A 72,089-nucleotide genomic window follows, 5' to 3' on the forward strand; every position below is an offset into this window, starting at 1 on the left:
AATCAAAAATCTGAAGGTTCCATTTAATCATCTGTAAGGCTGTGCTACCGGTAGTACTATATAAATAGTGCCTGTTTGGGAGGGTAACAGTTGAAATTGACATCCCGAGGAAACCATTGTCAACCGACGCGAAGCGGAGGTGACAATGGTTTTTGAGGGGTGTCAATTTCAACTGTTATCCTCCCAAACAGGCACTAATTATTTTATTATACTGAATGTCTTAATTTTAGAGATTTTGTTACTGCTTTTATATAGAAATGACATGAATTCCACGGCGAACCGTACGCGCATAATTTACGCGCATGTAACAATTCGTTATGTTACCCGTTGCTAAGTGTGTTGCTAACGCTGAGGGTAATAGAACGGATTATCAACTGCATCTAAACCAATCAGACTTCAGTATTTAACATGAAAGTATAATAAATGTATATATAACGTTTGTTCTATAACCGAGATACTTAGAAGATAAGCTCTTCTTTTTTTCAACAAGACATGATCCTCGTTTACAGATATTCATTACAAGTATATTTATGTATATCTATAAAGACCTCAAAATAGCAAGGAGTTGTCATGGAAACAGTAAATAAGACCCGCATGTTGGCGATTGCTTGTAAGTGAGTTAAACATAAAATCAAGACATCCCAACCAAGTTTTAGAAAAAGATGAATATTGACAATATGGCCTTATGGTAGTTTTGTAAGAAATGAAAAATTTTGTATTACGTCCCATGAAGTACATGTAACTCTGGAACCTTAAATATACATGTATATATTTTCAAAAGACGAATGGATGCCTGTTTAAAATAATAGAAGCTAGAGTGACAAAATGATTTTTATTTTCATTTCTATTCTTCTTCAGTCCTTTAGTCCTGCGGATATCAGATGAAAGTGAAAATTCTGAAACCAATTTTAATTTTAATGATTGAAAACATACCACGTGTTTCCACATTATTTGAATGCATGACAGTTCAAATACAATAAATAGACAGAAAGGCATAACTCCCAAACAATTCTTCATATCAAAACTTCCTGCAGATATTCACATGTATCAAAAACTTCCTGCAGCTATCGTTTATTCTGCATATCTATACGTTGTCTTTATTTATCCCCTTTTAAGTTTCCAAACATTCTATTCAGTTGCTAAAACTCGTTGCGGGGGTGTTTAGATATTTGTAATCAAAACCCCCCAATCACATTACTACATGCATATGTCAACTTGCTTTCACTTTGAAGATGTTGGTTTGTGTATCTACAGTCAAACTTTATTACCTCGACTCGGTTTGACAGAGAGAAAAAAATGTCAAGAGTTAGTATCCAAAGATTCTTATAATTAAAAAAAACCCGTCCAACTCACTTTGAAATATGGTACAAGAGATATGTTCAAGATACATGTATGTGGATGAAACTATTATAGACCCCAAGCTTTAACATTACAGAGGCTGGGTGGCCAACAAATTAGCTGTCAGATTTACCTTAAACTCGGGCTCTTGGATATCACGTTTTAAGCTATAAACAGTTACTCAGTAGAAAAAAATGTATTAAATTATATACGTGTAGCTCTAAAAACTGAATATTTTAAAACATTTTTGTGCAGAGCTCTTCTTCCTAAGAAGATAAATATAGTCTAAAAATAGCCACGACCATCGAACCTTCTTAATTTGTTGGTTTGTTATCGTTCTTTTTTTTTCTTCAAATGGCATTGTCAAATGCTTTGACTGCTAATGCAAATTGCCCAATAAGGACAGATGGACCACACAGTCCATTCTATGTACTGTTCCTCCGACGTCACAGATTCTTCAGGCATTCATGATTGACTATCCGACGCCAAAGCTAACAAGAAAATATTCCCGTGGACAGTGATATTGATCAAACATATTGTTTTCGGTTCAGGTAAACTAAACACTAAAGTGCATTTGCACTTTACCTGGTAGATATTTTCGGAATAAAATTCTAGGTATAGAATAAAATTGATCAGCTGCACATCACGGCATTATCTGACACAAGAAAAACGTCTAATGTATAGAAAACTGTCTACCTCCTTCAATGAAGATTTCTTTCTTTTTCAACTCTTTATTGTCCATGAATTATACAACTGACTGGAATTATTATTTTTAAAAAACCTAAATAATCTTATTATCTTGTATAATGAATTCATCATCTTCATGCACATGATGACGACATGATGTCATCCAATCCTTAAACAATAATTAAGTCAGTCAAGATATTTGGATTTATGTACTTGAAGACTTTGATGTTTAATCTTCAGCATTTTGTGTTGTTGTTTTTGCATATTGTTAACGCATTCATGCAGCAATCAATACTCCAAATTAACCAAGGCATCATTTCCCATTGACCCAAGATAAGGAAAATTGCACTTACAAACCAAGTTATAACTAACAAAATCTGTGATAACACAATTTATCTACCACAAACGAAGTCATAGTTTTTATGAACTTCAGACATATTACAGTTAAATATTCAAAATAGATGTATTACAATACAAAAGGATTGTATAGAAAAATAATTTTGAACACAGTTTTGCATGCCTTGTATAACATATATATACCTGGTATAACACATACAGAATAGTCTAAAAATCAATACATGTAGACTCATATATGTACTTTTTTGTACCTTTATATCCACAAATTTGAACATGAAAAAGAAAATCAAACATTCAATTCAAAATTGATGATAAAAAAAATCCCTATCCCTGCACAAACCTGTATTTAAATCTGGATCTTAAAATTATTTATAACAATTTTTGAGTAGTCTGTGGCAATTCAATGAGTTAAAAAAGATTTATAACACCTCTTTCAACTTCCTTGCATAAGATTACGATTACAAATTTTGTAATCATGTACTCTTTCAAGTACCAAAATGTCACAAAAAAGTTTGCAAATCAAAGTTCACAAAACAGCATAAAACATTAAATCAGCACCAACCCTTTTTCAATGCACCCCCCTCCCCCCCCCCCCCCCCAAAAAAAAACCCACTTGAGCAAATTGTAGACTTTAGAATGATTTAAAATCAATGCATGCTTACAAAAGAATCATATCAGAAACAATACTAATAGTCTCATCAGTTATATGATGTACAAATGTATCGGGAACAGTGACTACATGTACAGATATCACTCAATTCACACCCAGGTGTGATACACGTAGTGTGGATACTGTAAACCAATTTTTTTTGCAACAACCTTTTTGGCAAGTAACCCCGAGATGAACTGGCTCATGGCAACTTATTTTTGCAACAAGGCTTTATCCACGCACGACTGTTTTGTTAATATACTGTAACTATTATGGCAAAGACTGATTTGTGGCAAGAAATATTTGCCACAATGAGACTCTCTTGAATCTTGCAAAAATATCTTGCACACAAATAAAAGTTTGGTTTACAGTAATATAGGGGCATTACTGCCACATTCACATCAGCACTACATGTTCTAGCATTACAAAGTGGGTAAACCTTAAGCACAGCAAGTATATAGCCTCTGGTTATTAAACCACAGGGTTTTGAGTTCAAGCTTAACTGTGGTCAATGTTACATGTATTACCAAAAAAATGGCCATAGTTCCAGACTTCTCCCCCCCCCCCAAAAAAAAAATTATAATCCCTTGGACTTCCCAGGAAATAAAATCTAGAACCGTGCCTGGAGTTTAAGTAATTGTCATTTCCCAAATCATTTTTTAAAATTTTATATTAATCTGGCAATATAAAATTGTATTTAGTCACACACTTACTACACTAAAAAATAAGTATTACTTTTTAAAGAACAGCAAAATAAGTAGTGTTTTTTTTTTCAAAATATTATACATGTACATGTAATTGATATGCATTCAACATATTTGTAAACCTGCTATGCATTCAACAATAAATCCATCTGTGCAACACTTTTGTAAAAGCTGAATACTAATAAAAATTAATCAGAATATTTGATTGTTCATTTGGAATTTGAAAATAAATAACAAACATATAACCAAAAATAATCAATAAGTTGAACTTAAAAAATTTTTTCTGCATCTAGTTCACCAATCTTTTTTTTACACCAAAAAAGCTGAGTGGCAGACACATGCATATATTTAATATTCATACATTCACATGAACAAATGAGTAATTAAAAGGGTGCTACCATTAAGATTCTTAAAGTGAGACATTTAATGTTTGTAAAATAAAGTTTGAAACGGTGCATTAACAGTACACCATAAAATCATTTCAAATTGAAATATCAGCTTATATATATTCAAAACTTCCATAATTCACAAAATATAATTCTGCATATTAAATGTACCAGTATACCTAAATAGTAATATAAATAACTTTTATTCTTTAATCTTGCCCAGAAGTCTTTGACTAGCAAAATTTCATTAACAACTACTGAATAAGGGGCATATCAATAAAACTTTACCACTTGAACACAAGTACATGTCTAAAAACAGTTTTATTTTTTTTAAATAGGAATATGTTCTTAAGGAAATCATGTGGTATCCTGATTCTTTACTCAAAAAAATGTTTGATATCAAATTTCAGCATTAAAATTTTCCGAAGTGTAATTTCTGAAATTAAGTTCAAATATAATGTTACAAAAAATTACTAAATCAAGTAAAAGAAAATCATTGAATAGTTTATTACTTTCATAGTTAAATAAAAATACACAAAACGAATGCCCTTCATTCATGTATACTATGGGTGGTTTCATCAAAATTCGTTGAACATCAATTCTCATGGATTTTGTTGATGAGTAGATAGACAAAATGAAATAATAATCACAGTGCAATTTAGAATTAATAACGCATTGCATTAATGGATTATTGTTTACAAAAAATCATATAATATATTGTGCTTTTCATTAAATCCAAATAAAATAGATACCCACCAACATTGATGAAACCACAGATTACTTCATTTCAACATTCTTGCACAAGACTTCCAAAACAGAATATTAAACATTGGTTATACTGTCAATGGAATATAACTGTAAAAACATTGCACCTTTTCCCTGAGGCCAACTTAAAGGAAGACAACTCTGCATTGAGTTTCAGCAGAAGGTACGAGACAATGACGATGACTAGGGTGACCAGGAGAAGAAATGATGTCTGCCAGTCCAGGAGACTAGAAACGTAGCTGAGAGGGAAGCCTGCTAACAACAGACCAACTGGAAAATACAGACAAAGGAGTTCGACACAAAGTTCTGTAGATTGGTCACATTTGTGGTGAAATTCATTAAAACGGACTTTCACAACCAAAAAATATTTTACATGTCTAAATTTGAAAAAGAATATGAATTTTATCTTTTTACAGGTACATATCATTTTAAATGCCATGAAATTAAAATTCAATTGAAGGCCATTTTCTTTGATAATGAGCCAAGTTTTGAAAAAAAAAACCCAACCCAACAGTAGATGTGTACAACTGAATTGAACAGCTAGAAAGAACTTACAATTAGAAAACATGCTTGATATTGCATGGGCAGTGCCAGCAATTTTGTCTGGAGCTGATTCCATGGCCATGACTCCAAACATTGCAATGGGTCCGTAAGTACCTACTCCTATTAGGAAACCTACCACTGTCATAGTGGCCTACAAAATGTGAAGAGACACATGAATGATACACTGTAAGTATATTCTTAATTCATGTCTTACAAAATTTTCCAATGCTCACAAGAACTTAGTTTTTGTAAAATATTTCTTGCAATGAATCAATCCTTTTATCTCATATTTCTTGCATATGTTTAAACTTATGAACATTAACTCCTTCATGTTAATTTTGGTACTGCTCTTTGGAAGGGCAAAATGGCACAGTTTTGGTGAAATGATTTATCAATATTTCACCAATAGACTATATAATATTTCACCCGGCCTGCAAAAAAGATGTTCTGCAATTATCATGAAATGGTTGAAAATAGGCTCGTTTTAGATTGTTCTCTTAAAAAATCAAGGGAACTGCAAACAAAATATGATGGCTACATGTTGACACATGCAGCGATTACTGTTTGACAAATTACTTTATCATTATATATCCATAAATTTTCCATTCTTGATACTGTCAATTTTACAGAGTGTGGTCTGATTTTCCGGATTACCACTTTGTCGGTTTCCAATTCTGTATCACCACTCTCTAAAACTGATGACGTAGTGCGCATTACATAACGTCTGTAATTTAGCGCGTTTTAAAAGCTATTTCAAAATAACTTTGCTATATAAGTAAATATTTACATTCCACATATTTTTCCTTGTAAAGTGTGTTGAAAGCTACAGCAGTTAATTATAACACTGTAATGCACACAGGGTACTCAAAGGTTAATATGACGAGTTTTATTATGACGTCACAAACGTTGAACGCTCTAAACTGCAACATCACAAGCAAAAATCAAACTTCAGGCTTGTGGCTGTTACTGTGGTGCTTCCATTAATATGAACTTACCCTTAGGATAAGATAGGAATTTTAAGGTATAAATCACATTTGCAGACAAGGCAAGAAGTTAAAAAAATGTAAATATAAGCATTTATCATCATTTTTTGAAGTATACAGTCTCATAACTGCAGCGATGTGTGCATACAAATTTTCTTAATGCACTAATGTGCGTTACTCAGTTTGTATGAACACACCATTGCAGTTATGAGATTTATATATCTTTCAAAAAATAAGGATTCAATGCTTCAACGTCATACAGTTAATTTTAAAAAGATAGTTTTGTAACTAAACTTTTTAAATAGCTAGACAAGGGTATATAACAAATTTATCAATAAAACAGTAACTTAATCCACAGAGCCTGATATTGTCTGGTTGCCAGGTGCAGATCATCAGATCAAACTCAACGCTTCGCGTCTCATTTGATTTGATGATACGTGACCTGCAACTCGACAAGATCCGACTCTTCTGATCAAGTTACTGTTATAAAACTATACATGTACCAATCCACTCACACTGGACGAGGCCTCTGATATATGAACAGTGAAAAAGTACAGCACACAACCAAGGAGAATCTCAAAATACAGCACCAAAGTCTTCCTAATGACAGGCCTAGGTATACTGGGATTCTATGGGAAACAAAATGAGATAACATTCATTTGTATGAAGCTGATGTCTACAATTTTTTCCTTCCATATATTTAATATATTTATACAAAAGGAAATAATATTGTATGCTACTAGAAAATTTAGTCCTTATATATAAGCTAGTACTTTGACACAATTAAAACTCATATCCATACATATTTCAAATATTATTTCTAAATCAAACAAAAGAAGAAATAACACATGGGTATTGTTTTTTTTTACAAAAAAAAACACATGTCTCCCCTTCTCCCCAAGGATTGTAATATTGGGCAAATTTAACAATTGAAAAAGAATGATGACAGATATATGTTACCCAGACCTAGACAAAATTTTATTATCTTTTTCTTAATTTGACCTTGAGTAAAACATGGTCAAGGTCATATATAAATCAATAGTACACCTAAGTGTATTATTATTGTTCTTTGTTTAAAGTTGGAAGTCCATCTGTTAAAGTATATTCAGGAGTTGAACAATGAAGTTTTTTCTAATATGACCTTGAAATAAAAATTCTAGGTCAAGGTAAAAATTTTTGGTAAGGTTCAACTAGGTTATATACCATCTATCTATGATACAAGTTAAAAGTCTGTATGTTAAAGGAGTCTTGTGTTATGGTCCAGACAATATTTTTTATGAAAAGCTTGACCTTGAAGAACAAAATAGGTCAAAGTCAAAACTTTTGGTGGCATGCACTCCTTCTCAATATCAATTACCTATGTTCCAAGTTTGAAGTCTTAATTTCAAAGGGTATTTAAGTTATGACCCAGACAAAATTTTATTATTTTTTTCTTAATATGACCTTGAGTAAAACAAGGTCAAGGTCAAATATTATTCAAAAGTACACCTAAGTGTATTATTATTGTTCTTTGTTTAAAGTTGGAAGTCCTTCTGTCAAAGTATATTCAGGAGTTGAACAATGAAGTTTTTTCTAATATGACCTTGAAATAAAAATTCTAAGTCAAGGTCAAATTTTTGGTAAGGTTCAACTAGGTTATATACTATCTATCTATGATACAAGTTAAAAGTCTGTATGTTAAAGGAGTCTTGTGTTATGGTCTGGACAATATTTTTTATGAAAAGCTTGACCTTGAATAAAAAATAGGTCAAGGTCAAAACGTTTGAAGGCGTGCACTCTTTCTCAATACCATCTACCTATGTTCCAAGTTTGAAGTCTTAATGTCAAAGGGTATTTAAGTTACGGCTTGGACAAATTTGGATGAAGAAGAATAAGAAGAAGAAGAAGAAAGTCGACAAAAACAATATGTCTCCCCTTTGAAAGGGGAGACATAATAATAACATTGTATTGAACTGCAAAATGAACCCTTTGCTTTCTGGTAAAATATTGATTTTTACCACTAATCTCTATAAATATTTTAACAATACAATATATACCAATTTTTACATCATTTACATAAAATATTTGTGCATGAATCAACATATCACAGTGAACCTATATGTTTTACAACTTTTCAAAAAGCCAAACTTATAATTATACCATTTACATTTCTATTTTATCAATTTATCATTTTTCATGATTTTAAAAGAGGCCGAGTTCTAGGAAAAATGAATTAATTTTGTGTTTAGAGTTACCTTGGAAACCATGTAATCAGATAGGTAGCCTGCCAGAAATGATCCCACAAAGCCTCCAATGTCGACGCTGCTCAGGAAACCACTTCCTGGTAATCAAAGAGGAAAAGTTACATCAAGTGATTCGTTTGACTCTAATTGATCCCTTAATTCTAAACATGTTCATATTCATGTATAGCCACTGACATAACAGTCATATTACAATGAACAACAATTGCATATGTTTATGTGATTCCTATCTGAATTTATAATGCATGACAAGATTATCTAGTATGTCAAAAATTTAATTTACCGGTATTCAGGAAGAGTCTGCATGTAAGCATTTTAATTTCTTAAATATAAACATGTTAATGACAACTAGAGGTACTGTGAGCAAGCTCACAATTGATACCCCCCGCTAAGAAAAAAATCGTAACGCGTGTATTTTTGCTATTATAGAAAATATTGGATGAATCTATTTCACTGTCCATTTTCTATAAATAACAACAACTTTATTTTTGAAAACTGTAAATTTTTAGCTTCTAATATTTCCATTAATACAAGACATGGCACAGACAGAATTTAGCTTTTTTGAAACAATGACCTTGAACTTTCTCAATTGACCTTGGGTCAAGGTCATGACACACCCTTTAATCATAAGCAATCTTTGTGTGAAGTAAGAACTTCCAATGTTTCCCCATAGAAAAGATATGGACCGGACACGAATTTTACACTTTTCTGCCAGTGACCTTGACCTTGCCCGAATGACCTTGGGTCAAGGTCATGACACACCCTTTAATCATAAGCAATCTTTGTGTGAAGTAAGAACTTCCAATGTTTCTCCATAAGAAAGATATGGACCAGACACGAATTTTGCACTTTTTCTGCCAGTGACCTTGACCTTGCCCGATTGACCTTGGGTCAAGGTCATGACACACCCTTAGGTCATAAGCAATCTTTGTGTGAAGTAAGAACTTCCAATGTTTCTCCATAAGAAAGATATGGACCGGACACGAATTTTGCACTTTTTCTGCCAGTGACCTTGACCTTGCCCGAATGACCTTGGGTCAAGGTCATGACACACCCTTAGGTCATAAGCAATGTTTGTGTGAAGTAAGAACTTCCAATGTTTCTCCATAAGAAAGATATGGACCGGACACGATTGCACAGACAGACGGACAGACGGACAGACGGACAGACGGACGGACGGACAAGGTGATTCCTATATACCCCCCCAAACTTTGTTTGCGGGGGGTATAATGATTACCAAGGTTTCAGAGAATCACTCAAAATACAGTTTTAACTACTCTTGTCCAACAGTAGCTGTAGTAAACTTTCAATTTATTTCCTGACCATTACGGTATATATACAGTAACAATTTTATTTGATCATTCAAAAGTTCCCAAAAAGAGGTTATTAATAAAATCTCTTAAAGTTTGCATGAAAAAATGACAATAACAAACCGTGAATGATTTATATATGATTTGATATAATATAATGATATATGATATGATATGATATGACAAAATATGATTTATATTATCTATGGAGGACAACAACAGATATGGAAAGTTCACATTCAGCATAAATATTAATCATGATCAAATGATAATGCACACTTTAAATGAAACACATATCATACAGTTGTTTTTGTTAAGTTGTTTTTTAAACAATAAATGTCTTTGGTGGTATATGTGCATGGGCATGAAAGTTGCAAATACTGTTGAAAAGGTACAGAGCCCATTTCATAGTCAGCAGGTTCAGAAAAAAATTCTGCAATGATTGCTAGAATGAAGCTCATAAGAAAACATAAATTCTTTCAGAGCACTTAATTGTAGTACATATGTACCTGTGAGCACAGATTGGTGCTTCTCCTGCACAATGAAGAGCTGGGACCACTGTAGCACACCGTGCTGGACTAGAGCTGTTCCCAAGTAACAACAACAGTTACCAAGGAAACCAGGCAAGAACAACAACTCCTTACGTGATATATTTGTTTCAGGTTCCTTGTCATCTGAACAAAAAGAAGAAAGAAATAGTTGGCTTGATTATTCGAAAGTTCTGAAATCATTGATATTAAAGGAGATAAAAAGATGAACAGATGAATTTTGGGGAGAGGGGGGATTTTTCAACAGAGCAGGTGCTGGCCTAAATTTCCTATACATGTATCTGCAACACAAGTTTGGCAAGCTAGTGCTTGTGAACACTTGCTCTGCTGAACACACCTCAGGATTTTGTGTAACTGTACCACACATAAAAATAACTCTTGGTTATACAAATGGGATATAAAACTCATAGGTACTGTGTAAGTGGCATCTATCATATTAAAGAACATTAAGTCACATAAAATATCAATATTAGTGATTAGCTCTAATAGTTTTCAGAACACAATGTAGGTGAATAAAATTTCAAATATCACTCTCAAAAGGGATATATACCGGTACAAACATTCTGTTGAAACAAATTCACATGTACCTTTCTTTTTATCATTTTTTCCTTGGTTGACTGTTTCAGAGCCAGGTCTGTCTTTCACAAGAGCAAAACAAAATAGTGCCACCACAACAGCAGCCGACCCTGAATGAAAACAACACTTACATTGTATGCTCGCACACCTTGTAACACAAATATTTTAAAAAAAAATCAGATTAAATATTTACAAAAGAAAACAAAATTAATATTTATAAAAATGAAAAAATATGCATAATAATGTAAAATTATAATGAAATGATGACCAGTTGCTTAATTTCGGTAATATTATGACGAGCAAAGCACCTGTGAAGCACATGCAATAATGCAATACATGTAATAAGCTTTCATTGTTGAGTTAGCCAGGAAAAAAGAAATGATTGAGATGTTTATATATTACAAACATTTCATGCAAATTAAGCCTTCGTACACTGCATGTACACATTTTATGCACCACTAAAATTCTTTCAATCTGTCATACACAAAATGACTACATGTACTACATCCAAAAAAATGTATCAATAAACTCTAGCCTTTGCTTAACATTCCATGTTGATTGAAACTGGGATTTTAGCCTTTCATTTCTAATGGGGTGAAAAATGTGAATAGAAAACATTTTTACTGACTGAGATGACTATGCATAGAACTTTCAAGTGAGTATATGTGTCTCCATGCAATACCTTTTTAAAATGGTTCATGCATGCAATTCCCAAGCCTAAGGAATTAATCACAGCTGTGAAAAAAAATTTCCGTTATGCCTATCATAGTCAGTACCTGCAATTTGGATGCAGTACCTCCAGCCCAGCTTTGTAACCAGCAGGGTGGTGACGATAGGCCCAACTGTTCCTGCCAGGTTCATTGATGTGGATACTACACTCCATACAGTCCCAAACTGCTCTGGGGAGCACCACTAGAGCATACAATAAAGCACCAATCAATGCAAAAATCCATCACAGAAAACCATCAATGAGTTAATGATCTTATTTTTATTAAGTGACATAATTTTAGATTGCTCGAACTCAACAATGTATGATATACATGTATTAAGCTACTTTTTAAAATAGGAAGATTAAGGATTACAACTCCAAGATGCATTTTTCATCCCATTCTCAGAACTTTATTTATCTTGACAGTAACTATATTAACTAAAAAAATTCCATGGGAATTTATGTACATTTTGAATCGTAATACATGAAATATCCTACATGTATGTCTTTGATTTTGCCGCAGTCTTATTTTCTGCGATATTTTGCAGTATCATTTCAAGCAAAGAAAATTCATTCTCAAAATAGTGTCCCATTTTTCTCATTGTCATCAACTGATAATATTGCAAAAATAAAAGTCTTTGGAAATACCAAAGACTGCAGTTGCAGAAAAAAAAAATTCATAAATGTAGTTTTAATACATCATATAATATTTCATTATACTTTCATGTTAAATACATGCTGTAATCTGATTGGTTTATAGACACAGTTTATTAATTACCCTCAGCGTGGGCAATTCACTTGGCAACAGATAAGACTATATAATGTTATTTTGGTATCTGAATGCAATCATTTAGAGAAAATGAAAAAAGAGGAGATATATTTACTGCTTTCAGGATTCGACCAATGGAGGTCCACCCTGGTCCATTAGCCATGCCATTGAGGAACCACCAGAAACTGAGGAGAAACACCGTGTCAAATCCTGCAGAAAAACAAAAGATTTTTATTAATTTAACACACATAAATCTACCAACAATGATTCCAGAAAACTAGTATATAGATAAAAAACTGAATAAATTGAGGCCACTATTTTAATTAGTTGTTTTCTAAAACTTGCCGACTTAATTAAATTTAAGAATGTTATAAAAACAAAATTTTGCATAGGGTGAATTCAATTACTTAAACCATCAATTCATGAGAAAAATCTGCATAAATAAGATGATATTTAATTTAACAAGTTTTTAAAAAGAGGATACTTACATTCAAAATGTTTAATTTTTCAATTTTTGGGAGAGTTGGGGGTGGGGTGATAATACCATTATGAATTGATGTGAAAATGTGCTTTATAGTTTCTCAACCAATCAACTCTGACGCAATTTTGTTTGAAAAAGTCTTGAACAAATAAAAATATATGACCTAAGAAAATAAACCCCAAGAGCTGTATAAGAAGGATTATTATCTGAAATCACACAAAATTTGTAGTACAAAAATCTAGTTTTCTCCCTTACATCAAGTCTGATCTTTTACTAGCTGTTACCAAGGTTACATTCCCTGATGCCAGATATAAAGAATCTCTCATGTTTTGTGATGGCATATGACTTTCATCCACAAAATAAGTTGGATCCATCACAATCTATGAGAGAATCTTTTTGTCACGTGTTTTGATCCCATTTTTATTAGTACCGGTATATAAATCTGTCATGGTGTGTTATTTTGTGTAAATATGTTTAAGAGTTTACTCATGCCAAATGACAAGTAATTAGCTAGAGTCAGTCTGCTCTGCTAATTATCCCCAATTACCGGTAGTCTATATAATTGTTCTGAGTTGTCCTTAAGCTTTTTGAGTAATTATCATGAGTAATGTACCGCACTTTTATTAATTACCTTTTAGAATATAAATGCAGTTAGAAATTTATTCAATTCAGTCAGACTCTTTCGGCCACTATCTCATGTTGCTTATGTCTTCACACTGACTATCTAGTTGACTGTCCACCAGTCCGTCAGTAGACTAAGCAACATTGAGTTAAATTCATTCTGACTCATTTGGCTTTTAAGAAATATTTATTTTTATCCTGTTCTTTTGACTTTATTCTATTTGATTATTGTTGATATTTTATAAGTTAATTAAAATCACTTAATCAATAAATTGTAAAACCTGCCTTCGAGTTATAGCTCTATGCATATTCGACTTAGAGGTCAATTTAAGCCTATTGACTAGGCTGACCCCCTGTCTCTTGGGTTGGGCCTATACAAGTTAATTCCCCTTACTCTATAGTGCCCTTTCCCCTCGGTGACAGATGTGGTGGAGAATCCGGGTATGCATAGTTGCTTTATGCTATAGCTAGAAGGCACAGTCAATAGACAGGATAGTTTAGTTTATAAAGGTACTTCCATGATGGAGATGAAATAGAGCCAGACCTATCCAAACGGGAGCTACACTACTGAAAGATAAGTACAACTTTGTTGATATTTTTCCACTTTCAATTGTGTGAGAAATAAAAATGTACACTGTGTAGATAATTCAAGTTCATTTCATCTCTGACTTCTATGTTAATTGCTTAGAGAAATGTAAATGAAGTGCAAATTTCAGTCCAACTCGGCTTCCATGATACTGACTACTCTCTTATAGTTTCAGACTAGCTCTAAACTTGAAGTCAGTCATGGGACGAAGAAAGGTTTCCCAGGGATGGTTATGTCAGAAGAGGAGATGTTCTCAACTTTCCTGCATGACCCAAGGGACACCAGAATTACAGTTCACTGCAGCCATGGAAAGGAACTTTGTCGAAGCCAAACTACAGAATACACCCATCAAGTGCTTGGTTGACAGTGGAGCTTCCATTAGCTGTATAAGTCAACACCAATTACAGCAATTACAATATAATGGAGAAATACAAGAATCCTCCATAACTAGTGCTGTTGGTGTCTGTGGAGAAGTCCATCCTGTTCTTGGAGAAATTATGCTGGAAGTAACTTTTGGACACATTACAGTGAAGCAAAAATTCAGAGTGTTTGAAACCCTACATTCGAAAGTGATATTTGGACTTGATTTCCTGCAAGAAAACAAAATTAGGACTGATTTTGAAAATATGACATTAACAATTCCACTTCCAGGGAAAAATCTCAACTACATTAGTGAATCTGGAAGTGCTGATCATGTAACTGTCTCCACCATTCGTGACCAAAGAACATTTACTACAATGGCCGAGACCGTCAATCACATCATTCTCGAACCTCATTCAGAAACAATTCTGCCTGTCAAGATTCCCAATTACTCACCTGGAGCAACTGTGATTTTAGAACCTAGTCCCACTCTTCAATCAAGATTCTCTGTAGCTGGAGGAAGAGCAGTCACCTACCTAGATGATAACCAAATCGGCATCTACAGAGTCTTAAATCCAACCAACCTTCCTGTCTATTTAAAATCTAACCTCCAAATCGCTGCCGCACAACCTGTAAACTTTGAAGATGTCCATTGTCTCCAACAGCAGGAACCAGCCTTTCTGTGTAGTCTCTCAGAAAACATTGAACAGTTTGATAAAGACTGTGCGAGCATCTTGTCTGACATAGGAATTGATTTAGACTCTTGTGATTTGGACAGTGTTCAGCGACAACAACTTTGTAAGTTTCTAGCACAAAACAGAAACATTTTTGCAAAGGACCTGTCAGAACTCGGGAAAACAAACATGCACTATCACACCATCCATACAAAAGGTGATAAAGTGGTCAGTTCTGCGCCTTATCGCCAGTCTCCACAGATGCGAGCCGAGTTAGAACGACAACTTGATGAAATGGAAGCACATGGCATCATTGAAGAATCCACTTCACCATTTCATAGTCCTGTAGTGCTAGTTAAGAAGCGAAACAACGAATATCGTTTCTGTGTTGACTTTCGTGCATTGAACAGAATCACAGAGCCTATGTCCTTCACGATTCCTCACATGTCGGATATTCTTGACACTTTAGCTGATGCCAAGCCAGAAATTTACTCAACACTTGACCTACGTTCTGGATTCTGGCAAGTGCCTTTGGACCCTGCTACAAAACACAAGAGTGCTTTCATTACCCACAAAGGAGTGTATGAATTTAATAGACTGGCCTTTGGAATGATGAACTCACCAATGACCTTCCAATGCCTGATGACAAAGGTGCTCCGGAATCTGAATTTCAAAGTTGCTCTTGTGTACATTGATGATGTGCTAATATTCTCAAAGAACTTTCAGGAACACTTACAACATCTTCATCTAGTGTTTTCAAGCTTACGTAGTGCAAATCTTAAATTACATCCATCCAAGTGCATCTTCGCAAAGAAAGAAGTCAAATATTTAGGACATATTATTTCAAAACATGGAGTAAGGGTAAATCCAGAAAATACAGAAAAAGTGAAAACTTTCCCAGTTCCGCAAAACACCAAACAAGTGAAGAGTTTCCTTGGCATGGCAAATTATTACAGAAAATTCGTCAAAGACTTTGCCCAAATCGCTTCTCCATTAACATACCTACTAAAGAAGAATGTGAAGTTTCAATGGACTTTAAGTTGTCAGAAAGCATATGACACCTTGAAAAATGCACTCGTTACTGCTCCAATCCTTGCTTTTCCAGACTTCGACAAGCCATTTATTCTCTCAACAGATGCCTCTGAATACTCCATGGGATATGTGCTCAGTCAAATTCAGAATGGACGCGAACATGCAATCGCTTATGGAGGTAGATCCCTTCATGGTGCTGAATTAAAATGGCATATAACAGACAAAGAAGCTTTGGCCCTTGTTGAGGGAATCCAGCACTTCAAACATTATTTGGCAAACCAGGAATTCACTGTGTTTACTGACAATGTGTCTGTGAAATATCTACAGAAGATCAGAGATTGTCAAGGTCGTCTTGGAAGATGGAGCCTTCTACTTCAAGGTTACAACTTCAAGATCGTCCACCGTGATGGAAGCAAAAATCCAGCTGACTGCTTATCCAGACAACAGCATGACAATTATACGTCTACAGATTCACCTGACCTTGGCGAACATCTTTACTATGTCAATCACAAGGAACACACAGAAACTGTTCTAGTCTATCCAGGGGAAGAAGAAGAACATGTAATTGCCAGTTTACAAGATAGGCCGTCTCCAGAACTTATTTTACAGAACATGGCAAACTTGCAACAACAGTGCCCTGACTTTCAAGGAATCTATGAGTACAAACTAAACCAAGAACTTCCCAATGATCCAGCGATTGCCAGAACTATCGTGGCTGAATCCTACAACTTCGAACTTGAAGATGGGATCTTGAAACATTTCTACTCAAAACGATGCAAGAAAGTCCCAAAACAAGAACGTTTAGTGAAACAAGTTGCAGTTCCAAGAATTCTGCGTGATGACGTACTGCGATCATACCACGACTGTATTCTTGGTGGTGGTCATCAAGGATTTGAAAGAACATATGCTGCACTACGCAATAAATACTTCTGGCCCTCAATGTATGATGATATAAAACGCTATGTTCAGACCTGTGAAACTTGTCAACAAAGCAAACGCAATTACGGTGCTAAGCGTCCACCTCTGAAGCCCCAAATAAGTGATGATATATTTGGAAGGTGGCATATGGACATTTTAAGTGGACTTCCAACAACTCCTAACAAACACAAGCATATTCTTCTGGTTGTGGACAGTTATTCCAAATGGTGCGAAGCATTTCCATTGCGAACTCAAGAAGCCAGTGAAGTTGCAAGAGTCTTATACAAGGAGATAATAACTAGGTACGGAGCACCAAGAACACTTATATCAGATCGCGGAAGGAATTTTGTCTCCAATCTTGTAAAGGCACTCTCAGAGATGTTCCAAATAACAAGGCATTTAACGAGCTCCTATCATCCGCAAACCAATGGATCTGTTGAAAGGATGAACTCTGTCATTCTCCAAGCTATACGCTGCTATGCTAAAGGACAGCAAGATGACTGGGATGATCTTCTACTCCCAGGGATCCTTATGGCATACCGAGCAACTCCTGCAACTCAGTCAACTGATTTCTCACCATACTTCATGCTCTATGGAAGAGAGATGTGCCTCCCTATTGATTCCTCCTTAGTCCCAAAAGAACACTTGGCTCAGGACCAAAAGATATTCCTTGGACGAATTTTACAAAATTTAGAAAGAACACGAAAGATTGCTTCCGAGAATATTAAACTAGCCCAAGAAAGAAATAAACAACGATATGATCAGACAGCTAAGGAACCAGACTTCTTCCCAACTCAACGTGTTTGGTTATATTGCACCAAAGTTCCAGTGGGTAACGCTCCAAAACTACACCGCCAGTGGGTTGGTCCATATTACATCACCATGGTCAACAGACAAAATCACACATACAAAATCAGGAATTGTGCAAACAACAAAGAGGTAAAGTCACTGGTAAGTGCCCATCGTTTAAAACCATACCATGATCCTCTCACCAGGCCGACTAACCCTCCTCCAGAACATGCTAATGACGACGCTCAACTGGATCCTGATGAACTTGACCAGAACATAGGCAGACCTACTGTTCAGCCAGCAAGACAGAATGCACCAGCAGTACCCAGTCAAGCAAACAACCCACCAAGAGTGCAAAATAGACCACCAAGACAGAACAGACGACAGAATAAGCGGCCACAGCAACATAATCAGCAGCCACACCAACATAATCAGCCTCCTCAACAACAGAATCAGCAGCCACAGCAAAGGAATCAGCTGCAACAAAATCAACCCCTACAGCACAATCAGCCTTTACAGCAACACAGTAGGCAGCCACAGAGACCCAACCAACAGCAAAGCAATTGGAGACCACAGAAACAAAGTCAGAAGACACAACCAGATCAACAAATTCAACGCAACAACCACTTAAATCAACCTAGAAATCCACCTATTGCTGATACCAGACCTTCATGCAGAGACTGCAAACGAGGCTCCTGCACACCATTCAAGGAGGACATGATTGACCGGCTCTTAGCTTCTAACAGAGGAAATGGAACACTCTACTACAAAGTTAAGTTCTCGACTGGAAATACAGAATGGCATTTTCCATGCAAAATTCCTTCTCATTTAATACGCCAATTTCATGCAGACAGAACCATGAGCGGAAAGAAGAGAAAGAGACCTCTGCATCAGACCAAACACAAGTTCTTCAACAAACAAGACCCACAGCCCCAGGAAGAAAAGTCATCCCAAAGCAATAATTCCCAGACAAGTTCTGTTAACGTTTTAAGTGGAACAACATTCAACTGTAAAGAAGAATTACGGGCCATACGCATGATGAACGGACGAGCCTACTTTCTGGTTCAGACTGGTTCCTCGGATCCCAAATGGAAACCACTTACATCAGCCAGTTCCCATGCTTGTAAATTTATTTCGTCCGTGTCCAAACAACTTGATGAAGAAATACTACAAAATGACATCCAACATCTTCGTAATCAACGCCTTAAGATACCCGAACAGAACTGCGAGCTTTGGCAAATGGTCACAGGACACAAAATTCACGAAGTACAATTCAGCCGACACAGTGAACCCCAGTATTTAATGAGTTTTGCAAATCCTTATGTGCCACCAAAGTGGGTTCCATTCAATGATGTACCATTTGGCCTTGTTACATTTCTCCTGGAGGATTTGAAGAGTGAATATTGTGAAGAACTGGACATCCCTCAGTAGTTCTCAAACTTCATGTCAATGTGGAACTTCCAATATTATGTCATGTTTTGATATCTGTGTGATGTAATTTTAATCCTTCCTGACCATTTGTAAAGAAATTCGTCTGCTTTAATTTTATTTAACTCTTTTGAACCAAACTTTTGTTTATAGTACAAAGTAGATCCAAGGAATGGTATGAGTGCACGCATACTATTTCTTATATCTACATTATTTTAGACTTAAGTAACAATTGTTTATCTCTTTCATGCCATGAATTTCTTTCAAAAGGTACTATTAACCAATATTTTGTATGCCATGTAGTACTATTTTTTTTTTTTGTATTGCATACTGAAATTTTTTTCAGCTAGACTATACTATTGTATATACTATCACTTGTAAATATTATGTTTGAGGACAAACATTTTCGAGCAGGGGGGAATATGTCATGGTGTGTTATTTTGTGTAAATATGTTTAAGAGTTTACTCATGCCAAATGACAAGTAATTAGCTAGAGTCAGTCTGCTCTGCTAATTATCCCCAATTACCGGTAGTCTATATAATTGTTCTGAGTTGTCCTTAAGCTTTTTGAGTAATTATCATGAGTAATGTACCGCACTTTTATTAATTACCTTTTAGAATATAAATGCAGTTAGAAATTTATTCAATTCAGTCAGACTCTTTCGGCCACTATCTCATGTTGCTTATGTCTTCACACTGACTATCTAGTTGACTGTCCACCAGTCCGTCAGTAGACTAAGCAACATTGAGTTAAATTCATTCTGACTCATTTGGCTTTTAAGAAATATTTATTTTTATCCTGTTCTTTTGACTTTATTCTATTTGATTATTGTTGATATTTTATAAGTTAATTAAAATCACTTAATCAATAAATTGTAAAACCTGCCTTCGAGTTATAGCTCTATGCATATTCGACTTAGAGGTCAATTTAAGCCTATTGACTAGGCTGACCCCCTGTCTCTTGGGTTGGGCCTATACAAGTTAATTCCCCTTACTCTATAGTGCCCTTTCCCCTCGGTGACAGATGGTCATGGTGTGTTATTTTGTATAAATATGTTTAAGAGTTTACTCATGCCAAATGACAAGTAATTAGCTAGAGTCAGTCTGCTCTGCTAATTATCCCCAATTACCGGTAGTCTATATGTAATTGTTCTGAGTTGTTCTTAAGCTTTTGAGTAATTATCATGAGTAATGTACCACACTTTTATTAATTATCTTTTAGAATATAAATACAGTTAGAAATTTATTCAATTCAGTCAGACACTTTCGGCCACTATCTCATGTTGCTTATGTCTTCACACTGACTATCTAGTTGACTGTCCACCAGTCCGTCAGTAGACTAAGCAACATTGAGCTAAATTCAAACCTGACTCATTTGGCTTTTTAAGAAATAATTATTTTTATCCTGTTCTTTTGACTTTATTCTATTTGATTATTGTTGATATTTTATAAGTTAATTAAAATCACTTAATCAATAAATTGTGAAACCTGCCTTCGAGTTATAGCTCTATGCATATTCGACTTAGAGGTCAATTTAAGCCTATTGACTAGGCTGACCCCCTGTCTCTTGGGTTGGGCCTATACAAGTTAATTCCCCTTATTCTATAGTGCCCTTTCCCCTCGGTGACAAATCCCTTTTTTATTTCAAATGGCAGATGTGATGAAAAAGTATACCTGTGAAAATAATGGCGGTCAGTCCAGTACAAGCCAACCCAACACACAGCAGGATACGAGGGCTCACAAAGTCCCCTAGGATACCACAGCCAAACTTACTGAGGGTGTAAGCCAGGGACTGACTGCTGATGATGAGCCCTACAACATTCAGATCTCATTGTTTTAATCTTTGAGTACCGGTACTGTAACAAGAAAGGAGGAATGAGCATATAAATACATGGAAAACTCATGGCTGCATGGACTTCATGGGAATCGAACCCAGCTAAGACCTCTGCAACTCTAGTCAGTTCTTCTGCCACTGAGCTACCAAGGTTAATATCCATGGTTCATATATAGTCCCAACTATTACATTCCTTGTATTCAATTATTTTCTGCGATGATGTAATTTTCGCTTTTTTTGCTATCACTTTAACATTGCAAATCATCAAATAGGCAGAAATTATATCTGGTATTACTTGCTTTACGTAACTTTTCAAATCACAAAAAATGATTAAAGCAAAAAGCGTTTAACATTTTCCTTATTTTCGCAAGTTTTGTGGCACATGAAACAAACAGAAATACAAGATTTGGATACATATTTGGTTGACAACATTTAAACAATAAAATGCTATCTTTTGTGATTCATTCCGGATATGAAGGTAGCGACATTGCAGGAAAAATACATCAGCGGGTTATGTAAATTTTTCCTGCGATGATCGCTACCTTCATAACCCGCATTAATCATAAAAGAAAGCATTTTATTGTTTATATTTACATCTTTCTTTAACTAATTAATAAATTGATTATGAAAAGTTAGTAAAATTCACTAAATTACTGTTAATGTACATATATAAGTGCGTTAGCTAAAAGAAACAGCCAAATTGTCTCCTCTGAGACTTTGAGTCTGGCATCATCAAGATTATTTCGTGCAGTCCGTGACTTTACTAAGGTCGCTGTAGATTCAGACCAATCGATAAACAGGGCGTGTCAATTTCAGCCCTGTCACTTTCAGCCGCTGTAGATTTCGACCAATCGATAAATGGGGCGTGTAGATTTCAGTCTGGCTGTTTCTATACAGCTATGAATTAACTATAACTTTCCGTAAGAAATAGAGGAAATTATACTTGGAAGATCTAAATATATACATGTACAAACATCCATCTCATTACATCTCAATATCACATAATATAATACTACCACAGGCACTTAATTACTAGACTAAATTATTTCCTTTTTGTAAGTATGGTATTGTATTCCAAAGATATTACCGGTAAACATATCAGTATACACATTAAGGGTGCAACTCCCTTTAGTGAAAAATACAATAATACAATCTCAGTACATTATTATTCTGTCATTACCAATTTTCAATAATGGAATATATATTGAAATGCTCATCAAAAGAAAACATTTTGTTTGCTGGTCAAGTGCTAATAACAAGCTTTTGTTCATCATAATAAAGGTTTGGTTTAGGTTTCAGAAAAGACATGAACTGACCATCAACCCTGGTAATGAATGTTTTGCTATATGACTGCTATTAATACTTAATTATAAAAATATCATAAAATTCTAATATACTGACATTTCATTATCGGCATACCCACAATTTCCAATTTTCCAATTTACAATATGTAAAGCTTAACAATTATTGTGATAATGAAACCCTCAGCATTAATATCCAGATAATGAAACATCAAACTGTTACCTTCCAGTAATTGAAGTCGTATTATTACCATTGACAAATACAAAAGAGAATACCGCTGCATTATAGATCAAGTATTGAATTGTTGGAATGAATAGTCGTGTTTTTTAGTCATCTTTTTGTGTGTGTAGATTAATTAAAGGAATATCAATAATCTTTGCCGATTGATCAAACTATATGCAGACTGCATGTATTATATACAGTACCTAGTTGTTTCTTATCTAGTCTCCCTTCGGTGACCAGTATTGGAATAGTGTAGGAAAAAGACCGCCGGACATATACATACAGTGTATATGCAACATAAACACTGCTGAATATCATCAACTGCTGACGACTTAACTTTCCCATTGTAAAGGAGAGCTGAAAGAGAGAGTACTCAGAGTTATATCATCAATCAGTATAGGTTCTGTAGGATAAACTGATAAATAAATAAATTTATTATGTTGATCATCGTCGGAACCAACGGTTTTTCTATCTGTTACACTGCTTTCAACAGTGTAACAGATAGAAAACCTGTGGGTTTCGACGATGTATGTTGATTTGATTTGAACATATTTTATTGTACATAATTATACAACATACATATACAAATGGTTAGGACACAAATTCTGACAACTTACGAGGTCTTCACTATCAAAATTAAAAAATTGTTCAAAACTTACAAGTGTTATAACATGATAGGAATTTCTAAATACAAAATTGCAAAATATGTGATTTCTACGAGAGAAAAATGGTAAGTACCTTTGGGTGATCCACACCAACAATTACCGCTTTCTATAATATTTATTTTGTGTAAATCATAATTGAGTATGCAATGGTGTCTTAGCTTGGTATGTATTATGTTTAGCTTGCGCTTACCATGTGTAAAAAATTTTTTTATAGCACTCTGGGATGATGGGCAACCACTGAACCAGAATGATTTACATGTCTAATTGAGTAGTACATTTATGACTTGATTTACTAGGCTTAGTGACAGTAGTGAGTACGATGTAGGTATATTTATTAGTACATGTACCTGTTCAAGACTATAAAATGTTAAACTTCTCTGGTAATGCATAGTATGCATATACACTGTCACATATACTATATATTACCTATGCCAGCTGCATATTGAAATCTTAATCTGTTAATACCAACAATACTTTACAATTTTTAAATCATTCGGAGCCTGAACTACAAATTTACAGGTATACTGGCCTGTCTTACTAACTTGTATGTATGTATGTATGTATGTATGTATGTATGTATGTATGTATGCAAATGCCTCATCAGGTTAACATAGTAACATTTATAACACAAAATCAACAGAAAATGAAAGTAGACATATTCATTATTATTAAAGATCTCAGCAATTTAAAAAAGATGTGCATACTTAAACGAAACATTCGTAAATATCATAATGAAAAATATCACTGTGCGCTTACATTTATCAAGCTGTCACGCCATAATCAGCGTCGAGGGGATCATATGTAGTAAAAAACTTCCACACGGCTTGTTACAGCCGAGTGGACTTGTTATCCGCTCCACGTTTTGGTCTTCCTCTACGCATGTGTAGACATCATGTTTACGTTTCTTCTTTCTCTTTCACTTTAACCCGACCCAAACACACACACGAAAAATTGTGTTTTAGGGACAACATCATACTTTATGAACAATATCTTAGGTTTTTGTATTCTTTGACTATGTTTTATTTTTGGCATAATAATCTAAATATACGTAGGCCTATATGTATCACCATGATCACAGGCCTCTGAATTTCTATCAATAAGCCGTTAAATGTAGGGGAAGAGACAATCTGATTAAAATCAGCTGTTCTGATACGCTACCGCTCTCGAACGGTAGCGTATCAGAACAGCTGATTTTAATCAGATTGGGTAAGAGATATCGAGAGAGATATATACCCTATCTATATATAAACACACCAGGGGCCCGTTTCTCAAAAAGGCCTACGTCCAGGCGTAAGCTTAGTCCGGACTAAATCAAGGGCTAAACCTCAAAACCAGTCACAAAAAGGCGGAAACTTAGTCGGGACTAAATTCGGGTTTAAATCTACGCCTGCTAATGGGTAGGCGTAAGTCCTTAGTCTGTGCACAAAAATGGCGAGTGTTTTGTTTCTAAGGCAAAATGTACGGAGAATTTTATTTTTTGGTTTGTTTTATGTGTTATTAAAGAAAACATTCACATTTATTTAAATATTTGTACATGTACATATAACTTTAGAAAATACCTTTTGTTTCTATTTCTAAATAAATTAAGATTAAATCAATTTGATAAATAATGGGCTCACCTCATTAAACGTATGTAATATACATTACGACTCGTAATGAAATTTACCTAAAGTGTGAAGAATGGGTATGCCCCGATAAATGATATAAACACAATAATTAAAAAGATGCTTTATTTCTAAATTAAACATGTATTCCCCAACAAGATAGATGTATATAAGTACGAATATATTATTGATGTTTTTAATCAATACTCAGTAAGCATGTACTAGAATTTAATGTTTCTAATCAAATTTGAACCAGTGAAACGAAACTGATTTCAAAATTATGAATAGGAGCAACTCAAAACGTTTACATTTGTAATTTGTCCTTGTGTGTGGTTGTTTGTTCTTTACCTATACATGTATTACTGAAAACTTTACAACACGTATGCATTCTCATTTTCATTTTTTTACTCCTAGTATCTTTACAAAACCGTATGAAAGCTACATGTATTTTGGAATGTTTATGAACTCGCATATATTTAGATACAATCAATTTTTGTTTGTTAAAATATTACTTATAAATATGTTTTAGAAGCGTGCAGAGTGTGCATCAATTTTAGATCTGTTGACAAGCGTTTGTCAAGGTTATCGAATATTATACAATTTTACATGCACACTTTGAATTTTTGGAAATCAAATTCATTTATCTTATTAATTCTAGGATGAAATGATCAATTGCGTTAACGTTCATATTTAACATCGATCGTAATTCTATTAAAATAGGTATGGGGCACATGTACTATCAATGATCTTCGTGCATATTCATATGCATTGCATTGTTTATTTGTACTCATATAATTGAATGGATCTTTAATTACATGAATTCATGATAGTTTTGTTTCATCATATTTAAAATGTACGTATATCAAGGGATTTTTTTTTAATTTCGAAGTTGTCGACTTGCAATACAAAAGCGTTGTTATAGCAGTTTTACAACAGTGTGCATTATTTACAAATTTAACTAGCTTGCATTTGTCATACTTATTATATAACCAATTGTATACACCCCCACCCCAATAACCCAAAGCAAATAGGGAAAAAAGTAAAACTCACATGCACTTGTTAAAACCGCAAAGATGCAAAATGTCTTATCCGGAAGGGGGTAGGGGATTTTTCGATGCCTTTTCCATTAAACTTGTAAAAACCTTTTATTTATAAAACTTTCCTTAAATAGGAAGGGTGTTCTTAGATAACTGCTTTTATATCTTTATTTTAATCAAGATACTGTATACAGGGTTATTTTGGTCCCGTGTAATATCCGTCCTTCTACACTTGCAAACAGTTTCACTCTGTCGTGACTTCGCCCAGTCACAGCTGTTACTTAAGTTACTTAATATTAGATATTGAAAATCAACATAAATTCGCCCGCTGACAACGAGGGTGTAATGATTGTACATTAAACAGGGCGAATTATTCCCTGTTTATGTATGGTGTATATTACTTTCAATCCCCCCCCCCGAAAAAAACCAAAACAAAACAATTGATCGATTAAACCAAAATACAGGAAAGGGAGATGGGGAGACCTCGGCCTCAAATGTTGATAATTCCTGTCTTGTTGACTATTAATATCTTTCGAAACTATTATCATTTGAATCGCAGAAAATCAAGAATCGTTTCCATGTCATTGACTACATTCTTTCAATATTGGAACAGAGGATGGACAAGGTTCATGTAATATTATTTATACAAAAGATATTTTCGATTTCAGTTGGTTGCTGTTGGTTACTCATTGTCATATTATTTTCTGTAAATAATATAGTGAATTGATAAAAAAGAATCAAGCCTTATCCCAGCATCTGAAAATGTCTAAAGATCTACAGTGTCTATGAAGCATACTTCTTATTCTGCAGACGTATTGGGGCATATCCACTGTACCTTGTCCCTGTATTCTATAAATATTTGAAGTTTACACTAACATTGAAGTTAATTTCTATGTATTGTTTCGTTCAATTAATATGTAAGATTGTGCCTCAATATCATCTACAATGCATTTAATTGTCACATATTTGGTTTCTGAAACCTCTTATATATGACGCTTTCATATCAACTGTTTTTCTCTAACATTTCATTATGTTAAGAAGTGTATAGGCATTTGTTCTACTTTTACTAATATAAAATGTCATGAACAGTTTGAACTATGCACATTCAGTGGTATAACATGCGTACTTTCGGGTACTACATGTACTATGAATTGGAAAATTGATCCACCACATATAATCATAGCCTCAAAGCAAAACAAAATACGATATGCGCATGCTTAGTACTCAGCGGAGATGTCTAAGTTCTTAAACATTTAAACCCTAACTTACGCATCTTTCAGAAACGCAACTTAGACCCGACTAAATATTGGCGTAACTTTGTTAGTCGGACTAACTTAGGCCCAAATTTACGCCTTTTTGAGAAACGGGCCCCAGGGGCCCGTTTCTCAAAAAGGCCTATGTCCAAGCGTAAGCTTAGTCCGGACTAAATCAGGGACTAAACCTCAAAACCAGACTAAGTTGCGTTTCACAAAAAGGCGGAAAATTAGTCGGGACTAAATTTGGGTTTAAATCTACGCCTGCTAATGGGTAGGCGTAAGTCCTTAGTCTGTGCACAAAAATAGCGAGTTTTTTGTTATTAAGGCAAAATAAACAGAGAATTATAATTTTTGGTTTGTACGTGTTATTAAGGTAAACCTTCACATTTATTGAAATATTTGTACATGTACGTATAACTTAAAAAAATACCTATTGTTCGATAACTGTTCCTATTTCTAAATCAATTTGATAATTAATGGGCTTACCTTATCAAACGCATATAATATTATACATATATTACATGGCTTCGAGGGCGACATACCAGAATATTTGCCCCGAGGTGACAGGAAAGCCCTGGAGTGTTATGTCGCCCGATGCCGAACGCAGAATTCGTGCACGCGATGGTGATATTACAGTTTCGGGAGGGCAATATAACTATTTCCTGTGAAATATAACTGTTTCCGGGAGGGCAATATAACTGTTTCCGGTGTTATTCAGCAATTTTCAGGGCATAGTAATAAAATTATCTCATTTGTGACATAACGAGAAAACTTCTTCAAAAATGGTATATACATTACTACTCGTTAATGAAATCTACTATAAGTATGAAGAAAAGATGGGTATACCCCGATACATGATATAACAACAATAATTAAAAAGATTCTATAATTCTAAATTAAACATGTATTTCCCAACAAGATATATAGATGTATATTGTATAAGTACGAATAGATTATTGTTTTTTTAATCAATACTCAGTAAGCATATACTCGAATTTAATGTTTCTAATCAAATTTTAACATATGAAACGAAACTGATTTCAAAATATTGAGAATGCTCCTCAAAACGTTTACAGTTGTAATTTGTCCTTGTGTGTGGTTGTATGTTCCTTACCTATGTTACATGTACTTACAATTTTTGTAAGCGTATGCATTCTCATTTCTTACGATACTCCTATAGTATCTTTACAAAACCGTATGGAAGCCGCCTGATATTTTGAATGTTTATAAACTCGCATTTAGATACAATTGAAAAATATGTTTTAGAATGCAGAATGTGTATCAATTTTAGATCTATTGTCAAGCGTTTGTTAAGGATCTCGAAGATTCTAAAATTTCACATGCACACCTCCTTGAATTTTCGGAAATTACATTCATTAATCTTATAAATGCTAGGATTAAGTGATCAATTGCGTTGATATTGAACATCGATTTAATTCTTTAAAAATAGGTATGGTTTACTATCAATGATCTCCGTGCATATGCATATGTGTTGTTTATTTGTACTCATATAATTGAACTGATCTTTAATTAGTTTACTTGAATTCATGATAGTTTTGTTTCATCATATTTAAGATGTATGTATATCAAGGGAATTTTTTTTTTAATTTCGAAGTTGTCGACTTGCAATACCAAAGACGTTATATTAGCAGTTTTACAATAGTGTGCATTATTTACACAATTAACTAGCTTGCATTTGTCATTTTTATTATATCAACAATTGTAAACATCCCCACCCCAATAACCCAAAGCAGATAGGGGGGAAAAGTAATACTCAAATGTACTTGTTAAAACCGAAAAGATGCAAAATGTATTATCCGGAGGGGATTTTTAAGATGCCTTTTCCATTAAACTTTTATAAACCTTTTATTTATAAAACTGTCTTCAAATAGGTTAGGGGTTCTTAGATGACTGCTTTTATATCTATATTTTAGTCAAGATACTGTACACAGGGTTATTTTGTATATCATATACCTAGTAGTGTATCAGCCCTGATACACGTGTTTTGGACTAGGTGAGACAGCAACCTAAAGCTAGGGCTGTCGGGGCTGATATTTCTCTGTCTCAGCCCGTCGTCAAGGGGGTGTATTGCCCTCAAATTTGAAATCGATAATTTCCATATATATCTGCTTTAAATTCAGACTAGTTAGTGGAATAACGATAGAATTACGAATATATAATACAAATTATCACCGTACACGTCGGAATATTTTTATTTATTACCGAAAATTGAAAAACAATAATTCAAAAATAGCGTCAAAGAGTGATGTGTATCCAGGTAAGGGGAGGTAACCCACACAACGGTTGTGTATTTAGAACAATAGCACGCTTTATTTAATATCAATCAACGTTTAAATTATGGAGGATATAGAGAAGATGGAACGAGACTTAATCTTAGAAACCAAGAGATATGACTGTAAAAATTAAGGGATTAAAGTAATGGACGCGCTTACATGTACATGCATGTACGTTCTCAAAAAACTTTCTAGTTGCTATAACAGAATGGAATCTGACGGGAAACTTACGAAATCACAGTGAAAGAATATGACTCATAACGAAGCTGCGTAGGAGGGAAGTTTCTCTCTCGATAATTTTGAATTCTAGAAGATAGTCATAAGTGCTTCATTTCAGACGACAGACTCCCTTCTACTGTCTTTCAAATGACGATGATTTGTCAACAAAGTCCTACAACTCTTACACAGTTTTAACACATATAAAAAGAAAATCTATAGCTTCTTCATGATACATTATATTCCTTATTTGGAATTTAAATTTGAATTAAAGTCTTTGATTTTAGATATATGATATAAACAACATCATGAAAATGGAAAAGTCTTAAATTCGCCCATTGACAACAAGCTTAAGGGTGAAATGGTTGAAAACTAAATGGGGCCGAATAATTCTCTGTATACGGTATACAATGTATATTACTTTCAACCCCCCAACCTCCCAACCCCCCCGAAAAAAAACCCCAAGACAAAACAACTTATTAAACCAAAAACAGGAAAGGAAGTTGGAGAGACCCCGGCCTGAAATGATGATAATTCCTGTGTTGTTATGTGTTGACAATATCTTTCAAAACTATTATCATTTGAATCGCAGAAAATCAAGAATCGTTTCCATGTCATTGTCTACATTCTTTCAATATTGGAACAGAGGATTGAACTTTTCTTCCTTCTGTAGACATGGATAAGGTTCATGTATATGTTATTTATACAGTAGATAATTTCGATTTCAGTTGGTTGCCGTTTAACTCATGGTCAGATTATTTTATATAAATGATACAGTGATATGTTAAAAAAGAATCGAGCCTTATCACTGAAGCATACTTATCATTCGGCAGACGTACCTACTGTACCCTGCCCCTGCATTCTATAAATATTTGAAGTTTACACGAATATTGGAGTTAATTTCTGTGCATTGTTTCGTTCAATTAATATGTACGAGTGTGCCTCAATATCGTCTACAATGCATTTAATTGTCATATATTTGGTTTCTGAAACCTCTTATATCTGCCTCTTTCATATCAACAATTTCTCTAAAATTTCATTATGTTAAGAAGTGTGTAGGCATCATTAATATATACTGTTATGAACAACCTGAACTATGCACATTCAGTGGTATAGTATAACGTGTACTTTCGAGTTCATGTACTATGAATTGGAAAATTGATCCACCACATATAATCATAGCCTCAAAGCAAAACAAAATACGATATGCGCATGCTTAGTACTCAGCGGACATACCTAAGTTCTTTGACATTTAAACCCTAACTTACGCCTCTTTTAGAAACGCAACTTACACCCGACTAAATATTGGCGTAACTTTGTTAGTCGGACTAACTTAGGCCCAAATTTACGCCTTTTTGAGAAACAGGCCCCTGGTGTATTTATATATAGATAGGGTATATACCTCTCTCTTCCCCTACACTTAACGACCTATTGATAGAAATTCAGAGGCCTGTGTATGTATATATATACATTAATTATAAAAAATGCATAACAAGTCAAAAACTCCCGGTCGTTTTCACCGGCATCGAATCAAAATGTAAATATGTTGTAATGGATATATCTTTTCAATCACTTTAAAAGTTTGTATTTTGCATACACATATTTATGAACATTTTGTTGAGCAAAAATGTAAAATCAAATATGACACCCAAAGTTACCCCTCTCTCTCTCTCTCTCTCTCTCTCTCTCTCTCTCTCTCTCTCTCTCTCTCTCTCTATCTGCACATATTGTACAGTGAACCAAAGGGTTAACTTTAGTTGTATAGTTTTCTTTTAAAAGAAAACAAACTTTAGAGGTACATGTATATAGCTTAAGTATTTGCGGTCGTTGTGGAAATTTGTACGCACTGTGAAAAAATTACGCATCTGATTTTTTTTCAAAGTTTTGAACAAAATCAACGCACTTTGAAAAAAAAAATTCAAAGTGCGATAAATTTTGAACAGAATCAACGCACTTTGAATTTCTTTTAAAAGTGCGTTATGACTGTACAGCAACATTTTTTATTTGAAAAAAAAATGTATAAATCACAAAATATGGACTGCGTTCTTAAGTGTTTTCGTCAGATTAATTAATTGTTTATATTATATATATTGTAAACACTTTTTAAAGGGGCATGGTCACGATTTTGGTCAAGTTCTATTTTTATGTTTTTATTATCTACAGTGCTTTTGAAATGCACTTATTCGTAGAGTTATAAGCAAGATACAGGCCGGGCTTACAATTCTTTGTCATGTAAACAAGGCTCGTGCCCTGTTTTTTGTTTACATAGGTTCAATATACCAGTAAAAAGTCTTTCTCCAGCTTATTTATCTTTCTATTTATTCCAAGCATAGATAAACAGTTCCTAACATTTAACACATTCGTTTCAGGTTTAAAACTGAAATTTTTACTTCAGCGTTCAAAATGTAAACAAACGCTTTGTTTACATAGCGAAGATTTCAAGCTCTGTAACTCGCTGATAACTCAACAAATAACACTCAAATTTCGGTTGCCTATTAAAATACCTTTCTGAAGCATTGTTAATATTAAAATCGGAATAATACTTTTTGACCAAAATCGTGACCATGCCCCTTTAATATGGTCTAGCATCATCAAGAACGAAGAGTGGACAATCAAGGATACCACTTAATTTTCAATATATTAATACTTGCATTCAAACTGATTACGGGAAAAATGCACCAGCATCTTTCCATCCCAAATATCATATCAATTTTATAAACTTATATAAAGTTTAGATATATAAATTGATCATTTTCCCCATCTACTTAAGGATTAAATATTTCATAAATTAAAAAGATTTTGAAAAAAACCATAAAATGGAAGACCGATTGGTGCAGTTCTAGTGATACCAATTTTTTTTTTACATATAAATCTCAATAAACCATTGAGATGTTGTTCCTCATGTGTAAATTGTCAAACTAAATGCTTTTATTGACAAACCTTTTCATTGCAAAGTTGCTATTCAGTATGGCTTAAAATTTCACAGGTTTTTTTTTCAATGTAGCATCGAGCTAATTTAAAACTAAGTTATAACAATTATCTATCATATTTAAGGGTCTTAAAAATTTCGACCGGACCCTGCACAAAGTGCGCTGACTTGGTCCCATATTTAACGCACTTGTGCGTGGTGTAACAAGACGTAAACTGCCATACGCTAAGTTAAGAGGGCCCGATGGTCATGACCATTTTTAGATTAATTTAATCTTCTTAAGAAGAAGAACTTTGTATAAAAATAGGAAAATGATCAAATTTTAAAGCGAAAATCTTTACTAAATGTTATCGCCAAAAATATCATGTTTAAAAGTTGAAGACACTCAGCTTTCTTAGATCATTCATGTATAACATTATACATAGAAAGAAATTAAATTTATTTCTTAAATAGATTCAACTAAAAGGGAAATAACTCCTTTTGAACGTTTGTGACGTCATTCAACTGTGACTGAAATACATCATTGTGACGTCATTCCTTATTCAAATCTTTGGAGCAAATAAATAATATTTATTATAATGATTGTTTCAAGTTTGTGTTTTTATCACATATCCGTGTGGGCAGCGAAAAAGATAATTGCAAGTAAGTTTCTTTCTTTTTCCCACTCTTTTCAATTTCAATAATTTTTCCTAACATTGGAAATAAAGCAAATTTCTTTAATTTCAGTTGTTGCAGAACCAAAAAGAACATCAAACAATAATGGACAACCACCGCAAGCCCCGGAACCCCCACCCCCACCACCGGCTCAAGGTGTCATAATTAACCCTTGGGATACTGGGAGTTCAGTGGATCCACCGGGATATCCCTCAGGGCCAGGGGGCGATCATGACCCTTCAGAGGTCCATTAAGGTTTCAAATTGTTTGATGCTTTTAACCCCGATTCTATTTATTTCTTATTTGAGAATTAAAAATATAATTCAATAGTGTCGAACAAATTAACATTTTTTTGTTGTAAAGTAACTCAGAGAAAAAAACACGTGGCATTAACTAACTATCTTTAAATTCCGATAAAATTCCTTAAATACTCTCAAAACTGAACTTTTAAAGTTCAGGTTGGAGAGTATTTAATGAATTTTATCGGAATTTAAGGATGTAAGTAGCGTGCGTTTGATGTTAGATTTTAAAAGATTAGTGCGGATTTTTCTCGACTTGTTGCAATACTGCTGTTGTCATAGGTAAAATCCCATCGTGAGCCCTGGACCGGTAAATGTCCGAGTAAAAATAAACTGGCGACTTCGAGAGAATAATGACGTATATCTCCGCTATTTTAAGACCCATCAACTTGAAATTCGGCATGAGTTTATCTTAGACATTACTTTTCTGAAAAATACATGCATATTGCAAGTGTTGTAAAAAATAATTGATTTATTAGGCATTTGAAGCGAGATGGTAGTTTTTTATCTGGGTCAGAGTTCGACCCCTTTCTTTATTTATGGTTACATTGAAATTAATGTTAAAACGGGCTTGACCCCTGTACGTGTTTTCAAACATCGTAGCCCATGCAATCCTTAAATTGTTTTCAATGTTGCTGAAACAATACAAATCTATTTTTGAAAAAATGAATAAATGATACTATTGAAAATTTAATAAGAAATAAGATATAATATAGTAAAATCAACGGAGTTTTGTTCTTTCTTTAGTGACTCATTAAAATTACGCTGATCAGGCAGATTACGGTCATTTGTTTATACGTAAATTAATTTCAGAAAAGACATAGAACAAATTATATTACGGAAATCTAAATAGAAAATTTACAATAGTTTTACTACACAATCGACAGCTATTTTAAAGAGAAAAAAAATAACAAATATTTAAGTATAGATATACATTGTACTTGAATATTATTCCACATAGTGCATGTTTCAAGTAAGCATATCACAATATCTGTATGACGTCTTATAAATGAATCTACATTTGCAAATCAACATATCATATCTCTTACCAAATTTCTAAACCTTTGATTTTTGAAAAAGTAGACAAAAGGATTCAGAATACCATTAACTGCAACAAAATGTTGAAGCTGAGAGAACATGTTAAAAGAAGACCGATCTATGTTTAACTGCGGATCATAGTAATTTTGATACGCGATGTACGTGTTAAATGCTAGATGAGGTGTATAACTGACCATTAAAAGAACTGTTATAATACAGAACGTCAACGTTGTCATCGTCTGATCGACCTGTTCTCTGATTATCTTTTGAAGGTTTCTTTGTCGTTATTTTTTCCCCCTTGGTCACATCCTTTTGAACAATAATTCGTCCTTCATGATGAATAGATTTGTTAGGCTCAGATTGGGTAGCTTTAGAATTTGTTGAAATTGGTTTGGAATTATCGTCGATGTTATGAAATTCTGCGCAAGTTGCATACCGATTCTGATGTCTTGAATTTTGGCCTTCAGTTAGTTTCCTTTTTGAAGATTGATGAGCAAGAATTCTCCTCCAAATCAAAAATTGAATGAATCCTATAATCACATAAAAGATAACTGCCATTGCCAAGTTCCAGAGACAGTAAATAAATGGCCAAAGCTTTTGGTTGCCTCTATTTCCAAGCAGACATTGGACTACGGATTGTCCATCCATCTTTGCGTACCAGTTACCCATCATGAATAGGAAAGGGATACCAGTCACTACAGAAATACTTAAACACCCCATGCAAACACGTTTAGAGGTAGCAACGGACATCTGTGGTTTCAGTGGATAACAGATTCTTCGATATCTTTCCACAGCAATCCCAAATACGACGGAGTATGACGAGGACCCGACAATAAAACCACAGAAATAGGTGATCTTGCATTCCACTTCGCCGTCGTCAAAAGTTGTGTAAACTAATGTAGAAGTCTCTTTACAGAAATGAGCAACAGAAGTGATGAGATCGAGTAGAGCTAACACGAAGACAAAAGTTTTATACGTTGAATCTTGTTGAATTCTACGAAAAATGTGCAGAACTATTGAATTTCCTACGATCCCCAAGATATTTAAAAGCAATATGGTTATTCCAAATTGCAGACGATTCAATCTTTCATTGATAATTTGCAGATGATTTACTACTGTGTAATTGTTACCCATGATATCCTACTCTGTGTTTATTTTACGTTTCTTCTGCATTCCGTTCTGAGAGACCTGATCATTTATAGAGTTGATGCAAGTGATACTACAATTATTGTACTCTAATAACTAAACAGCTGCAAAAGAAAAAAGAAATATTTATATTATAATAATTCAAAGTGATATTACTTTTATTCTGATTGTTAGAATATAGTGAGATATTGTCTGATTGTTAGAATATAGTGAGATATTGGCTTATCTATTAATCAGTCGTGTCATTGTTGGATATTGAGATGGTAAAATATAACTGATATAATTTGAATATCAGATATATTGAATCAAACAATTGGAGACATGTTTTGGCAGACGGATTTTATTACAACGCTAAATAACTGAATCGCCTCTAGAATTATGCAACGATTAGCTGCTATAGAACTTCGTACTCGAGGGACAAACGAATTTGTCAACGCATGTTAATGTTTGGCATGTTCCATTATATAAATAGTGCCTGTTGTTTTGTTTTTGTTTTTTGTTTTTTCTTGGGGGGGGGGGGGGTAACAGTTACCCTCCCAAACAGGCACTATTTATTTTTTTATACTGAATATCCTATTTTTAAATTTTTTTTTACTGCTTTTGTATAGAAATAAAGTGAATTCTACGGCGAATAGTAGGCGCATAATTTACGCGCATATGTAACAATTCGTTGTGTTTCCCATTGCCAAGTGTGTTGCTAACGCTGAGGGTAATAGAACGGATTACCAACTGCGTCTAAACCATTCAGATTTCAGTATTTCACATGAAAGTATAATAATATACATTATTCATATAAAACTCTCATCATACATAGATTTATACTGAACATGAAAACTAAAAAAGAATAAAATACACTGTATAGCAAAAATTACTTATAAGGGGTTATTCTATGTGTTCTTGTATAGTTACTCCTTAGTTGTAACTCCCTATGCACATTGAAGGGTTTTTATCATGATTTCAATTTTTTACATATTAAATTGATAAAAATGCAAAATGAATAATGGTTGAAATAATCTTTTCTGTTATAAATGTATCGTTTGGACGTTACAGACTCTCAAAGTTTAAATTCCCGACCATACATATTACCCATGATTTCATAGATGACAGTTGCTCCAAGCGAGGAATGAACGAAGCTGTTTTGTTCACTAAAGGGGTTAATTATCGCACCTGATAACAATCGTTATTGATTATAAAGGTCGTAAACCGACTAACCTTAAAAAAGATGTGATACATTTATGGATTATTGTGCCTTTGTCGGTTGTACAATAATAACGTTAACCTATTCAGGAAAGGCTGTGGAAGGATATTGTTCAGCTTACCCAAGGATCCCGATCCATTGAAAACACAGTATATCTACTGCAAAAAGATATGGTTATAGACCTACCAAAAGCAGCCGTCTGTGTTCCGATTTTACCAAAGATTAACCGGAAAGAGACACAGAACAATTGATATATAGGATACAGCGGCGCATGGATCAGGCTGAAAAAGATGCAGTTCCCGGGCGGTGTTCCCCTCCGTCTTCCCATAGCCAGGACTTTAATGCTGCTATTTTCTTTCCTGCAGCCAGTCAAACCTTGAGGGACCTTTCTAACACGCAGAAAAGCTGATTTAAGCTTCAATTTCTTTCGTTTATTAAAGAAATGATCGATTTTAACAAATAAAACGAATCGATCACTGTAAAAAAAAACCACGTACTTTTTATGTAATTCTGATTAGTAGTGTTGAGTTAGTAAAGAAAATTTGTGGCATTTTAGATCATTACATAACATTTAAATGCACCAATGAAAAGAATTAAATCTCTAGATTGTGATTCATACCCTAAGGCCTAATGCATGCTACCTATTTCACATGGAAAGCTCTTTATGATATAAGATGTATAGAGAAAATATTATTATGTATTATTAGTTTATTTTATTTATCCAGATTTTGAGCCAAGTTATGTAGGAAGCAGAACCTCGCCCTGCTGAGAATTCTGAATAAGTCATCAACATCTTGGAACCTGATTATGATGAACCTACCGGAGCCTCCCTTACTTTGTTTTCGGAGGAACCACAAGAGACACACGTAGATGAACCAAAAATAACACCCCAAGTCACCATCCCCACTGAAACAAATACATATCTTGTCCCATTGCAAGTGTCTCTAAAACAAGGAGAATTTTAGTTTTATTGACTGATAAGCTTAATGGAAAGGCTGTGGCGACATGTGCAGTGTTCCATCCCCGCTGAAGTCATCATATTGCGAATAGCTGCTGGTCTAATTCCAATGCCCCAGCCACCAAGTTTTGATGATAAGGAAAGTGACTATGAAGATTTAAGAGATAAAATGCCATACAGTTGTGCAATCTACCAGAGGAGCTATGGTGTCGGCACATTCAACTTCCAAAGCCTCAAAGAGTTTTTGAACATCTGAAGGTACAAATAATGTCTAGTTCAACATTTAGTAGACCGAAGTCTTCATATGTTGTACAAATATCCCTGTTTACCTTGCAATATCATCAGGGAAACCTTTCAAATTCCTATCAAGGAAGGGCCCTTACCTTAGAAGGAGATGCCAGGTGCGATTCCCCTTAATTTTTTTGTCAAATCTTGGTCATTTTTTCAAAAAGATTTAGAAACTGGAAAATCTAGATTTCAACTTGTTCAGGTATGTACTCATAGTGTCTGAATAATAACTTATTCTTTGTAATAATGTTTGGTTCATTTTCAATATCAAAAGCATATTATTTTGTAATTCTTTTTATAAGTCCATTTAGAATAAGAATCATTTATTTCTTCATAAAGCTGACAGAAGAAATATCATCTATGACGTCACAAAACAACATTACTCCCTACTCCTTAACTTGCCATTCAAATCAAGAATGCGTTGATTCGAGTCTGGTTATTGCTATATTACGGCTGTTTATCGTCAAAATAAACATGATGGAACAAGTTTATATATAAAAGGAAGGTAATATGTACAGTGTTTTGGGTTGTTTTTTTTTTTAAATATAAAAGAGTTCTTCCATTAAGCTAATTAGATATTTCAATAAAATGTATATGGAGGTGGTGAACACTGTGTTGTCACATGGTCACTATATTTTTTAATCTTTAAATTGATATCTTGAATGTTATGCCATGCTGAACTCGGAAAGGTAATGCTATATGATACTTTAACAGAGCCGAAAGGCGACATGTAAAGCGCACTCTGAAAGAAACCGTATAGGCACTAAGAACAAATACAATGTTATTAACGTTAAAACTTTTAATGAACAATTATTCTTATATACAATATTCATCAAAATATCAGAGAAGACACCATTCTTATCCACTACTTATTATCAATACACAAATGTGTATTACCTCTTAATCAAAAAGAAATCAACAGCTTTTGACGACGATGACATTGAATATTCTCTAAACTCTATTCAATGATGTAAAAATGGTTGAAATAAAAACTACACTTATAGGATTCTAGCTATACGATGATGTACGATAGGTGCTCCCCAGCATTATTCTGATAACCTTTGAATAAAAATTACAGTCCGGTCTGTGGTGACGAAATAAACATGAATAACAAAATGAATTAAGAATGAACTCGATGTCAACCCAAGTTATACGAGTATAACCTGGGTTGGGGCAGTTTTCGTTTTATAATCCGCGAAGAGGATTATAAAAAAGTGTAAATTGCTCCTACGCAGGTTATACGAGTTCATTTCTTATCATTTAATTTTCTGTAATTTACCGTACAAATTGAGTGCGTGTAACTTTTAAAAATGATATTAATCTGTTCAAAATTAAAACATAACGTCATGCGGATTTGTATGTTTTTGACGTTGATGCATTGTGACGTGTCTTGTGACATGCCAACATACAAATTTATTTAAAATTTTCTATCCAATCAAAAGCCGCGTTACAACCAGAATTATATTTAAAATGAATAACGAAATAAATTTGCCGAGTCGACAATTTGTGGGTTATATATTACAACGATATTGATACAAATATAAGATTGTTATTGGGAATTAATAGAAATTGATTGGAAAAACAATCAATTAAGTATCAATTGAATCTGAACAATTTTCAATATACAGTGTATCGCATAGCCCCCTAACTCCGTCACTTTCGGGAAACTCCTCGCCGTTTGAAATCAAGTACGATTATGACGTCAATTTTTACATGTCAAAAATCTTTAATCAAATGTCAACAATTTGAAACGGTTAAATTTAAGAATGTTTCAAAAAATAACAGAATTAAACCTTGTTCATTTTATGCACCATTAATTGTGTGAAATCAGCTAAAACTTGTTCACGGGTGCACTAAAATATCGATATTTCTGACATGCGGGCCCATTCGATCATTTACGGTGGTCAGCCATTTTAAGAGATGTCAAGATGAAACATATCACATGTAATACATTTTTTATTAAGGTAATTAACACATTTTTTTCAATCCGCAATAGCCTTTATGCACTATTCTTGATGATAACGTCAAATCGCTCATGCCGTTACTTTTGCCTTATACAGGGTATAGATATATCCGGTATATCGCTATTTAGAATATGATACATTTCTAAAAATGTAATAAATAAAGAATATGATAAGTAATATATTAATTAATGATATAAAATATTTGAAATAAGTAAGGACATAAATCAAACGGCATCCATACATTCTGAAAAGGCCATTGTGATTGTTGTTACATGGACCCATATTTTATTCTGGCGATCATTTCATTTCGATGAAATTAAATACAATTAAATTGTATGCACCATTTTTACTTATTATAACTTGGACTAGATACAAATGGAGTTTTAACTAAATTGTTAATGTGTCTTCATTCCCTGCCATATCATAGAGCATGTGGGTGACGGAGTTAGGTTCATAAGATATCATGGGCACGCGTGATAAACGTCGTATTCAGAGGGCTTATTTGAATAAAAATAAAAACATTTTTGTTAATAATTTTATAAATTATATTGTTTCAGATTATATTTAGTGATTGCAAATGATAAAAACCACAAAAAATAATTTACAGAGAAACGCGGGAGGTTTTCTGCTTATGGTGACGGAGTTTGGGTACTCGGGGATACTTATGTGACCGCGTTGATGATAATGATACTAAGGAACTCATCTGGAACTGCATTCGTGTGCAGAACGAACAGGATGAAGGAATGTTGGCGCTGTGGGTCGTAAAAACGATTCCGTGTTTCCGAATGTCCACCAAAATGCCATTCCAGAGAAATGAACTTGGTGATGAAGGATACTGTATTTATTAACGAAATTCAAAGATGGACAATAACGAACAACAAAAGAGGCAAAGACAGGGTTGTCCGGTAAAAAGTCTGGCCTCCAAAGTAAAGATTGACAATTACGATTCACTATTGATATACATGTACATCAGAATGTAAACAATTAGAACAAGATACAAGTAATGACATCAAATGAATTATATAAAAGATTAACAGGAAATGGGTGATGAATTAAACTAAATGAGTCTTCGATGACCAGGACATGAAAGACTTAATTGCACAATATTGTTTCAAAATATTAGAATTAGAAAATTAGAAGAGAATAACCGTTGTCTAATTTGATTTTACAAAAACAGAGTACGCAAAGTGTCAGCCGCTTATAACATTGTAAACATTACATTTTTAGAATATATAACGAAATAAATCTTTAATTCAGAAAGTAAAAAACAAAAGAAAGTTATACTCTGTCCCAAGATATCCTCAATTCACATTTTGCGTAATCAATCGATATCGATATTTATCATTAAAAAGAATGAAAAATTTCCAAGATTTCACGAATGAACCCCCCCCCCCCCCCCAGCTTATCAAGTTTCAATACAGGGCTAAAAATATGATGTCTACGGGGATTTTGTATTGCGACAAGCCCAGATGATAACGTTGAAAAATTGCGCGAGGTATTCCGAGTGACTTCCGAATAAAGAAAAGATGTAAACATTCTCCATTATAAATCTCCGTAAGAAATCTGTTTTCGTTCGTAATTTTATTTTGAGTGAAAAGTGATAATATGTAAATGAAGATATCTTGAAAATTTTCCCTTTCATTGATTTCAATTGCACTATTTTCACAGATATGTATAAATGAAATCGTCCAAATGTGCTGCATAAATATCTTAGGACAGACTATTATTATAAAACAGTCACTTTTGCGTGGTTATAGTACATTGTATCCCCCGCTCTGTTAAAACACCACCTCGTGTTGGGATAGAGTACTGTCATCGGTAGAAGTGTCATTCCAGTGATTTGGGTATAGCTGGTTACGTAAGTCACATATTTCTTTGCGCTGTTGCGATAGGGCTTGTTCTTAATCAAAACTGGTTGGTTGTAAAGTTTCCATTACTTCCATATGGTGTTGTATGGTTTGATCTTGGAGATAATATCCTCACGAAGGTAAACTATTACATGGTGTTGCTCGGACATACAATTTTTCCCGGAAAATCTCTTGAAGCGCGTGCATTTTGTTTCCGGTCGAATTTCAACTCGATCTGCATTCTGCATTTTATCCAATTGTGGAATCATCCCTAAAAATTTGTCTGTGGAATCTGTTAAAGATTGTTTTGTCTGGACAAGGCTATGTTTGAGAACAACCGAATAGTTGATTACATTTCGTAATGCCGAATTGATGTATGTTTTTAGTATAAATACCTTTTAACAAACCATTTCTTTAAACAAATAACGAAATCTACTATCATTAAAGAAATAGACAAATGGGTTCAAAATACCGTTAATTGCAACAAAATGTTGAAGCACAGAGTAAAACACGAAAGTAGTGCGATCTATAGTTATCTGTGGATTATAGTAATTTTGATAAGCGACGTAAGTGTTGAATGCTAAATGAGGATAATAACTAATGATTAAAAGAAGTGTAATGATACAGAACGTCAGCGTTATCTTGGCGTTATCTTCGCCAGCAGCTCGACGTGCATTTTGGTTATCTTTAGACGGTAGCTGCATATTACTTTTTTTCTTCAGGTCAATTCTCTGATCCATCCGCTTTTCAGACTTGTCTGACTCGGACAGTTTTTGTTCTGAAGCTTTTGAAAATGCATCACAAGTGTTTAAATTCGATTCTGCCTGAGGCTGAGACAGATTCTTTTGAATTGAAGTTTGACCGTCTGTTAATTCTTTTCTCGCAGCTTGTTGTTTCAGAATTCTTCTCCAAGTTATATACTGAATACTAGCTGTGATAACACACAAGAGTGCTGAAAATATTAAGTATGACAAACAGTACACGAATGGCCAAACCTTTGGCACGCCACTGTTTCCGAGTAAACATTGGACAGTGCTTTGTTCTTCCATCTGTACGTACCAGTTACCCATCACGAAAAGGAAAGGGACACCAGTCACAGCGGAAATGCACACGCAAATCAAGCAAACACGTTTTGCAGTAGAAACAGACATTTGGGGATTCAGTGGATGACATATTCTCCTGTATCGTTCTACAGCAATCACAAAAACGACAAAATACGATGTCGATCCCACAATAAAACCACAGTAATAGGTAATTCTACATTCAAGGTCGCCATCATCATATGTTGTATATGCTAATGTAGCAGTCTCTTTACATAAATGAGCTATAGAAGTAATAAGATCCATTAAAGCTAACATGAAAACAAAAATTTTGTACGTAGAATCTTGCTGAATTTTATGAAAGATTCGCAAAACAAAAGCATTCCCTGCTATCCCTATCATACACAGTGCAATTACAAATAAACCCAATGGCAGACGATCCATCCTTTCACCGATTATTTGAGCCTGGTTAACGACGGTGTAATTTTGACCCATGCTATGCTTTACTTTCAGCGTCTTGATTTCCTTTGCATTCACTCCTTTGCATGCACTCAGAAACATGGCCATTTATCGCTCTTCATATATACGCTTTGCATTATTATAACTTATGATGATTCTTTATAATGCGTCATCAGATTGGTCTGACCGTCACGTGACAAGGTAAGTAAAAAAAAACAAGTCTCAAGAGAAATAAATATCATATCCCATCTTTTTTGAAGCCTCTAGAATTTTTATTTTTACTCATTTTCATGACTCTGTATAACGCGATATGTGATTGGTCAAACTATCGTGTCGTAGGAATAAAACTTCATATTTCCCTGTCATAGTCATGTTTTTTTTATGATTAACCTCTTCAGAAGCCACATGGCTTATTAAATGATACATCACTGTGCAGATCTTGTTGTCGCATTACAAAAACCATTCGTTAATATATATCTCCCAAAAGCTAATACTAATTTGCTTTTTTCAATATACCAGAGACTTAAGTAACATTTATTGTTATTTATGTCTGTCTCTGAATATAAAAAACGCGCTATTTTTTCTTTCATATAATGTTACATCTGTATGGCATTTTCGCACGTCTAACTGTATTTCACCCAAGCTGAAACCCATACACTCAGTCTGCATTATCATTTATATTTTGACGTCATACAAGAGTGCAAATAGATATTAATTTTAGGTCTTTGAAACATCCTACAGTTTAATATAATACAGTATAAAAACGTACATTTTTGTATCAAAGCCGACATCTCTAGGTACATATAAAAATGATTATGATGCTGTTGTGTAAGCACGTGTATTAATGCAGGTACGGTGTTCATAAGTCAACAGATGTACTGAATATCTATTGCTTTTGTTTTGTTCGTGGGACACTTATCTCTGTGCTGTAGGGTGTTATCATTACGTATTGTTAGTGTATATACGGTGCTTGTTCAGTATAACCTTATAAAGTAATTGATACAACCCAATTTGATAAAGTAATTGATACATGCTTCTGATGGAATATTCTTTATTCAAGCAAACTTTTTGGAAAGCTATTAATTGTAAACTTTAAAAATCTTAGTTAAAATGTTCATAGCGGTAATCCATTTCCCCAAATCATACATCTTTGGCAATTAGTTTTTATTTTAAAAAAAAATGTTTGTGAATTTTAAATAAATATGAAAAGGTAATTTTATCTTTCTTTGTAAGGTTTCTTACTGTTATTTCATATTTTCGCTAACGCTTTGGCTTTTATATTTCAAAACAACATAACTTGAACCCAGATGTTATCCTGCAACATTCACAAAACTGGCTTTTGAATTAGGTCTACATGTACATGAAACGAATACATTGTCTGAACAATTAAGAGGACTAAGACATACTTTGTCATCATTAAGATGCTGATAAATCCACTTTGTGTGTTTGTTTATGCATCCCAACATATAATGTTCGCACACAAAATAAACTCTTAACAACAAACTAAGAAACGCATCGAATGGGAGTAAAATTTGCCGACTTTGACAATAACGCTAATCTAGCCATTTTCCCTGTGGTTAACATCTACTGCTTGCGGCTGTCAGTATGAAATCTAAATCTTCTTCCAGAAACTCTCGTTCAAAACGACAACCTTTTGCTTTCATTTCATTTTTTCAATTTACATTTCTATTATGACATTTTAACACTTTACTAAGTGTTGCCGACAAGATGTGCTAAAATTCACACAGTATCAGTGCTGCCCTTCCTTAGATGCTTGAATAAAACGCAGCGAAGGGCGGGTGGAGTAATGATTTTATCAGTATGGTGGCTCCAATGGATTGCAAGAATCATTCGCAAAGAGGAGGGGTGTCCAGCCATCTTGTACATACATGAGGATTAAAAATGTAAACATTCCATGAACTGACCAAAAAACTGACCAAAACCAAAATGTTAAAAGATACCAATAAAAATGAAAATTTACTTCTTGTTTTGTATTCAAATTGAGCACACAAGTACAGAACAATGTCTTTATAAAACAATTCAACCTTTGTCTCGAAACAAAGTTCACTACTCTTATCAATCAGAATGCGATTTGTTTATTTAGAACAGGAAAAATGCTGTCTTCGCCAAGACCGTATGTGTTTATGGAGGCACATTAACATTACATTTTTATAGAAAGATTGTGGGCGGCAACGAAATGATAACGAATAATTATGGAAAGAGTGAACATATTTACTGAAAATTTTCTTAGATTATACATAAAAGTTAAGATTTGACAAACGCTGAAGAAATAAGATATGGCAATTTGTTTCTTAAATGCGCGATTTTAATTCTTGTGGATAGAACGCTTGCGAAGCACGCCCTCTGGTGAGAGATTGGGATAGAATTTTCTAGAACGGAGTATCTGTTGATAATAAAGAAACCAACACAGGCTCTTCGACCTAAGGACTTTTCATAGGGAGCTAATTAATAAACCTAGGTGCAAAAACTTAAAGAGTTCACTTATACATTTTGTTGCAATAGTCAAACCGAAAGATTTTGGCATTAGATAAGAACAGGACAAGAAGGCAGACTCAAATTTTTTTTATGCATGTACACTGTATATTATTGATAAACTTTTTTTAACAGATCCCTGATCAAGTCCATCTGACGAAGAACAAATAACGCAATATTATGAAGAAAAAAACTCTTACTTACATTTTATTTTATCTAGAATTCATTAATACTTGTAATAAAAATAAGCTGATTCGTATTATCATACTGTTCTAATTGCAAAGAAAGTAACGACGAGAATATGGATTCAACTCTTTCAGTTTATTATGAATGAACAAAACACGAAAATACCAAAATCACAAATATTATACATTTACCTACTCAATGACATAATTCATCTATACACGGTGTAAATAAGAGAATATTAATACATCTATGTATTATTATGATTATCAGTGATCTGTATTTTAGCAAATTGTTCCCTTCAACAAATTTCTAAACCTTTTATCATTAAAGAAATAGACAAAAGGATTCAGAATACCGTTAATTGCAACAAAATGTTGAAGCACAGAAAATAAAGTATATGTAGATCTATCTAATGTTATGTGCGGTTCATAATAATTTCGATAGGCCACGTAGGTGTTAAATGCTAAATGAGGAGTATAACTCACGATTAAAAGAAATGTAATGATACAAAAAGTGAGAGTTATTTTGACATTTTCCTCTTCTGCAACTCGACCTGTAAGTCTTTTAGTACCCAGAGGTCGCTTTTTCATAAGTTCGCTCTCTTTCATGTCTACATTGTGAGCCCTAATTTGGTCTTTATGCGGAATATCATCATGTGCAGAAAAATTTTTAGAAGTCGATGTTGCTGAAATTGATTTCAAATTACCTTCTTTTGACTCAATTTGAGATTCAGACTTCTTCTCTTGAGTTAAATTTTCACCATCTGCTTTCAAATGCATTCTCATAGCTTTTGACGCACGAATTTTTCTCCATATGATACATTGAATGAAAGTTAGAAACAAACAAAAGATGAATGACAATATAAGATAAAATAGGCAATAAATGAATGGCCAAATCTTTGGTTCACCACTGTTTCCAAGCAAACATTGCACACTATTTAGATCTTCCACCTTTGCGTACCAGTTGCCCATCATAAATGGAAAAGGAATACCAGTCAGAGCAGATACGCATACGCATCCTATACAAACACGTTTTGAGGTAGAAACTGACATCTGGGGCATCAGTGGATGACATATTCTTCTGTATCTCTCCACAGCAATCGCAATAACGACGAAAAATGATGATGATCCTACGATAAACCCATAAAAGTAGGTTAATTTGCACTCTATATTGCCGTCGTCGTATGATGTAAAAACTAATGTAGCAGCCTCTTTCAAAAAATGAGCAAAAGACGAGAGGAGATCCAACAAAGCTAGCACGAACACAAAAACTTTGTAAGTAGAATCTTGTCGAATTTTACGAAAAATGTACAGTACAAAAGCATTTCCTACAATTCCTATCAAGCATAAAAACATGAAAGGTATACCGAATGGCAGACGATTCATCCTTTCCTGGATGGTTTGGGGCTGGTTTATCACGGTGTAATTGTTACCCATTATCAGTTCTTTGGCGAAACCAATCACTTTACAAAGATTATTCAGAAACACTTACCTTTATATCGTGCAGAACTATGGTTTCATGAATATTCATTGAAAATAGATTTTATGGATATTTTTTGTTGTTGCTGTTTGACGAGTTAAATGTTAATAATGATTACATCTAATAATATTAAAAAGATATTTTATTGGAAGAATTATCGGCCATAGATTTACGTATTCTTGATGTTTTTTTATTAAACCATAAAAATTGATACTGTAGATTCCTTATTTTACGTAAGTACTTAATTCCGCGATTCAACGGTTTTCCATCAAATCGCGAGAACATAAAATCGCGAATGTCGAAATTTTATCATAGTTTCATGTAGTTTACATATGATCGAAAATTAAACGCCAGATTTCAAATTCGCGAGAGGGGCTTCTCGCTATTTTATGCAGTTATCAATACCTCGCGTTTAATTAGGAATTGACAGTACCAATAAATAGTATTAAAACCACAGTGGTAACAACATTGTGTTATCATTCTCCCGCTTCCCAATACAGCTGACATTATTTTGACAATGAAATTTTAAAACTGTTATTAAGAAATATAGCTTGCCAACTGTAATTCATTATCAGCTGTAAATAGAGCAATACAAAGTTAATATAAGCGTGGTAAACAACACACATTATTATCTTGAAAGAATACATAGAAGATGAATGGCTGTACTGTCATGGCTTTATTATTAATAAGTATGATAAAATTATTACATAATTAAGCACAGTTAATTAAACGCAGTTGATAACAGATGGCACAAAATATACAAGCAATTCAGAGATTACAATACAAATGTCAAAACAATGGATGGCGCCGATCCTCAACTGGCATTTGGTAGCCAACAGTTCAATCCAATGTCAATGAGCCATAAATTGCTGGTAACCCTAGAAGGAGGACAGCAGTTAACCAGCGATGGCTTGTATAGCAATTCTGCCACATGGATCGCTGGGTACAAGCATTGAGACCAGCGATCCAACCGCCATACGCGCGGTAATTGGCATACAAGACAAACCTAACAAAAATATACAGAAAATTCCTGATCAACTGCAATCGCTGATACAAGACTAAGGTTGCAAACAATATGGCGACTGCAAGGCACTAGTTGGGGGATGATTGTGAGGGTGGAGGGGATGTAGGGGTCAAGGACGCTACGAATGGTGAGGTTTGAGCCATGACAAGGACAGAGCTAGACGAGATTGGGATATTTTCTGGAGTTGGACGACAAGAATTTAGTTAAAGAAGCTTTTATGGAGTTTATGAATAGTGAATCGCTTAGGTTAGACAGGTGTACCCCGTCACAAAAAAGTTTTGTTTGGTCCGACTTAATATCAGGGTGCATAATTAATGCGCCATGTAGTACACGACGCGCAAATGACCCAAGTAAGCAATTAATGCGCTGTCTACAGTTTCCACCAGCAATGTTAGATATCATATGTCGCCAGGATTGACGTGGCAGAATATCCGACCATATAAGTAAGGTATTGGGCATTAATGTATGGATTTTGCGGAGTAATGATTTCATTTCGTTCTGTAATTTTTTAAGTGATTGCAGGCCAATACTGTTCCCTCCACAGTGGATAACCAGTACGTGAGGGGCGTTACCATTAAACCTATGAATAAAGTGTTCAAGAAAAGCTCCAAGTCTTCCCACTTTAAACCGCTGCGGCCAGCCCATATGACATTGATGTGTTGAAGGTCCAATTTTTCCCCACAAGTGGAATTAGAGTATTTTTCTACCCTGGAGATGATTGAAGAGCCAACGATCCATACTGTCCGCAAACCTGCAAACTTAGCTTACAATTAGTAAGATTCAGATGCTTACAGGTAAACAGATTGTGGGCGAATATAAGATTTAAAAGCGTATGAACGCCATCTACCCTTAGATATGATTATGTTCTCTGTGATGCCCTGCAAGTACATGTAGGTTGCAGCACCAATTCTAAATGAGTGGGATTTGAAAACTGAGGTGTCTATGTTGAGAAATGCCAAGGCTCTTTTTAGAACTTGGTTGAATTGGTAGTAAGTTACAGGAGAGCCTTCAATGTGAGACAAGAGCTGACCTGGGTATTTAGGTCTAACATTCAAATAAGACTGCAAGTTGTCGAATATCAAGTGATTGTCATCAGAAAGGGTTATGATTAACGTTGTACCTGCGCCACTCTGGTGATTTTACCTTACTGGCCCTTGACTTCACAGCTCTCAACATGATGACCCTTTGGGATTAGAAGTATATTATAGTGGATTTATAAATCATGCGAATATCAGGGTGTTCTATAAATAGACATGTGATTCAATAATGCCAGATAAAATTAAACGAGACAGTCAGTACTAGGCTGATAATAGTGCTAAACTCGTTGATACAGATTATACATGTATAATATTATAAAATGATAACGTTAACTTGACTTGATTATTTTATAAAACGATTATAAGTATGATATTAACTATTGCTGCGCCCGTGAGATGCGACTGGCTTCCAATTGGATGCCGAGCATCATGGCGTTCTTCATGAACATGTGGAATGTTACAAACATCCAACGCCATCGGATGTTTTGGGGTAAGATTTCGACGCCCAATCCGTCTAAACGAACCACCATAATGGATACTTACAATTTGCATAAATGATACGGACAATACCGAACTAGAACTGTCCTAATGGGACTAATACCCCCGCAAGGCTAATTTCAAATGGGACAAATAGTTGAATCGAATAATAAAGGCTATGAACACATACAAATAAAAAATATTCTAGAATTGTAAAAAAAAAAATTAGTTAACAAAGAAAAATTAGAATCAAAATTGTAAACATTTCACTGTAAATACATATGTATGACAGTAATATATTTACAAATTTATGTATCTGATGATACTTTTTTTATTTAATTGTTTTAAAGAAAAATCAACAAAATGATAATAACCCCTCCCATTGTAGTAAATGGAAATGCCGGTACCCAAGCAATGTTCTTCTTTTGATAAAACTTTCAATATCTTTCTGATAAGAGTCTTGACAGATGCAGTTAGTTGTTTCAAATTTTCCTCACTTTCTCCTATGGTACAATGGAACTCCATATCAGAGAATTGATCCCATAGGACTATGATTTTCTTTTATGAGCTTGTTAAATTTAATAAACTCCCAAAACATTACCATATAAATTACCATGCTATGTAAAAATATGTAAAAAAGAAAATTTAATACTACAAACAATTTTAAAATTGCCAAAGCACTACAATCATATCAGTAATTTTGAATTTCATTTAAATTAATGCCCTATAGGGTCACTTCAATTTACTTAACTAATGAATTTAAACAACTTCTAAAAATAGTTAACTTCTTTATTAATAATGATATTATTTATTTCCTTATAATGATAGAAACTTTTGGTTTACATGAAACAGTTTTAAAATAGCCCCAAAACCACCGCCCATTTTACAGATTATCAATTTTCCCTAAACACATGCTCCATCTGAACCATGGCTCAGATAATCGCCCCCTTAGGACAAATGAATTCAGCCACACTTGTCTTTGATGTTCTTATTAGCCCCTAGGAATTTATCATTAACACACAAAAATTTTGCATTGTCAGTTGATAGAATACTTATTAAAAATAAATTTAGTTAAGACATAAAGACAAAAAATCTCCATCTGGATGTACTTATATAAATATATTTTAGAATGTTTTAAGGTTGTACGAAACACCCCTGAAATTATTTATTTAAAATATTTTCTCAAATGCATAAAATAATAACTTAATATTATGTAAAAATTATTTTCAATCCATTATCTTAAGAAAAAATATATGAATCATACCCAACAATTGCTCAAGGCTAAAAAAAATTGAGATACGACGTATTTTGATAATTTTGAATCATACGGTTGGATGGTGTTCATATGATTTTAGTGTAATTTAGCCTTATATCATTTAAAAATGCGTAATTTGTGTTCTTTTCAAAGTAAAAATCTGAAATTTGGACACAACCACCACCAGTGTTTATACTTTATGTCAAAGAAATTTCAAGGTCATATCAACAGGTCAAAGGTCAAATATAATGACGTCATCTAGGATTTTCATCAATTTTTACCTCCGTCAAATATACCTTAAACCTTAATTAATTAAAAACCAATGGTTCAATTTTCTTTATTTTGATATATTTTAATAACAGGGTCATGGCAGTTAATATATTGTTAAATTTTATTCAAATTTGAACAATACATTTAATTTTTAGATACTGCAAATTTCCATCAACTTTAAAATAAAAATGTTAAATTGATATTAACCAAAGTATGCCGATAATAAAGTAAATTAGCATTTAATGTTCGAGTATTCTCAGTACTTTGATGATTTTCTTATTGGCTGCTAGCTTCTACGGGCGATGTGGCTACTGTTTGTGGCTGAAATTTTAAGCTTGGTATTAAACATGTTTTTGTGTATTTAACATATCGGCCTTTTTTATCTTAAGAAAATGAAAAGTGGAAGACGAGGGAGTCCACCTCTCCCCCTCTCGGGTGCTTTGCCTTTTTTTTTAGCAAGTTAATAGTCCGATATCATTAGTTTTCACTGCATGTGCATGTGTATCTACCTGAGCGCTATTAAGTGTGATGTTATTGACCCTCATTTCAATCTGTCCGAGAAAACAAAATGTATAAGGTTAAAATGAATTTAAATTCGATCTGGATCATAATCCCTAAGTCGTCCTCTACCGTACCGTTGAGTTCGCCAATGTTTATATACCTGTGTTCATAACTTTTTTGCTCTATACTGTATTCTCATTACTAAGTCAATATGAAATGTATGAAATGTATGAATAGTATCTATCGATGAATTTCAAAACTATAAATCTCCTTTGAAGTATCTCCAGAAACATCTTTCGTTCATGATACTGTACTGTTTTGCAATACAAATATATACGTGTCCATTTTTTCTACTTCTATCTATAAAAGTATCATAATCAAATAATGCTTCATCAAAGGCAGATAATGATTGTTTTCATTGGATATACACATGTATATAAACTGTTGCTTTTTCTACTCAAACATTAAAATTATGATTTTAACATGTTAGAAGAAATGGATCTCTATCTGCCCAGGCTCTTCTATGATTACAATTATTGTTGGTTATATCTCCCATGTTTATACTGTATGTTACACGTAAATAAATTGTATCAAACATAATTCGTAGTGTATTGCTAAAATTTGACAAAACACTTATCCAATGTTTAATTTTATAATGAAAACTACATAAAAAATATCAATGGTTCAAGATAGAAAAAGATCTTTCTCTTTTACACATGCATGTTCATTATGTAATCCAAAAAAGCACATTTAATTTCTTGCAACTTGATACATTCACATTGAAGAAAACCCCTAATATTTTAATTCAAATTCAAGATAAATGTATAACGTTCTTTAATGCATATGATACACTATACGTATACAATAAACATTCTGGAAATTAAATTTACATGTAATATATAATAAACGACAAAATGTTATAATTGTTATCTACTGTACATATTCTACAAATTTTTTTTACATTGATCTATTTTCCAATTTTCAAATGAGCTCGGTGTGATAACAGGTAACTGCCAATCACATGTTTTTTTAACAACAAATCGTTTCTTTCAACAGATTTCTATATCTATTGTCATTAAAAAAATAGACAAAGGGGTTCAGAATACCGTTAATTGCAACAAAATGTTGAAGCACAGAAAATAGAGTATATGTAGATCTATCTAAGATTACCTGCGGACTATAATAATTTTGATAGGCCAAGTAGGTGTTGAAAGCTAAATGAGGAGTATAACTCACGATTAAAATACATGTAATGATACAGAAAGTGAGAGTTATTTTGACATTATCCTCTTCTGCAACTCGACCTGTAGACCTTTTTACACTGGAGGGTCGCTTTTTTATAACTTCAATCATTTTCATGTCGACTTTGTGAGCTCTGATTTGCCGTTTGTCAGTATCAGTGTTATCAAATTCACAGGCATTATTTTTAGATTTTGAAATAATTGAAATTGTATTCAGAGTGTCCTCATTGGTTTGGGCGTTGGATTTAGAATGCGTCTTTTGGGTTGAATTTTGTCCATCTATTAAGTTCTTTCTCGAATCTTGTGACGCTCGAATTCTTCTATGGAGGATAACCTGAATGGAGGTTATAATCACACATAAAATGAATGAAAATATAAGATAAAATAGGCAATAAATGAATGGCTAAATCTTTGGTTCACCACTGTTTCCAAGCAAACATTGCACAATATTTAGATCATCCACCTTTGCGTACCAGTTACCCATCATAAATGGAAAAGGAATACCAGTCAGAACAGATACACATACGCATCCCATACAAACACGTTTAGAGGTAGAAACTGACATCTGGGGCATCAGTGGATGGCATATTCTTCTGTATCTCTCCACAGCAATCGCAAGAACGACAAAATATGATGACGATCCTACGATAAACCCACAGTAATATGTTATTCTGCACTCTATATCGCCGTCGTCGTATGATGTATAAGTTAGTGTAGCAGCCTCTTTCCAAAAATGAGCAACAGATGAGACGAGATCCAACAAAGCCAGCATAAACACAAAAATTTTGTAAGTAGAATTTTGTTGAATTTTACGAAAGATGTGCAGTACAAAAGCATTTCCTACAATTCCTACTAAGCATAAAAACATGATGGATAAGCCCAGAGGCAGACGATTCATCCTTTCGCGGATGGTTTGAGGCTGGTGTACCGCGGTGATATTGTTACCCATGACGATTGTCGCAGCAAAAATGAATTTATTCAGAGATGTCGAGCTTTTTATCTCTCAATTATATCAACACTCCTTAGTTATCAATACCCATGTGGAATAATGTTCTACTGTAGAGCAGAAGTTAGTTTGACAGTTTGAAAGAAATCAATCAAAATTAATATAATGAACCTGATATATATGTCTGTACGTCTATTTATATTCCCTTTTATTGTTCTTTTTGTCATAAACATCCTAGGATACGGGAGAAAGTAGCTGATTATTGCGGAAAAAAAATTAATAGCAATGACTTTGGTATTAAAAGTTTTATTTTTTATCAATTTCAATTGCACTTTACCTACAGACTGCATGTATATTATAAGTTATCCAGGTCGAATCAAGGTTGTACGGGGATTTACCCCGGGTTGTATTCCATACAGCCCGTACACCCTTGATTGGGCCTGGATAACGAATTCATTTCCTATGTTAAACAAATTTTAAAATTATATTGTTTTACCAGTGCTTTGCAACTTGAAAATAAATTAATATTAATTGAAATTGTGCTGAAATCCATTTATTCATACCAATAGAAGAGAGATTTTGACAAATAATTTGTTCATTTACCTTATTAAACGTTAGATTATTTTGCGCAAAGATTTATAGGTGCACTTGTAAAGTGAACAAGAACTGGATTGTGATGTCACATTTTTTTACACCCGGCTCATGTCGGGTGTACGAAAATTTACACCCAGCTTGTTAGCCAATCAAATCTAATGTCACAAGCTACATAGGAAATAAGTATTTTGATAATAAATCGTCCATGTGTGCCGCATAAATATCTTTGGACAGACTACTGTTTATAACACAGGTGCATGTACCATGGAAACCACTAAAAGGGCAGGATTGCCGTAGCTATTAACAGACTAATAAAGAAAATGAGTTCTGTCATATTACTTATTAGGTTTGTTACTGACTAAATACAGAAATATATCGAGTTGATCAATTTGATAGACGGCGAGGCCTCGTCTCGCCGTCTTTGAGGTTTATCAACCCGATATAATTCCGTAGTCAGTCAGTTACAAACATAAAAAGCTATGGGCAGCGGAAAGGGCAAAAAATACGATTTTACAAAATCAACGATAAACTTAATTCAGCAATCTAAAATAATATTATCAATGACCATAAGTGCAAAACCAACAGTCTTCTTTGCAAAATAAATGTACATAAAATCAACCAAAGATATCTTAATACAAATCAAACACAAAAAGTAAAACCAACAGACATTAATGTAAAACGAACATACATCAATATGAAACAAGCGGACGCACAAATAAACGCAAGGTGGCGTTTTTTGGGAAGCAATATGCGTCATCGATTATTGGAATCCGGGATGGTTCGCACCTACTCTGTTTCGCCCTGAGATGTTTCGCACCTCGATGTTTCGCACCTGCCTCGGAGCAAAACATCTTACTGTATTTAAATATTTTTGTCGTATTATTATTCCTCTGAAATTAATTATTACCTATACAAGAATTGAAATATGTTTTTAAAAAAAACCATTGAAACAGTGCTTGCTTTTATGCATGCACCGCCAAGACAGCGTGCTTGCTTGATTAGGGTTTTTATTTACTAATTTTATGAAGCCATGCCGTTTTATATGGTTCAGAATAAGAGCCTGTTATTCACTTGAGAATTACCTGTATTTTTATTATGACAAATTCGGGAACGTTAAATAAATGTAATTACAAATGTATAATATTCAATAGTTAGCATAGCTCCATTTTGGGGATCATTTAATTACATAAATTATCTGCTTGAACCTTACATACCCCCCTCCCTCCCCTGCATCCACTTTTTAACTACGATTTTTACCAGTCTTATAAAATTGATATAAATTTAATTAAAAAATTAAAATTCTTATAGCTAAAGTCAAACTACATGTAAATCAAACTTAATCGTTAACAATTTTATTTCTATCCGACTAGTTTTTTTTTCTGTAAATTTTTAACATACCGGATGGCAGTAAATGCAAAATTTACAAAGATGTCAAGTTGTATAGTTTGCATTACTTCCACCCAGTAAATCTAAAGTGATACGAAATGCAACAAATGACTGACATTACGTAAAATAGAGGCGTGAAAATTTGGTTTGCTCTAAATATCTATATAGATGTGCCTTAGGCTGACGGAAACAGAAAGTCATAAAGTAAACATATTGTATAAATTGTTATCATCAAAATATGCATTTATTTAATTAATGCATACAGTGTTTTCTATAACGAAGTTTGATTTATTTCCCTACAGCCTTATACATTGCCTGTACAAGTAGTTTGAAGAAACTATAAGACATGGCAGTATTCATGTCGATAAGCTTGGAGTATTCTGATACATGCACTTTATTTTAATTTACAAAGTACATGTGTCTTGTAGCATTTTTAAAATGTTTCTTTCAGATTTTTGTATATCATCATGTTTATGGATAACAATTAAATCACGTTTTTTTTTATAGAAAACTGTACGATAGTTGATTATGCATATGTTTTTATCCGAATATGAATATTTGGAACAAATGTACGAGTATAAACAGGTAATTTATAATTTTTTATAAATCATAATAAATATATAGGAATAGAAATAATATTAAACCCTACTTTTGTCATAAGAATAAGACTGGTAAAAATCGTAGTGGATGCAGTTTGGTAATGTAAAGTTCAAGCAGATACCAGTAATTTTTGTAATTAAATGATCCCCAAAATAGATCTATGCTAACTACATATACATTTGTAATTACATTAACACTCCATTACATTACATTACATTATAGTACATTGAGATGGTTTGTTCCGAGGCAGGTGCGAAACATCGAGGTGGGAAACATCTCAGGGCGAAACAGAATAGGTGCGAACCATCACTGATTCCAATAATCGATGACGCAAAATGCTACCCCAAAAAACGCCACCTGGCGTATATTTGTGCGTCCGCTTGTTTCATGTTGATGTATGTTCGTTTTTCATCAATGTCTGTTGGTTTTACTTTTTGTGTTTGATTTGTATTAAGATATCTTTGGTTGATTTTATGTACATTTATTTTGCAAAGAAGACTGTTGGTTTTGCACTTATGGTCATTGATAATATTATTTTAGATTGCTGAATTTTGTTTATCGTTGATTTTGTAAAAATGTATTTTTTGCCCTTTCCGCTGCCCATAATAACCGGTCTGTTTTCCCGAGGGCTATCAAGTGAGACATTTTTTTCACAAGAAGCAATCTTATTATCCATATAAAAGTGTCTTCTCGTGCAATTGAACACAATCAAACTCTTCAAAATTCTTATTCTCAAATCTCAAATTGTGTTTGAAAATGTTTGCTGCACTCTTGTTCACTTTCAGTATTTGTTGTTAGGAGAACATGCGTTAAGATTTTATTTTTGGGCACGATACAAGTTTCGCCATTAAAGTTTAGGCTTATTTTAAGCATTGAATGCTTATTTTTGGATGTCGTCGGTCAATTGATACACCAAGCGGTGCAGACAAATTGAATAGCGCGCGTTAGCGAGGTATGATAATTTGTCTGCACCGCTTGGTGTGTCATAGCACCGACGACATCCAAAAATAAGCATTCAATGCTTATATTTATATTTTCATACTGATGTCTATTTGTATGAAATATTGTGTATCGCCGCTATAAACCCAATTTTACGCTCTTAGTCGGGAATATGAAACTTACATGGAACAACCATATTAACATGTTATTTAGTTAGCTTCCGCGACAAAAAATATAGTGCCAGAAACTTTCTGGAAAAAATCTGTTTTATTTAGGAGGAGATATATATTAATGACAGTTTTCAAAAAATACAATGTACAATGTATCAAATTGGTTATGTTAGATTGAAAGTTTCATTTAATCTTACAAAAATCTTACAAAAATAAATATACTCAAAACACGTGGAGACGTTTATATTTGTGCTAATGGCGCATGAATTAGCAAAGTGTATTTATAATAAATATAATAAAGCTGATATATATTTCTGTACGTATATTTAATATTCCTTTTATTGTTCTTTGTGTCATAAACATCGTAGGATACGGGGGAAAGTAGCTTATTATTGAAGAAAAACAATTTAATAGCAATGATTTTGATATTAAAAATGTTCAGATTAATCTAAACATTAAATCCAACGATCAAACTAATTAAACGATGCACTTTACAAAATTTTAAGGGAACGTAATTTACTATTAATTGAAGCTATAAATTATCATATCATTGAAATAAGTTCTAATTGTCCGTATTTACATCGTGTTAATTATTACAGAGTGCCGTAAAGTTTATTGGTATCAAGTATGCATATGAAAATCATTAAAAAAAAATAAGAGTTAAATAAGCGATACTCTCAGCCAAAGAAATTCTTCAGGTGCTAGGGGTGTCGTCTTATTGGCCACCATTTTGTGTTCGAAAAAATTAACTCAAGTTTATCATTAAATGACCATTGTTCCATCTAACGTAGCACCAGGGGCCCGTTTCTCAAAAAGGCGTAAATCTGGGCCTAAGTTAGTCCGACTAACAAAGTTACGCCAATATTTAGTCGGGTCTAAGTTGCGTTTCTGAAAGAGGCGTATGTTAGGGTTTAAATGTCGAAAAACTCAGACATCTCCGCTGAGTACTAAGCATGCGCATATCGTATTTTGTTTTGCTCTGAGGCTATGATTATATGTGGTGGATCAATTTTCCAATTCATAGTACATGTAGTACCCGAAAGCACGCATGTTATACTTTACCACTGAATGTGCATAGTTCAAGCTGTTCATGACATTTTATGTTAATAAAAGTAGAACAAATGCCTATAGACTTCTTAACATAATGACATTTTAGAGAAAAACAGTTGATATGAAAGCGGCATATATAAGAGGTTTCAGAAACCAAATATGTGACAATTAAATGCATTGTAGATGATATGGAGGCACAATCTTAAATATTAATTGAACGAAACAATACATAAAAATTAACTTCAATGTTCGTGTAAACTTCAAATATTTATAGAATACAGGGACAAGGTACAGTGGATATGCCCCAATATGTCTGCAGAATGAGAGGTATGCTTCATAGACACTGTAGATCTTTAGACATTTTCAGATGCTGGTATAAGACTTGATTCTCTTTTATCAATTCACTTTTTTATTTATAGAAAATAATATGACCATGAGTATAACAGCAACCAACTGAAATCGAAAATATCTATTGTATAAATAATATTACATGAACCTTGCCATCCTCTGTTCTAATATTGAAAGAATGTAGACAATGACATGGAAAGGATTCTTGATAATCTGTGATTCAAATGATAATAGTTTTGAAAGATATTAATAGTCAACAATAACAGGGAATAATTCGCCCTGTTTAATTTTCAATCATTTCACCCTCGTTGTCAGCGGGCGAATTTATGTTGATTTTCAATATCTCATATTAAGTAACTTAACAGCTGTGACTGGGCGAAGTCACGTCAGAGTGAAACTGTTTGCAAGTGTAGAAGGACGGAAATTACACGGGACCAAAATAACCCTGTATGCAGTATCTTGATTAAAATAAAGATATAAAAGCAGTTATCTAAGAACATCCTTCCTATTTAAAGAAAGTTTTATAAATAAAAGGTTTTTACAAGTTTAATGGAAAAGGCATCTTAAAAAAAATCCCCTATCCCCTTCTGGATAAGACATTTTGCATCTTTGCGGTTTTAACAAGTGTATGTGAGTTTTACTTTTTTTTCCCTATCTGCTTTGGGTTATTGGGGTGGGGGTGTATACAATTGTTTATATAATAAGTATGACATATGCAAGCTAGATAAATTTGTAAATAATGCACACTGTTGTAAAACTGCTAAAACACCGCTTTTGTATTGCAAGTCGACAACTTCGAAATAAAAAAAAATCCCCTGATATACGTACATCTTAAATATGATGAAACAAAACTATCATGAATTCAAGTAATTAAAGATCAATTCAATTAAATGAGTACAAATAAACAATGCATATGAATATGCACGAAGATCATTGATAGTACATGTGCCCCATGCCTATTTTAAAAGAATTACGATCGATGTTAAATATGAACGCAATTGATCACTTCATCCCAGAATTAATAAGATTAATGAATTTGATTTCCAAAAATTCAAGGTGTGTATGTGAAATTTCATAATATTCCATAACCTTGACAAACGCTTGTCAATAGATCTAAAATTGATGCATATTTTAACAAACAAAAATTGATTATATCAAAATGCGAGTTCATAAACATTCCAAAATACATGTAGCTTTCATACGGTCTTGTAAAGATACTAGGAGTAATAAATGAAAATGAGAATGCATACGTGTTGTAAAATTTTCAGTAATACATGTACAGGTAAAGAACAAACAACCACACACAAGGACAAATTACAAATGTAAACGTTTTGAGTTGCTCCTATACATAATTTTGAAATCAGTTTCGTTTCACAGGTTCAAATTTGATTAGAAACATTAAATTCTAGTTCATGCTTACTGAGTATTGATTAAAAATATTAATAATCTATTCGTACTTATATACATCTATCTTGTTGGGGAATACATGTTTAATTTAGAAATAAAGCATCTTTTTAAATATTGTGTTTATATCATTTATCGGGGTATACTCATTCTTCACACTTTAGGTAAATTTCATTACGAGTAGTAATGTATATTGCATACGTTTATTAAGGTGAGCCCATTATTTATCAAATTGATTTAATCTTAATTTATTTAGAAATAGAAACAGTTATCGAACAATAGGTATTTTTTAAAGTTATATGTACATGTACAAATATTTAAATAAATGTGAATGTTTTCTTTAATAACACATAAAACAAACCAAAAAATAAAATTCTCTGTATATTTTGCCTTAGAAACAAAACACTCGCCAGTTTTGTGCACAGACTAAGGACTTACACCTACCCATTAGCAGGCGTAGATTTAAACCCAAATTTAGACCCGACTAAGTTTCCGCCTTTTTGTGAAACGCAACTTAGTCTGGTTTTGGGGTTAAGTCCCTGATTTAGTCCGGACTAGGCTTACGCCTGGACGTAGGCCTTTTTGAGAAACGAGTCAATATGATTATTTTCTGACAAGTCAACATAAAGATATGACAAGTCGACATAATTATCTGACAAGTCGACATCAAGATCTGACAAGTCGACATAATTATCTGATAAGTGGTGGCAGATCTATATTACCATGGGTCCCTATGTACCGTATGGTGGCATAGTTCTGCCACCACTTGTCAGATATCCAAGTCGACTTCTGAGATCTTGATGTCGACATGTCAAATAATTATGTTGACTTGTCAGATCTTTATGACGACTTGTCACTTATTCACGTGTTGGAAAAAGTCAACACTAAAACGTTTCCACGCCCAATTTGTGCCATCCAGTTAACATATATTTTCTGACAAGTCGACATAAGGATCTGACAAGTCGACATAATCATCTGACAAGTCGACATAATTATTTGACAAGTCGACATAATTATATGACAAGTCGAAATTATTATTTGACAAGTCGACATAATATCTGACAAGTCAACATCATTATCTGACAAGTTAACATATAATATGAATGACAATTTTCTTCTTTTTATTTTTTCTGTCAAATAATTATGTTAACTTGTCAGATGATTATGTCAACTTGTCAGATAATTATGTTAACTTATCAGATCTTTATATCGGCTTGTCAGATAATTATGATGACGAGTTCATGACGGTTGGTGGCAATAACACGCTTTGACAATAAATTATTGAGTTTCTACTCAATACGATAATTTTCTGACAAGTCAACAAAAAGATCTGACAAGTTGACATAAATATCTGACAAGTCAACATAATCATCTGACAAGTAAATATAATTATCTGACAAGTGATGGCAGATCCATGCCACCATGGTACCGATATGCTTGGCATGAAATCAACACAGAATAACAAAATGGCCACTAGTTTATGGAAAATTATCAATCAAATTGTTAAGTTGACTTGTTAGATAATGATGTTGAATTGTGAGATAAATGTTTTGTCGTCTTGACTGAAAGTTATGTCAACCTGTAAGACAATTATGTCAATTTCTTGGATAATTGTGACGACTAACTAGAAAATGATGACTACGTGAAATGTTATTCTGTTAACTTGTCAGATCCATATATGTCTACTTGTCAGAAAAATATGATGTCAACTGAATGGCAGAAATTGAGCGGGCATGGATACGTTTTCTTATTGATTTTATGAACACGTGATTAAGTGACAAAGACATAAGAGTCGACAAAAAATCTGACAAGTTAACATAATTGTCTGACGAGTCGACATTAAGATCTGACAGGTCGACATAATCATCTAATAATTGGTTGCAGAACTATATGTCACCATATCTACAGATTATGTCTCATAACCAAGTGGGGTTTTTCCCCCTTAAATGATCGCTTCTTTCAACACCAAAAAAGAAGCATTAATTTTCACTGTTTAAATTTACATCCATCTCTAAATTTTCTATCAATTATGCATAAAAAGTTGGGAAAGATGCGTAAATTATTTTCATTCTCAATTAAACAGAAGAAATAGCCAAATCAACTATTCCAAATACTATATTAAGGTTTCCATGGCTACTAAAAAAGAAAATACCCAGTGGACGCCATAAACTCACTAGTACTGTATATTAATTCATACTGCTGTTTTTCTATAAAGAACCTTCAAAGCATTAATTTTTGCCATATATAATGGTGTGTTCATCTTGGGAATTCTTTACGTTTTTGATATGAGGTTAAAAGTTCAGTGAGAATGAAAGACAAACTCTGTGAAAACCACACTTTTTAAACTCAATGTTTTAACTATTCGAACACTTTGATTAAAATCACAGCAATCTACGTGAGCGGATCAAAGGATTTGATTTAAATCAGATTGTCATTCGAACCGTAATGAATAAAATTTTACCAAAGAACCAATATATTTCATGAATCAGTGACCATAGTGATAACTAGATTTGGATCATTTCTTGAGAAATATTCGTATTACTTGACATATTTTAATCATTTACAAAAATCATTGAAAGAAATATAAAAATTGATATCACTATTAACTGTAATATATTGCGTGTTCATGAAATATACAAAGTAATTTCCCCTGGAACTGGCATCAGCGAACTTTTGTATGTACTCACTGGTTCTAATTGCAGTTTTTGGGAGTTGATTTCAATCAACTCTCCTATGCAGTTACGCAGGCAAATCGAAAGTGAAACAGTGTTTGGACCTGAGCACAAATCAACACCGCTGACAACATTTAGTTCTAATCAATAAATTCGATGTAATGAGTTCTTAAGCATTGTTTTTCAAGGAAACTAATTTATAGATACCTTGTAAATAGCCAGATTTTAAATGGTACGAACAATTTAGATATTTTTTGAAGTCGTACATTTTATGTATTCCTACGCCAGAGTTCAATATACATGTAGTCTCGTTCAACCAGACGCTCGGCTGTCTCCGTAAATCTTCGACAAGCAGAGAGTCTCTCTTGCTTGTCGGAGATAACGGATACAGCTGAGAGTCTGGTTGAACGGGACTAGAGTTCAATTTTGCTTTGATCCATACAATTTCTCATAACCATTTCGATTACTGATACGGAATTTGATGGACTTATTCTTTGAATATTACACAACATGATTGATATTGGATTTTCACGAATTTCCTTTAGGAGAATTCATATTATAAAAATGTGCGTAATTCAAATACTTATAGGAATTTACTTGCCATACATGCAAAATTACATATCGTTGATTTTTAAAATAAATAATAATCGATAAAATCAACTCCCATCAGTACTTCAGTACTTTGATTTTATGTTGTAATTTTAACAAGAGGCCCATGGGCCACATTGCTCACCTGAGCAACAATAGGCATGATAAAATCAGCTTAATGGAGTCATAATAAAAATATGTGGACAATCTGGTATGTAACATGTAGATCCTGTATAAATAAAAATCCACCCCCAGCAATATGTCAAAATGCTTGCATGTAAGTAAAATCATATTTGATAACATTTCAGTTTTTGTGAATAATTAAAATGTTTTCCTTTGTACAACTAGATCCCCAATGTGGCCCCACTCTTCTCCTCCAAATTTTGATTTTAACGAATTCGAATCCACGTCTTCTGAAGTTGCTTTCACTTAAAGCAATATGAGCTGTATTTTCTAGAATTTCATTTTGCTGCAAAAACCTGCTAGTATGCTAAGTCTTTATGTAACTTAAACTTGTATGATAAATAAGATTTGAAAAATTCATTAATTTTTATCAAAAGAATGAATTATCTTCTAAGGAATATATAGCAGTTCAATTTTTGTACAGGACGACAATAATTCAATTTTGCTTCAATTAAGGCTTCCCAACGGCTTTTCCCGTAAAAATAAGGCTAACAGAAATTTAAAATCCATGATATTTTTGTCATTTAAGTAGTAAATAAGATTTTTGTAAAAAAAAAAAATGTCAGCATGAAAATTGCAGCTCATATTGCTTTAAGTTATAGCTTTTCTAGGCAAATGGTTTTTTTTTTAGAAGATTTTAAGATTGTTCTTTATATATCTAAAAATTTACACTATATATTTCTGTGTAAAATTTGACCCCCAATTGTGGCCCCATCCTTCCCCCGGGAGTCATGATTTTCACAGCTCTGAATGTACACTACCCGAGGATGCTTCCACACAAGTTTCAGTTTTCCTGGCTGATTGGTTTCTGAGAAGAAGATTTTTAAAGATTTACTCTATATATTCCTATGTAAAATTCGACCCCCAATGGTGGCCCCATCCTACCCCCGGGAGTCATGATTTTCACAATTTTGAATCTACACTACCAGAGGATGCTTCCGCACAAGTTTCAGCTTTCCTGTCTGATTATTTTCTGAAAAGTTTTTTGAAGATTTACTCTATAAATTTCTATGTAAAATTCGACCCCCAATGGTGGCCCCACCCTACCCCCGGGAGTCATGATTTTCACAACTTTGAATCTACACTAGCTGAGGATGCTTCACACAAGTTTCAGCTTTCCTGGCTTACTGGTTTCTGAGAAGAAGATTTTTAAAGATTTACTCTATATATTCCTATGTAAAATTCGACCCCCAATGGTGGCCCCATCCTACCCCCGGGAGTCATGATTTTCACAATTTTGAATCTACACTACCAGAGGATGCTTCCGCACAAGTTTCAGCTTTCCTGTCTGATTATTTTCTGAAAAGTTTTTTGAAGATTTACTCTATAAATTTCTATGTAAAATTCGACCCCCAATGGTGGCCCCACCCTACCCCCGGGAGTCATGATTTTCACAACTTTGAATCTACACTAGCTGAGGATGCTTCACACAAGTTTCAGCTTTCCTGGCTTACTGGTTTCTGAGAAGAAGATTTTTAAAGATTTACTCTATATATTCCTATGAAAAATTCGACCCCCAATGGTGGCCCCACCCTACCCCCGGGAGTCATGATTTTCACAACTTTAAATATACACTACCAGAGGATGCTCCCACACAAGTTTCAGCTTTCAAGGCTGATTGGTTTCTGAGAAGAAGATTTTTAAGGATTTACTCTATATATTCTTGCGTAAAGATTCGACCCCCAATTGTGGCCCCACCCTACCCCCGGGGGTTATGGTTTTCACAATTCTGAATTTACACTACCTCAGGATGCTTCCACACAAGTTCCAGCTTTCCTGGGCAAATGGTTCTTGAAAAGAAGATTTTTAAAGATTTATTCTAAATATATATATATATATATATATATATATATATATATATATATATATATATATATATATATATATATATATATATATAGAATAAATCTTTAAAAATCTTATATATATATATATATATATATATATATATATATATTTTTATATATATATATATATATATATATATATATATGTATATATATATATATATATATATATTCCTTAGCTCAGGTGAGCTAAAAACGTTACTTAAATTGTGGTTTTATCACTTTTTAAACCTATTACATGTAGAATATTAACAGAATCGACACACTTAGTGCAGTATCAAAATTGATAAAATGTGAAACCGAGATTGTCTTTTCTAACCTAGAAACACTTTTTAATGACGAAAACTGAAACTACGGTTACTACTGTGGTTCAGTGAGCAAAATTAATAAAATTCCTTCGATTTATTTTACCAACAATTGTATTACTCTGAAATTAGTAGAATCTCTCATTCTCGTTGTTTATCATTAAATCAGAGCGATAAACCTTTAATGATATTTATTGTTCAACACAAGCTTTTCATAGAAAATACACAAAACACCACAACATTATATAAAATACATATGAAATTGAAAGTACTTATTTGTATATACTTAAAATATGTGAATCACTGAGATACAATGTATGAGTTCAATATTTCTATCATAAAAAAAATAGTGGTATACTATTATGTGTCACATTAAAATCACACATCTTAAGTAGGAATAATAGAAATTCAAATATTCACTCTTTAATTAAAAAATCAACAGACAGAAAACGGCTTTTCTATCAATGAAGAAAATTTTAAACTAAAAAAAAAATTAACATTTTGGAAAAGAAAATCTTATGTCAACATCACGTTACACAATGCCTACATACTTTAATACTGATCTGAAACCACAACACAATAATACAAATTTTATCAATACTGTTTATGATTATGGAAAATACAAGCAATAACCTTTTAAGAGCAGTTCCTAATTTCTAATTTATTTGTTCCAAGACAATTATAAATACTCAAGCTAATGTATCTCTATAGCCCACCTATCAAATACTATAATAAACCCTTACTGTAAAAGAAAAAGTCTAGAATAATAATAATAATACTGATACAATGCCCAACTCCAGAATCCAATCAAAATTGATATTGGCATACATAGGTGCATATTACATTTTTAAAAATTGCACCTTTTAAATACTTGTTCTTGAAAGTGGACAAAAAAAGTTTGACACATCACCTCTAAATATGTAAAAAGCAATCTGAACAGAAACCAGCTGAAATGTATAGGATTACATGGGAACTAAAAGTGGTGATCCCAATTATATAAGATAAAAAGGTAACCTTAAGCTACTTGTGATTAATTCACAGTTGTATTTCTACAACTAGATTAAAATAGTAAAATTATCAGCAACTGATAAACTTTTGAAACTAAGAAAAAATATACGGCAAGAAGGGGAAGAGTGGTAAGTTATATATAAATAATTCTGTTAAAAGTCAAAACAAAAACAAAATATAATATGCAATCACAAACATACATGTAATACTGATGTTTTGCTTTCAAAGTAAAAAAAATATTCCTCAAGGAGCAAAATACTCACAATAAATTTTACAGACCATTTCAAATATGATATCAAAATGCTGAATCAGCAAACAATACTGTGAAATAGACATGTTGGCAGGTAAACATTTAGATGACACAACAATCACAGAAACGACACATAATAACAAAAAACCTAACAAAAAAAACTTAACTTAATCTTGGGTATTTATCATAATACTAAATGCTTAACATCTTCTCAATAACTTTGGGTATATGACCAAGAAATAACACCATCGATTTATAACAAAAAAATCTTAATTATGGTGAACAATGATGAAAAAACTGAATAAATCCATGACGTCATAATACAATAAAAAACGTTAAAGTTCGGGAAAACTGAATTAGACATAATATGATAATAACGACATCAATAAATTTACAAATACAAAGACTGGCTAGAAAAAAGATGAATATATATACAGATATCAATGTTTGTTGAGTTTTGGGGAAAATAATTTAATAAAATAGTTCTCTTTCACAAGTTTCATGGCGGTTGAATCGGTTTTAAGTTTATAAAATGGGAATACTTCATAATCTCCCTTAGCACATCTGTCAAAATTTTCACTGCATGGGGTGTTTCTGGTACTGGGATCATTGATCAATGATCCCGTTTTTATAATTTTAAAAACGTTAAGTTATATAGAAAGTATAATTTAAAATCGCAAGTTATGTGCTGTAGTTACATTGAAATCAAACTACATGTTATAACTTTCTGCTGTTTTACATCAGAAAATCGACACTTGTTGCTGTGTTTAGAAGATTTAAAAAATCATAGTGATTCTAAAAAGCGGATATCCTTTTATTTAAATCCATTCTTTTTGCTATCTGTGGCAAATAGACCAAACATTTATAGAGAATGTATTGAAACAAAACTTTTGTTGTTTCTGAAAATGAACGAGTCTTTAAGAAACAACAAAAAGATATTTTTTAATTTTCAAAATCGTCTTAGCTATTTTTTTTTTATAAAATGTAGCTTTAATATTGATATGGCATAAAAGTTCAAGATGCATCTTGATATTAATAAAGCATCTAATGCTATTATATTGCATCTAATTAAACAAAAATTCGTAGTTGCTAGTCTTGTAACCAAATCACCGGTTTTCAATTTTTTTTAACCTTATCATAATCGCTTATGTAACGGTGATATAATGGTCATTCGTTTAACAAGGGGGTGTATCTGGAAAATCTAGAATGGACTTTCTCAGAGTGCTTTTTACCCCCTTGACGGATAGAATGATCCAATGCTTCATAAGAAAGCGTGATTGCCCATCAGGTCTATAAAATCCATGTATTGACCTCATCAAAAGGCTATAATTGTAAAGAGTTTCTAGTCAATATGATTATTCTCTGACAAGTCAACATAAAGATCTGACAACTCGACATATTATAAATAGTGCCTGTTTGAGAGGGTAACAGTTGAAATTGACACCCCGAGGAAACCATTGTCAACCGACGCGAAGCGGAGGTTGTTAATGGTTTTCGAGGGGTGTCAATTTCAACTGTTATCCTCCCAAACAGGCACTATTTATTTTATTTTACTGAGTGTTTTAATTTTAGAGAAATTTTCACTGCTTTTATATAGAAATGACGCGAATTCTACGGCGAACCGTACGCGCATAATTTACGCGACATTAAGATCTGACAGGTCGACATAATGATCTAATAATTGGTGGCAGAACTATATGCCACCATATCTACAGTTTATGTGTCATAACCAAGTGGGTTTTTCCCCCTTCAATGATCGCTTCTTTCAACACCACAAAAGCATTTATTTTCACTGTTTAAATTTACATCCATCTCTAAATTTTCTATCAATTATGCATAAAAGGTTGGGAAAGGTGCGTAAATTATTTTCATTGTCAGTTAAACAGAAGAAATAGCCAACTCAACTCAACTATTCCAAATACTATATTAAGGTTTTCATGGCTACTACACCTATTAAATGAATGTCTTAGATCAGCCCGAGAAGTCCGTGGAGTTCGTGCCCTCGATGTTGTCTATAGTTCGATCGATAAAGAAAATGTCTGGGTAAATTCAACATCAAAATACGAGGGAAAGACGTCAATCAGTTACTTTTTGATTTGCAATCGACTTTCTTAATTAAAAATAAATTACTCAGTGGACGCCATAAACTCACTAGTACTGTACATTAATTCATACTGCTGTTTTTCTATAACGAACCTTCAAAGCATTAATTTTTGCCATATATAATGGTGTTCTCATCTTGGAAATTCTTTACGTTTTTGATAAGAGGTTAAATGTTCAGAGAGAATGAAAGATAAACTCTGTGAAAACCACACTTTTAAAACAAATCAAATTGCCATTCGAACTGTAATGAATTTAAAATTTAACCACTGAAGAACCAATATTCCATGAATCAGTGACCATGGTGAAATCTAGATTCGAATCATTTTTTGAGAAAGATTCGTTGTGTGCTCATGAAATATACAAAGTAATTTGCCCTGTATCTGGCATCAACGAACTTTTGTGTGTACTCATTGGCTCTAATTACATTGTTTTATTTTGTAATTTTTTTTAAAACGTGATTTGTGGTTTATCACTGTTAATACCTGTTAGAATATAAACAAAATTCACACTTTAAAGTGTGAAATTCACACTTTAATCTGTAAATTTTACACTTTAATCTGTAAAATTCACACTTTAAAGTGTAAAGTGTAAAATTCACACTTTAATCTGTAAATTTTACCCTTTAATCCGTAAAATTCCCACTTTAATCTGACAATTTTACACATGTATCTGTAAAAATCACACATTAATCTGTAAAATACTATGTCAACACCACATGGCTGTTTTAATTAAATGTCCGACATTTCTTTGATTAAACATTGCAATCGAGAAATAAGTTCTCATTAACAGTATTCAATTTTTCAAAAACTGAAACAGTTATAATTAAATTCTCTTAGACAAAATGTATTAGTGTCACATGGCAAAAAAATGTTCAACGCTAAGGGCTTTTTAAAATGCAATCCGTTTCCCTCGTCTCTTTCAATCAGATTAAAATTTTCACAAAAACTGAAAAAAAGTGATAATTTAATGGACTAAAAACTAGTGATCACCTCTAATTTATCTGACGGCCAGCCGGCCACCATATAAGTATATGGTGGCTGCAACATAAAATGTAGAATTATCTGTAACAATGTTTTGGGGTTTTGACTTTTTGTTCACTTTTATGCAAATACACAGTCTTCAAGCCTGCTAAATGTAAACAAGACTTTTACTAGTTTAAAGCATCAATTTTATCTATTTGTATACAGTACAATTTTATTTAATCAAGTTTCTGTAGTACGTACACAACTCAAAGTACTGAACGTACTTATGCTAAATCGAGGTTTAGACAGAATGATACATAATGTATATTCTTTGAATGATCAGTAATTCAACGCTATTTGTTATTTTTATTGTAAAATCGTCATAAAAAAGAGTGGAAAAAAGCCGAGGCATAAAACCACTTATATCTATTTGAAAAATCCACGGTTTTTTTTTTAAATATCACTATGTAATGATGTCACTGTATTTAAGACAAAGTTTGAAATATTTACTAAGTAAAATATTTCAGTCCATAATGCTTCGATCAAACCATCGGAAATGATAAATACTCTCAAATGTATGTGTATATATGAGCCAGTTTTACAGGATAGTGTGTAAATTTAACACTTTTAAGTGTAAAATTTACACTTTAATATGTAAAATTTACAGATTGAAGTATGAATTTAACACATTATAGTGTAAAGTTTACAGATTCAAGTGTAAAATTTACAGATTAAAGTGCGAATTTTACACTTTAAAGTGTGAATTTTACAGATTAAAGTGTGAATTTTACACTTTAAAGTGTGAATTTTACACATTAAAGTGTAAAATTTACAGATTCAAATGTAAAATTTACAGATTAAAGTACGAGTTTTATATACACTTTAAAGTGTGAATTTTACAGATTAAAGTGTGAATTTTACACTTTAAAGTGTGAATTTTACAGATTAATGTGTGAATTTTACAGATTAAAGTGTGAATTTTACACTTTAAAGTGTAAAATTTACAGATTAAAGTGTGAATTTCACAGATTCAAGTGTAAATTTTACAGATTAAAGTGTGAATTTCAC

At 33.3% G+C, this 72,089-nt stretch overlaps 1 protein-coding gene across 1 annotated transcript; it reads right to left on the reverse strand.

Annotated features, from left to right (window-relative positions):
* Nucleotides 1–3,820: 3,820 nt before the first annotated feature.
* LOC105338580 (glucose-6-phosphate exchanger SLC37A4) lies at nucleotides 3,821–24,535 on the reverse strand. The gene is made up of 11 exons (XM_066084187.1): nucleotides 24,233–24,535; nucleotides 23,015–23,168; nucleotides 21,128–21,265; nucleotides 12,680–12,774; nucleotides 11,863–11,998; nucleotides 11,098–11,196; nucleotides 10,472–10,636; nucleotides 8,647–8,732; nucleotides 6,928–7,041; nucleotides 5,442–5,580; nucleotides 3,821–5,156 (listed from the first exon to the last, which is right to left on the reverse strand). Exons 2-11 carry the CDS (start codon nucleotides 23,154–23,156, stop codon nucleotides 4,963–4,965), a joined length of 1,308 nt encoding a protein of 435 aa, XP_065940259.1. The 5' UTR covers nucleotides 23,157–23,168; nucleotides 24,233–24,535; the 3' UTR covers nucleotides 3,821–4,962.
* Between the last annotated feature and the right edge of the window lie 47,554 nt (nucleotides 24,536–72,089).

Source organism: Magallana gigas, chromosome 5, assembly GCF_963853765.1.
Source record: "Magallana gigas chromosome 5, xbMagGiga1.1, whole genome shotgun sequence".
NCBI lineage: Eukaryota > Metazoa > Mollusca > Bivalvia > Ostreida > Ostreidae > Magallana > Magallana gigas.

What these genes read in the sequence shown, in the direction of transcription:
- LOC105338580 (XM_066084187.1), bottom strand. Translation starts at nt 23,156, where the DNA reads ATGGGAAAGTTAAGTCGTCAGCAGTTGATGATATTCAGCAGTGTTTAT. An exon ending in GTACTGCATCCAAATTGCAG is followed by an intron (nt 11,197 to 11,862) that starts GTACTGACTATG and finishes GTTTTCATTCAG; the next exon opens with GGTCGGCTGCTGTTGTGGTG. An exon ending in AAAAAATGATAAAAAGAAAG is followed by an intron (nt 10,637 to 11,097) that starts GTACATGTGAAT and finishes CTTTTTGTTCAG; the next exon opens with ATGACAAGGAACCTGAAACA.